Below are 72,089 nucleotides of genomic sequence, written 5' to 3'. Positions count from 1 at the left end.
CTTGTCCCAATTAATAGGGGACCGCAGAACACCACTATTGAACACAGAGCAGTGTCAAAAGGTTATTGGTTGGATAGCAGAAAATGCTTCCAGTCACTTATCCACCACCACCCTGTCTTCCACACGGTCAAGTCTCAGTAGCCATGAGTCTGGACTTCATATTCCTCACCCTGATCCTCCTTCCTACCACCATGCCGAGTACCCAGAGACAACTGATCCCACACTTGGACACTCTGAAGAGCTGTTCACTTTTCCATTTATAGATCCGGGCCTTTCGCCTGGTCCACTTGAAGCGGGGCAAGAGGAAATCGCATGTAGCGATGCCCAAATATTTGGGCAGCCACGGTCACACGAAGGTGATGGTGGGAAACTGTCACAAGAGGTAGATGATGATGAGACACAATTGCCAGAAATTCAGGGGGAAGACCAGATTGCGGAAGTGGAAGACAAGGTGGTGGAAGATTATAGTAACTGACCAATCTGGCAGGAGGACATACAGAGGGAGGACAGCAGTACACAAGGGGAGGGAGGCGTAGCACCACAACAGGCAGGAAGAAGCAGTGTGGTGGCCGCAGACACATGGCGGGAAAACGTTCCTCATAACGCCAACACAACGGAAGTTGTCAGTACAACTGTTAGGTCTTCCCGAGTCTGGTTGTTTTTTAAAGACTCTGCCGATAACCCCAAAAAGGCCATTTGCACCAACTGCTAGGCCAGCATCAGCAGGGGTAGCAAAACTACCAGCCTGTCCACCACCAGTATAATCAGGCATATGACAGCAAAGCACCAGACTAAATGGGCCGAACCCCAGGGCCCAGCAATAGTGTCTGCAGGTGACATCACTGCTTATTCCGCTGTTGTGCGTGCACGCCAATCCGCTGTCCATGGTGCATGCCAAGATGCTTCCTGCCCTGCACCTGTCGCTGAACACTCTCAACTAGTGTTGAGCCACCCCCGTAGTGTTCGAGTTCGGTTCGGTTCGTCGAACACCCGTGTGTTCGCAGAACTTTTCGTCGAACTGTTCGTCGAACACCTTCGAACACCGTTAAAACCAATGGCAGGCAAACAAAAACACATAGAAACACATAGAAAACACCTTCAAAGGTGTCCAAAAGCTGACAAACTGCTCAGAAGACACAACTAACACATGGAAAAGTGACAAGTACATATAGTCATGCGAAAAGAAAAGAGGTGGAGGAGTAAAAGGAGGGGGAGACACAGATATAGGCATGTCATGCCCTTCTAAAATCCAAAAAGTGAGAAGCCGACACGTTCAGTCCGCTCCTGCCCGTGCCACCTCCGTGTCGCCGGGTTTGTGCCAGAGCCGCGGTGAACCCTGACGGCCAGCCCCCCTCTCCCAATACTGGTGCCTGTCCGCTGGTGGGTCGAGCGAGCCCCCCTGTGGTGGAGGCAGCTCTAAGCTTTTTAATTTAAATTGTCTCTCTAATTTGAATGAATACACTTTAAATCCATTTACAAGGATCTATTTGAGGGCAAGTCTCATGCCAGCATCCGCGTACTTCCAGCTCCAGTAGCGTCCACTAAAGCTGCTGCAGTTAAAAAGCTTTTATAAGGATCGAGCTCGGCTGTCCACCAAAAGGCATCCTACTGCCAGTCCCAGCCCCTATGCCTTGGAGTGCCTCCTGATGCTCTTCACTGAGTATCCCGTGGTCCCGAAGCATTTCCTTTGAAAAAATTAAGTGTCCAAACTACAGGTGGTGTAGCTTGCTTAACAGCTGGGATAATCCGCTGACTAGCAGACACTGCTACTAGGCACAAAGTATTTCCTGGGCTAGATGCAGTTAAAAATTTGTAATTAGATACTCTCGTTGGATGCTGAGAAAGCATTCCATAGAGTCTCCTGGCACGCCATATATGATTCTCTTAAAAAGCTTGGGGTAGGGGTCTAGGGGACCCTTTTATAGCCAAAATCACGGCCCTGTATCACAATACGTCACCTAGGCTGAAGATAAATGGAACTGTAGCACCCTGAGGGCTCGGTTGCTACAGAGGTATTGCACCTCACCCAGAGGTGTGATATCTCACTCTCAGGTAAGGATGGAGTGTGGATCAGGACCCGACACCTGCATGCATTACACCACATTGCCGTGGGGCAGGGCGACCAATATGACTCTGAGATGGGCACGACAGTCCCTGTCCCTGGCTGGAGTGGGGGGAGGGAACACTGAGGAAGGGGAACCCTGTAGTGCAGGAGCAGGGAGGAAGCAGTTCCTGGGTGCATTGAGAAGGGAGTATAAAAGGTGGGCACCATCTTAGTTCAGTGCAGAGAAGTCTGAGCAGAAGTGGCAGGGAGCAGGGGCTCTGCATGAGCTCTGCTCCGGAGGCGGGCCTAGTAACAGAGGCCCAGGCCTGGAAGAGGGAGAAGGAAGGAAGAGGAGCGGAGAAGGCTCCAGGAATGAGGAATGAAGGGATCCCAGGGGTGCGGACGGGCGAGTCGCCACCGCACGCCCGAATCCACCTGCGTGGAGGGGTCAGGCCAAAGGGGGAGACCGGTCCCCGAACTAGTGGAGGCAGGAAACGACCCTCAGCTAGAAACCGGAGGCTGTGACATTTTATGTGGCGCAGCCCCTCGCTACACCCGCTAGGAAGGCACCACATAGGGTCAGGGAAACTGGCGCCAAGTTTACCAAGAGGAGGCCCGAGGCAGCCGGACAGAAGGGTTGGTAAGAAAGGCCAGACAAAGGACACACAAAGGGGGTCCTGTGAAGCGCTCCAAAGTTATCTGGGAGTTGTCTGAGCCCCTCACCTGGTGAGCACAGTACGACGTGGGCAGCCGTTACCTGCAGACGTGGTCTGGATAATAAGAACTGTGAGTAATGGCCCTGGACTGCATCACTGACTCCGTGTCGTTACTGCTGCTGCCCTGCACCATCACCCCCATCCTCCGCATACACTGCCCTGAGGCTATACTCCTCCCGTGGGGAGATATGCTACGGTCTGCTGCACCTACAACACCAGCCTCAGCGGTCTGCCCTGCAGCGGCGGTTCACTCTGACCGCAATCCACGGGTGGCGTAGTCGGACATTTAAACATCAAAACCACATAAATAGTTCCGCCACTGGTTTGACCACCCTGAGCCACGGAACCGGGTCGCCGCCACGAAGACTACAACCACCAGCATCCACCAAAAAGGGTCCGGCTCCGGGTGTCCCAAGGCCCAGGGGGTGCATCAGAACATTTTCATCACCTTTCACAATCACAAATGGGACAAGGCAGGGATGTCCTCTGTGCCCTCTCTTATACATCCTAGTGACGGAGAACCTGCTCTCATCAATTCGCCATAACCCCAATATTAGGTGGATTGAGGTGGGAGGCACCGAGTACAAGTGCTCTCTATTTGCTGATGATGTCCTAGTATATATCACTCAATCACATATATCCATCCATGCTGTTATGGCTGAAATAGATCACTTTGTTACATGGTCAAATTTTAAAATCAATGCAGCGAAGTCTGAGGCCCTCGATGTCTCCCTCCCCAAATCCATATAGGATTCCATCCAGTCCAACTTTCCCTTTGCCTGGCCCTCACAGGGTATCAAATACTTAGGAATTCCTATTCATAGAGACCTCTCCCATCTATGTTATCTTAATTTGGGCCCTTTATTGAACAACTCCATAGAGACCACGGTTGGCATGTTAGAACTGTAAGATTCACTACGTGAACCACTGGTGTTTTGTGGAAAAGCACATGTACACTGTGTTCCAAATTATTATGCAAAAAGTGTTTAGGAGTGATACATTTTCTGCCAAAATGGGAAAGAAAAAGGATGTGTCGGCTGCTGAGAAGCAACAAATTGTGGAGTGTTTAGGTCAAGGCATGACTACAATCAACATTGTGCGATGATCAGGATGAAGTGTCTTGGCAATCAAGAAGTATGTAGCTGATTCACAGTACACACGTGTGCGTGCTGATAAGGGCAAATTGAGGACTCTTTCCTACAGACAATTACGTCAGGTTAAAAGAGCAGCGGCAAAAAAGCCTTGTCATAGCAGCAGACAAGTTTTTGAAGCTGCTGGTGCCTCCAACGTCCCCCGAACAACAAGATGCAGGGTCCTTCAGAGGTTTGCAGCTGTGCATACGCCATCCTGTTGACCTCCTCTATCCACTTCACACAAGCAGAAACGGCTCCAGTGGGCCAAACATTACATGAAGACTGATTTTAAAACTGTTTTGTTCACGGATGAGTGCCGTGCAGCGCTCGATGGTCCAGATGGCTGGTTGATGGACACCCCACGCAAACATGGCTACAGCGCCAACAAGGAGGAGGTGGAGTAATGTTTTGGGCTGGAATCATGGGGAGAGAGATTGTCGGCCCCTTTAGGATCCCTGAAGGCGCTAAAGATGAACTCCATAATGTATGTGGATTTTCTCAAACAGCACTTCCTGCCATGGTTCAAGAAGAAGAACTGTGTATTTCACAGCAAGATCATTTTTTTGCATGATAATGCACCATCTCATGCTGCACATAAAACATCTGCATCTCTGGCTGATATGGGCATAAAAGGGGACAAACTTATGGTGTGACCCCCATGCTCCCCTGACCTCTACCCCATTCAGAACCTCTGGAGCATCATCAAAAGGAGTGTCTATGATGGCGGGAGGCAGTTCACATCTAAGCAACAGCTCTGGGAGGGTATTCTGTCCTCATGCAAAACAATTGAAGCAGAAACCATCCAAAACCTGACAAATTCAATGGACGAGAGAGTTCAGAAGCTCCTTTCGAACAAGGGGTCCTATGTGAAAATGTAACATCACCTAGAATAAAGTTTTGAGTTGAAAACTGTTTGATTTCAGTTTCTAATAACCTGCTAATGCTTATAATTTCAAAAATGACCATTTTTTTGGTCTTTATTAAAATGAAAAGGTTGATCGAAAAGTTTGGGGGATCTAAGAGTGTGGCAACCCAGTAGTCATGATTACTTCGAATTCTGACAATATGAGGGTCATGTTGCAGGTAGTGCAGCAAGAAGGCACTTATGTGTCTTGCGCATCTCGGAGCCCCAAAATTATTTTCCGGGCTAGATGCAGCTAAAAATTATTATTAATTTTAAATCTGGTGGAGCTTAGTATAGATGACCTAATAGGATCAGTGCTGCACACTGCTACAAAGCCCAAATTATTTTCCAGTCAAGATACAGATAAACATGATTAGTAATTTTAAATCTGGTGGAGCTTATTATAGATGGCCTAATAGAATCAGTGCTGCACACTGCTACAAAGCTCAAATTATTTTCCAGCCAAGATACAGATAAACATGATTAGTAATTTGAAAGCTTAAAACGGTTGGTAGGGTGATTTTAACCAATCATCAAGCTTTTACTCTCCCCAGGATGACACAGGGGTAGAAAAGTCATTTCGGATCCATGATTTGTTCATCTTTATGAACGTGAGTCAGTCTACATTATCAGTGGAGAGCCGCGTGCGCTTATCTGTCAGCACACCACCAGCAGCGCTGAGCACACGTTCAGACAGAACGCTGGCTGCGGGGCATGACAAGATCTCCAAGGCGTAAGTGGCTAGCTCCGGCCATTTATCCAGATTGGAAGCCCAAAAAGAGCAAGGGTCCAGTGACACAGTCATGGCTTCAATGTTTACTTGGAGATACTCCTGTACCATCGTCTCTAGGCGTTGACTATGTGTCAGACTTCTTGTCTCCTGTGGCCTTGCAAAGGATGGGCTAAAAAAGTGGTGAAATGATTCCGCAAAATTGATGTTACCAGCAGATACTGTGGTTCTGTTACGGTTTGAGTGCTGAACACTTGACGGTCCCACGGTTGGCAAGTTGGAACTGTGAGATTCACTACATGCACCACTGGTGTTTTGTGGAAAAGCACATGTAAGATTCTGCAACAGTCTCTGCTGATACTCCTGCATGCGTGCATCCCTTTCTATGGCAGGAATAATTTCTGCAAATTTACTTTTGTACCGGGGATCTAACAGTGTGGCAACCCAGTAGTCAGGATTATTTCTAATTCTCACAATTCGAGGGTCATGTTGCAGGTAGTGCAGCAAGAAGGCACTCATGTGTGTTGCGCATCCAGGAGCACCAAGTCCCTGTTGTGTTGGTGGCGAGGTAACAATCATGCTTCCTTCCTCTGTCCTCTCCCCCCAACCTCGCACAACAGAAATGTGATCAAGGTCTCCCTCATCTGATGAGTCTTCCATCAGTTCGTCCTCCACTTCTTCCTGGGCTCCTGCACCTTCCTCACTAGTTTGGCTGCTACCATGCGCCCTGGTAAAACCATCTCCCCCACCCTCACATGCCTGCCGCCTTGGTGCTGCCGACCGTCTGGACCTTGCAGATGTTAGCCCTTCCGCATACAACTCCTCCTCCTCTACTTCCTCCACCTCCTCTTGTGCCACCACCTGACTCCGAATTTTGTTTAACATGTGCTCCAGCATGTAAATCACCGGAATAGTCATGCTGATAATGGCATCGTCAGCACTAAACATCTTCGTCGCCATTTCAAAACTGTGCAGAAGGGTGCATAGGTCCCTGATCTGAGACCACTCCTCCAGCGTGATTTGCCCCACCTCTGGATCTCGTTGGCCCAGGCTATACGTCAGAACGTATTGCACCAGGGCTTGTCGGTGCTGCCACAGTCGCTGCAACATGTGCAGAGTTGAATTCCACCGGGTAGGTGTAGCACCCCGAGGACTCGGCTGCTACAGGGGTATTGCACCTCGAACCAGAGGTGTGACATTCCACTCCCGGGTAAGGATGGAATGTGGACCGGGGCTCAGTAGGCTGCATGCACCACACTCACCCCATTTCCGGGGGACAGATCAACGGTACTCCCACCAGATAGATGTGCAGGTACGACAGCGTCTGTCCCTGGCTGGAGTGGGGAGGGGGGAGGAATATCCCGGTGGCATAGGAGCAGACAGGGGAGGGACTCTGGGCATAGGTAGGAGCCCATTGGGTGCTGGTCACCTGGGCTCGGGTGTCAGAAGGGAGTATAAAAGGTGGGCACCATCTTAGATCAGTAGTCAGTTCAGAGAGGAGCTCAGCCAGAGAGAGCTGACAGGGAGCTGTGGCTCAGTCTGGGCCCAGCTCCAGAGGCAAGCCTGGAGTGGAGGCCTGAGACAGCAGAAAGAGAAAGGAGAAGGAACAGAAACACCAAGAAAGGCCCAGAGACGCAAGAGAGGAGGGAACCCTGAGATCCCACGAGATAACGGGTGAAGGGTTGACAGAACAGGGTGCCGGATCCCAAACTGGTGGAGGCCAATTATCCTTAGCCAGGAACCGGAGGTCATGGTCAAGTCTTGGCGCGACCCCTCACCATATCCACCAGGAAGGCATACCGGATAGGGTCAGGGAAACCGGGAAAGGTTTCGCCACCAAAAGGCCCGAGGGAGCTGGACAAAGGTGGGTCCCTGGTGGGGACGGCCAGAGAAAGGAAAGAGAGGGAAGCCCTGAACCACACCCCGGAATTGCCTGGGAGTTGACCGAGTCCTTCCCCTGGTGAACGCAGCACGGCTCGGGTGGTCACTCTTGGCCGAAGTGATCTGAACACCAACAGTGAGTAAAGCTTTGGAAACTGCACTTCAAGCCTCTGTGTTTCATCGCCGCACCTGCACCATCAGTACTGGGACACCCACACCATCACTCCCATCATCATCTCCACTATAGCTGCCCTGAGGCAATACTCCTCCTGTGGGGAGTCATCCCACTCTCAGCTGCACAAACAACATCAGCCTCAGCGGTCTGCAGTGCAGCGGCGGTCCCCACTGACCGCAATCCACTGGTGGCGTAGTCGAACTCTATAACATCTTATTTTATTCTAAATTCCGCCACTTAGTTTGACACCCTGGGCACGGACCGGGTCACCGCCACGAGGACTACTACCCCTATCAGATCCGGCTCCGGGTATTCCCCGCATGCGCAACGCTGCCCAACATGGCCCAGGGGGCACGTCAACTTTGGCGTAGTCGGCAGGATTCCGTGCCCGCAACCACCGGGTACTGCGTGCCTGAAGAAAAGTTCACATGTACCGTGAGAAGAAGCCTCCCGCCAATTCCAGAGGATTCCCGCCATCGGGCGCCAGGTCGGGTAGTTTCCCGCCGTTTACCCGCCATCTGCAGCCTTTGCCCGCCATCCGCGGAATTTCCCGCCATCAGGAGACGATTCCCGCCATCTGAGACGGTTTCCCGCCCTGGCAGAGTGGACGCCATTATGGGCGTGCCAGAGGGTGGCAAGAGACCACCTCCCATCGTGGGCATGGCCCCAGAATGGCGCCAAAAGCAGAGACCGCCCCCGCCAGTCGAGACTGCAACAATGGAGATGTCCATCAGAGTGGGGGGTCTGCCCCTGAAACTGACTGTCACTAAGTTGCCCCGGGACCACTCCCAATGGGGGCGGATAGAGAACAAAACGGAGGGACTGGGGGCGGCCAAGATCAGTCTGGACAGACCGCACCCGGGAATGGGGGAAGAGTCAAGCAGTACCGACCCCGTGGTCCGGAGCCTGTTGCAGGCCGCCACCCCAGACGGCCTGGTGGAGATCCTGGCACAACTCCCCAGAGATCGGGAGCGCGCACAGGCTGCGCTGGAGGACTTGGCCCGGAAGATGGCCCGAGTACAGCAGGAAGCACTGGCCGAATAGAGAAGGGAGATGGCCCGGCAGGCTGGGATCCGCCAGCAGGAGGCGCCACTCGCAACAAGGAGCACGTCTGCCTCTGAGGATGGTGCAGGAGGGACGAAGGCCGGAGACGACGCCGCGGAGGGAGCTGCAAGGATTGAGGCAGGTAATGGGGACTTCATCACCCCGAGCCCAGCAGCCGTAGGCCTGCCCCAGCCTCCCGTCGCAGAGCCTGAAGTCCTACTCACCGCGCCCGTTGCCGCACCGCCACTGCTCCCAGCTAGGCCTCAAGCGGCAGGAGCCGCGGTCACGTCCCCCCTTACGCCACGCCCCTCGACCCTGAGCGCGGCAAAGCAGGAAGTGCCACCGGCCTGGTCGCAAGGCCTGGTGAACCCGGGCGCCGCTGTCCCTCCAGCGCCCTCTTCCCCAAAGGTGCCATTCCTAGACCCAAATAGGATGCCTCCGGCCTGGACGCAAGGCCGAGTAACCCCGGGCGCCGCGGTCCCCACCGCGCCCTCTGCCTCCACAGTGCCACCCCTGGGCGCAGATCTCTTCGCGCAGCATACTAGCCGGACGGGCTGCCCTTCGAGTGGCCACCGGAGTACGTCAACCCCCGACTCCGGAAGGAACGGCCCCTGTGTGAGCCTCTGATCCCGGCTCCGGCGCCCGCCAAGATTGCTCCGATCCCGTTAGAGGACGCCCAATTTGAATGGGATCCGACCGGTGAGAACCTCATGAGGTTCACCCAGGAGACCCGGGCGAACGCAGTCCGGCGTGAGGAGTGCTGCCATCAACAGCTGGAGGTCTTTGGAAGAGAACGGCGAGAGAGGCGGATCCGCGAGGAACAGCTACAGGCCCGAAGCGCGGAACAGAAGCGCAGGGCCCGACAAAACCCCCGTACGGCCCACGGTCCCCGCGCCAACGGGACCGTAATAAAGTTCCAGCTAGAGAATGGCTGGGGCTTTATCCGGGACCACCGAACTCCCGGCGACGTCTTTGTTACCCGCAGGGATGTCGAGAGCCACCTACCTGAAGGACACCGTGGACGTGATCTCTACCCGGGTGACGAGGTCACCTTCACCCGGCATGAGTGTGCCAAAGGACCGTACGCCCTTCACGTACACCGGCTAACTGAGGAGGAGTTGCAGTATGAGGAAAGCCAAGAGGACCCGGACGGGTCTGAAGACTACCCTCAGGAGGGAGCACGGAGAGGACATAGCTACTGAAGGGAAGTAGCGTGAACAAAGAATTGTATATAGTTACCCGTCGGGGTACAAGAACTGTCGTGAAATTGTTGATTGTGTGAACTGTTACCTGTGTGCCCCTAATCCCTAACCAGGCTGAGGACTGTGAGCAGCCATTCCCCTATTCCCACTGGCCGAGGACTGAGAGCGGCCATCCTGTAAATAGTTGCGCTTCCTTAAGCGCCCCTTACTGGTTTTATAAGAACTGTTTTTTTTTTCTACCGTGGAATTAGTGACTGTTGCACTTCACCTGGTCACAAGTTGCACCGTGGCCAGAGATCAAGAATGTGTTTGTGAAGAACGTTTTATATGAGAATGTTTTACTTGAAAAAGTTTTATATTGAAAGTTTAAATGCTGCTAGTATAATAATGTAAAAGTTACCTGTGATGTTCTATAATGTGTCATATGCTAAAAGAGTTCCGGTAGTTTTGACCAGTAACGTTAAAGAGAAAAAGGACCTCCCATCAGGGGATGATTGAAAAGTTGATATATCTTATATGCAAGTGTACACTTTAAAATTTTTGTATGTTTACTATTGTCTTTGCTCTTTTCCAGCCCGAGGACGTGATGTGATTTACCAGGGGGGAATGTAGCACCCCGAGGACTCGGCTGCTACAGGGGTATTGCACCTCGAACCAGAGGTGTGATATTCCACTCCCGGGTAAGGATGGAATGTGGACCGGGGCTCAGTAGGCTGCATGCACCACACTCACCCCATTTCCGGGGGACAGATCAACGGTACTCCCACCAAATAGATGTGCAGGTACGACAGCGTCTGTCCCTGGCTGGAGTCGGGAGGGGGGAGGAATATCCCGGTGGCGTAGGAGCAGACAGGGGAGGGACTCTGGGCATAGGTAGGAGCCCATTGGGTGCTGGTCACCTGGGCTCGGGTGTCAGAAGGGAGTATAAAAGGTGGGCACCATCTTAGATCAGTAGTCAGTTCAGAGAGGAGCTCAGCCAGAGAGAGCTGACAGGGAGCTGTGGCTCAGTCTGGGCCCAGCTCCAGAGGCAAGCCTGGAGTGGAGGCCTGAGACAGCAGAAAGAGAAAGGAGAAGGAACAGAAACACCAAGAAAGGCCCAGAGACGCAAGAGAGGAGGGAACCCTGAGATCCCACGAGATAACGGGTGAAGGGTTGGCAGAACAGGGTGCCGGATCCCAAACTGGTGGAGGCCAATTATCCTTAGCCAGGAACCGGAGGTCGTGGTCAAGTCTTGGCGCGACCCCTCACCATATCCACCAGGAAGGCATACCGGATAGGGTCAGGGAAACCGGGAAAGGTTTCGCCACCAAAAGGCCCGAGGGAGCTGGACAAAGGTGGGTCCCTGGTGGGGACGGCCAGAGAAAGGAAAGAGAGGGAAGCCCTGAACCACACCCCGGAATTGCCTGGGAGTTGACCGAGTCCTTCCCCTGGTGAACGCAGCACGGCTCGGGTGGTCACTCTTGGCCGAAGTGATCTGAACACCAACAGTGAGTAAAGCTTTGGAAACTGCACTTCAAGCCTCTGTGTTTCATCGCCACACCTGCACCATCAGTACTGGGACACCCACACCATCACTCCCATCATCATCTCCACTATAGCTGCCCTGAGGCAATACTCCTCCTGTGGGGAGTCATCCCACTCTCAGCTGCACAAACAACATCAGCCTCAGCGGTCTGCAGTGCAGCGGCGATCCCCACTGACCGCAATCCACGGGTGGCGTAGTCGAACTCTATAACATCTTATTTTATTCTAAATTCCGCCACTTAGTTTGACACCCTGGGCACGGACCGGGTCACCGCCACGAGGACTACTACCCCTATCAGATCCGGCTCCGGGTATTCCCCGCATGCGCAACGCTGCCCAACATGGCCCAGGGGGCGCGTCATAGGCACATCGCATTTTAGCCGGTGAAGTGGCAGGCCCAACGACTTCTGTAGAGATGTAAGTCGCTGAGCTGCGGGATGCGAACGGCGGAAGTGAGCACACAGCGACCGTGCCCTCTGCAGAAGGCCATCTAGTCTGGGATAGTGGGCTAAAAATTGCTGGACAACCAGGTTCAACACGTGAGCCATACAAGGCACGTGTGTGACATTGCCCCGGCGAAGGGCCGCACCCAGGTTTGCAGCATTGTCGCACACGGCCTTCGCTGGTTTCAGGTCCAGTGGAGACAACCATTCATGAAATTGGTTCTCCAGAGCTGACCACAACTCCTCAGCTGTGTGACTCACATATCCCAGACATTTCAAAGTAAAAACCGCTTGATGACATTGAGCCCTACTGCCAGCATAGTAAGGAGGTGTGCAGGATCCCTTCTGCGCAGTTAGAAAGCTTGTGGCATGACCAGACAGGCTTTGGGTGCAGGTGGAAGACCGAGAGGAGGTTGAGGAGGCAGAAGCAGTGGAGGAACTTTGACATAAAGAGGATTGACGCACAACTCGTGGGGACGGCAAGACTTGGACAGCAGCCCCTTGCCCTGCTGTCACCATAGTTACCCAGTGCCCAGTCAGCGACATGTAACGCCCCTGTGCATGCCTACTCGTCCAAGTGTCTGTGTTGAAATGCACCCTGTCACACACAGAGTTTCTCAAAGAAGCAGAGATGTTGTGTGCGACATGCTGGTGGAGCGCAGGCACACCTTTCTTTGAGAAGTAGTGCCGACTGGGCATCTGGTACTGGGGCACTGCGACGGACATAAGGTCTCGAAAATCCTCTGTGTCCACTAGGCGGAAAGGCAGCATTTCTGTAGCCAAGAGCTTGCAGATGGTGAAATTCAACCTCTTAACTTTCTCATGGCTAGGAGGAAATGGTCTTTTACTTGTCCACATCTGAGGGACCGAGGGCTGGCTATTGTGCTTAGACGGGGTCGATAAGGGTGTCCCCGGCAAACTGCCGGTCTGTGAGGAAGATGCAGGCGGACATGTTAGGTTGCCTTGATCCAAAGGTGGTGCTATCGATGTCAGACAGCGCTCAACACCAGCTGGTGTTACCACCTCCAAAGAAAATGATGACCTGCCAATCACGCTGGCTGTTGCGGGTAAAGAGGTGGCAGGTCTGCGCCCCAAAACAGGTGTGACTGCTGTCCCCCCAGTCACAGAGGATGAAGAGGCCGCGGATGCACAAGATATGGCAGACGGCGGTTGGCCCGGCCGGCTAGGCCGCATTGTAGCACACTGAGCTTCCCACTGCAACTTATGCTTCATGTCCATGTGCCGGTTCATGCATGAAGTACTCAAACTATGTATTTTTTGGCCTCTACTTAGCTTTTGCTGACAAATGTTACAGATAACACGAGTTGGGTCATCTTTATCGATCTGAAAAAATGCCCAGGCTATGCAAGGCTTAGCACCCATGCGACCTGAAGAGCCACCACGACTTGTGGTGAGAGGCAGAGTTGTGTTTGAGGATGCAGTTGTTGACGTGCTTCCAGTACTACGTCTCTGTCCAGGAAGGCGCAACCTGACCTCGTCGTCACTAGCATCTTCCTCCACCTCCTCTGCTGACCTCATCTCTTGGCTGACTGTGGGTTGACAGTAAGTGGGATCTCCAACCTCATCATCATCACCCTGTGCGTTATCACACCCGTCGTCCTCAGAGCCAACCTGTTCCTGCCCTGACAAAAAACTAAAGTTGTCGCTCCAATCAGGTATTTGAGTCTCATCATCGTCTTCCTCATTGTCTCCACCAACAGGAGTTACAGTTTGGGAATGAGGGTCTACATTATGATCAGAACCTTCTGCGTCTGGTCCTGGATCCAACTCATAAAGATTCTGGTCATCAGTGCAGATCATTTCCTCGTCTGGATTCACAGAAGCGCTGGAGTCGACCTCTGATTCCCAGGCTATAGTATGAGTAAACAGCTCTGCAGACTCAACCATCTGTTCTACCTCATACTCAGACGGGCAGCTGGAGATTTCGTAGCTGAGAGGAAGCAAGTGCGATTGGGGTGACACCTTTGAGGACTGGAGTATTTGTGATGTTGAAGTTGATGTGGAGGAGAGCCCACTTAAAGGAGCACTTGATATCCGTTGAAGCACCTGCTGTTTTTGTGCCTCATCTGGAATTTGTAGCGATTGGCGTGGCCGTAAGAAAGGGATCTTATCACATTGTCCGCTAAAAGAAGTAGACATTTTAGTTTGGCTGGAAGATGGTCTTTCTTCTGCAGATGTTACTGTTGCTTTAACACCTACCCCACGGACACAACCTTTTTTCCCCTTCCCAACACGCCTATTCCCCTTTCCACCAGCAGCAGGCCTTTTTCCACTCATTTTGGTGGTTAACTGATTCACAACTCTGGAGTTGTTTGCACAAAAAAACAATGGATGGGAACCGAGCAGAGCTGAGTGGCCAAACTGTGGTATTAGGCCAAAACTATTGGCTGGGTTAGATGCAGAAAAAAATTATATTCAATTTGCAACCTGATGGAGGTCAATATAGATGGACTAATAGAACAAGTCCTACACACAGCTAGAAGCCCAAATATTTTTTCAGAGGTAGATGCAGAAAAAAAATATATTCAGTTTGCAACCTGATGGAGGTCAGTATAGATGGACTAATAGAGAAAGTCCCACACACTGCTAGAAGGCCAAATATTTTTTCAGAGCTAGATGCAGACAAAAAAATATTTTTAATTTGCAACCTGATGGAGGTCAGTATAGATGGACTAATAGAGAAAGTCCCACACACTGCTAGAAGGCCAAATATTTTTTCAGAGCTAGATGCAGATATAAATTATTTTTAATTTGCAACCTGATGGAGGTCAGTATACATGGACTAATAGAGAAAGTCCCACACACTGCTAGAAGGCCAAATATTTTTTCAGAGCTAGATGCAGATATAAATTATGTTTAATTTGCAACCTGATGGAGGTCAGTATACATGGACTAATAGAGAAAGTCCCACACACTGCTAGAAGGCCAAATATTTTTTCAGAGCTAGATGCAGAAAAAAATTATATTCAGTTTGCAACCTGATGGAGGTCAGTATAGATGGACTAATAGAACAAGTCCCACACACAGCTAGAAGGCCAAATATTTTTTCAGAGCTAGATGCAGAAAAAAATTATTTTTAATTTGCAACCTGATGGAGGTCAGTATAGATGGACTAATAGAGAAAGTCCCACACACTGCTAGAAGGCCAAATATTTTTTCAGAGCTAGATGCAGAAAAAAATTATATTCAGTTTGCAACCTGATGGAGGTCAGTATAGATGGACTAATAGAACAAGTCCCACACACAGCTAGAAGCCCAAATATTTTTTCAGAGGTAGATGCAGAAAAAAATTATATTCAGTTTGCAACCTGATGGAGGTCTGTATAGATGGATTAATAGAACAAGTCCCACACACAGCTAGAAGCCCAATATTTTTTCAGAGGTAGATGCAGAAAAAAAATATATTCAGTTTGCAAACTGATGGAGGTCAGTATAGATGGACTAATAGAGAAAGTCCCACACACTGCTAGAAGGCCAAATATTTTTTCAGAGCTAGATGCAGACAAAAAATTATTTTTAATTTGCAACCTGATGGAGGTCAGTATAGATGGACTAATAGAGAAAGTCCCACACACTGCTAGAAGGCCAAATATTTTTTCAGAGCTAGATGCAGATATAAATTATTTTTAATTTGCAACCTGATGGAGGTCAGTATACATGGACTAATAGAGAAAGTCCCACACACTGCTAGAAGGCCAAATATTTTTTCAGAGCTAGATGCAGATATAAATTATTTTTAATTTGCAACCTGATGGAGGTCAGTATACATGGACTAATAGAGAAAGTCCCACACACTGCTAGAAGGCCAAATATTTTTTCAGAGCTAGATGCAGAAAAAAATTATATTCAGTTTGCAACCTGATGGAGGTCAGTATAGATGGACTAATAGAACAAGTCCCACACACAGCTAGAAGGCCAAATATTTTTTCAGAGGTAGATGCAGATAAAAAATATTTTTAATTTGCAGCCTGATGGAGGTCAGTATAGATGGACTAATAGAGAAAGTCCCACACACTGCTAGAAGGCCAAATATTTTTTCAGAGCTAGATGCAGACAAAAAATTGTTTTTAATTTGCAACCTGATGGAGGTCAGTATAGATGGACTAATAGAGAAAGTCCCACACACTGCTAGAAGGCCAAATATTTTTTCAGAGCTAGATGCAGAAAAAAATTATATTCAGTTTGCAACCTGATGGAGGTCAGTATAGATGTACTAATAGAACAAGTCCCACACACAGCTAGAAGCCCAAATATTTTTTCAGAGGTAGATGCAGAAAAAAATTATATTCAGTTTGCAACCTGATGGAGGTCTGTATAGATGGATGAATAGAACAAGTCCCACACACAGCTAGAAGCCCAATATTTTTTCAGAGGTAGATGCAGAAAAAAAATATATTCAGTTTGCAACCTGATGGAGGTCAGTATAGATGGACTAATAGAGAAAGTCCCACACACTGCTAGAAGGCCAAATATTTTTTCAGAGCTAGATGCAGACAAAAAATTATTTTTAATTTGCAACCTGATGGAGGTCAGTATAGATGGACTAATAGAGAAAGTCCCACACACTGCTAGAAGGCCAAATATTTTTTCAGAGCTAGATGCAGATATAAATTATTTTTAATTTGCAACCTGATGGAGGTCAGTATAGATGGACTAATAGAGAAAGTCCCACACACTGCTAGAAGGCCAAATATTTTTTCAGAGCTAGATGCAGAAAAAAATTATATTCAGTTTGCAACCTGATGGAGGTCAGTATAGATGGACTAATAAAACAAGTCCCACACACAGCTAGAAGGCCAAATATTTTTTCAGAGGTAGATGCAGATAAAAATTATTTTTAATTTGCAGCCTGATGGAGGTCAGTATAGATGGACTAATAGAGAAAGTCCCACACACTGCTAGAAGGCCAAATATTTTTTCAGAGCTAGATGCAGACAAAAAATTATTTTGAATTTGCAACCTGATGGAGGTCAGTATAGATGGACTAATAGAGAAAGTCCCACACACTGCTAGAAGGCCAAATATTTTTTCAGAGCTAGATGCAGACAAAAAATTATTTTTAATTTGCAACCTGATGGAGGTCAGTATGGATGGACTTATAGAGAAAGTCCCACACACTGCTAGAAGGCCAAATATTTTTTCAAAGCTAGATGCAGATAAAAATTATTTTTAATTTGCAACCTGATGGAAGTCAGTATAGATGGACTAATAGAGAAAATCCCACACACTGCTAGAAGGCCAAATATTTTTTCAGAGCTAGATGCAGAAAAAAATTACATTCAGTTTGCAACCTGATGGAGGTCAGTATAGATGGATTAATAGAACAAGTCCCACACACAGCTAGAAGCCCAAATATTTTTTCAGAGGTAGATGCAGATAAAAATTATTTTTAATTTGCAACCTGATGGAGGTCAGTATAGATGGACTAATAGAGAAAGTCCCACACACTGCTAGAAGGCCAAATATTTTTTCAGAGCTAGATGCAGACAAAAAATTATTTTTAATTTGCAACCTGATGGAGGTCAGTATAGATGGACTAATAGAGAAAGTCCCACACACTGCTAGAAGGCCAAATATTTTTTCAGAGCTAGATGCAGATATAAATTATTTTTAATTTGCAACCTGATGGAGGTCAGTATAGATGGACTAATAGAGAAAGTCCCACACACTGCTAGAAGGCCAAATATTTTTTCAGAGCTAGATGCAGAAAAAAATTATATTCAGTTTGCAACCTGATGGAGGTCAGTATAGATGGACTAATAAAACAAGTCCCACACACAGCTAGAAGGCCAAATATTTTTTCAGAGGTAGATGCAGATAAAAATTATTTTTAATTTGCAGCCTGATGGAGGTCAGTATAGATGGACTAATAGAGAAAGTCCCACACACTGCTAGAAGGCCAAATATTTTTTCAGAGCTAGATGCAGACAAAAAATTATTTTGAATTTGCAACCTGATGGAGGTCAGTATAGATGGACTAATAGAGAAAGTCCCACACACTGCTAGAAGGCCAAATATTTTTTCAGAGCTAGATGCAGACAAAAAATTATTTTTAATTTGCAACCTGATGGAGGTCAGTATGGATGGACTTATAGAGAAAGTCCCACACACTGCTAGAAGGCCAAATATTTTTTCAAAGCTAGATGCAGATAAAAATTATTTTTAATTTGCAACCTGATGGAAGTCAGTATAGATGGACTAATAGAGAAAATCCCACACACTGCTAGAAGGCCAAATATTTTTTCAGAGCTAGATGCAGAAAAAAATTACATTCAGTTTGCAACCTGATGGAGGTCAGTATAGATGGATTAATAGAACAAGTCCCACACACAGCTAGAAGCCCAAATATTTTTTCAGAGGTAGATGCAGATAAAAATTATTTTTAATTTGCAACCTGATGGAGGTCAGTATAGATGGACTAATAGAGAAAGTCCCACACACTGCTAGAAGGCCAAATATTTTTTCAGAGCTAGATGCAGACAAAAAATTATTTTGAATTTGCAGCGTGATGGAGGTCAGTATAGATGGACTAATAGAACAAGTCCCACACACTGCTAGAAGGCCAAATATTTTTTCAGAGCTAGATGTAGAAAAAAATTATATTCAGTTTGCAACCTGATGGTGGTCAGTATAGATGGACTAATAGAACAAGTCCCACACACTGCTAGAAGGCCAAATATTTTTTCAGAGCTAGATGCAGAAAAAAATTATATTCAATTTGCAACCTGATGGAGGTCAGTATAGATGGACTAATAGAATGATGCTATGCCCAAAAGATTTTACTTCACTAGGTGCAGTAAAAAAATTGGTATTCTATACACAGGTGGTATATCTTGCAACACAGATAGGCTACTCCACTGACTAACACACTCTGCAATAGACCAAAAATGATTAGCTTTGCTAGATTCAGCCAAATGCTGTGAAAAAAACTTGCACAGCACTGGCACAGACCTGCCTGGCAAAAACTGATAGGAACTGATGTAACCTAGTCCTGAAAAGGACTGCAATTACAATTAGTCTTTACTCCCACAATCTATCTATTTAAGAGCACAGACCTGCCTGATAAAAGTCGTAGGAAATGCTGTAACCTAGTCCTTAAAAGGACTGCAATCACAACTATTCCCTACTCCCAAGCTATCTGTAGATTTGTGCGAAAATTGGCTTGAAATTAACAAGGTATAGCGCACAGAGCAACAGCGGTGCCGTCTAACACGCAGCTGCAGCAGTGAGAAAATGGTGGCGACAGGGAAAATGGCTTGGTCTTATAGGGCAAGGGCATGTGACATAGACTGCCAATGACACATGCCCTTGCTTGTGTGAAAAAAAGCACTTTGCTCCGTGTGTGCGCTGCTGATAGGCTGACAGATTGCACCTCCCCACTGTAAATGCGGGAAAGAGAAAAAAAAATGGAGATCTTCATTATTCCTGCAGAGATCCATCCCCTGCCCCTCCCCCCACCCCGCTGTACACTCAAACTGCGTATTAACATTAATTTTCATCATTACTGAGAAAAAATCCAGTTATGATTTTGGTGCACGAACAGTTATCGAACATAACCTCGAACAGCCTAATTTTTCTCAAATCGTTCGTGTTCGCCGAACGGCTCGAACACCGCCCAAAACAGCTCGAATTTGAGATTGGCGAACAGTTCGAGTCGAACAACGCTCATCTCTACTCTCAACTAGCACCATCAGCAAGCACGTCCCAGTGCAGCATTCAGTTGTCCCTACCCCAGTCCTTGGAACGCAAGCGAAAATACGCAGCTAACGCCCCACAGGCCACACTAATAAATTCACACATTTTGCGAATGCTTGCGCTCGAAATGTTGCCTTTTAGGCTCTTGGAGACGGAAGCTTTCCACAACCTGATGGCTGCGGGTGTCCCTCGGTACTCGGTCCCCATCTGCCACTATTTCTCCTGGTGTGCCGTCCCCGCATTACACAAGCATGTGTCCCACAACATTAGCCGTGCCCGCAACAATGCAGTTACTGGGAAAGTCCATCTAACCACGGACACATGGACAAGTGCTTGCGGGCAGGGAAGGTATATCTCGCTGACCGCACACTAGGTTAACATAGTGGATTCCGGGATCCAGTTGGACCTTGGGACGGAGCATCTCCTCCCGACGCTGAGAATTGCAGGCCCTGGGTCGATCAGGGTTGCCCCTACATTCTACAGCTCCTGCACCTCATCTTCCTCCTCCACTTCCACCTCCATCTCCGAAATGACCACATCAGTCAAAAGCTGGAAGCACTGCATCACTGCCTCAGCCAAGTGACAACAGGCTGTGCTGAAGCTAATATGCTTAGGTGACAAACCACACAATGCTGAAGAGTTGTGGACAGCACTGAAAGAGCAGGCAGATCTGTGACTCACACCGCTGAACCTACAGCCAGGCATGATTGTGTGTGACAATGGCCGGAACTCTGAGGCGAGGCAAGCTCAAACACGTACCATGCCTGGCCCATGTGCTTAACCTCGTGGTTCAGCAGTTTCTCAAAACGTACCCGCATCTGTCGGATCTGATTGTCAAAGTACGCCGCCTGTGTGCCATTTTAGAAAGTCAGCTACAGCTTCTGTCACGCTTACCATGCTACAGCAGCATTTGCAGCTTCCAGCTCACCGACTGATCAGCGATGTCCCCACGCATTGGAAATCTACATTGCCGATGTTGGGAAGGATTTGTGAGCAGAAGAGGGCAGTTGTTGACTACCACCCGTCGGTATTCAGGTCAGACTCCACACATAAAACCTCAGGAGTGGACATGGATGTCAGACATATGTACCATTCTCCAAAACTTTGAGGACTCCACCAAGATGGTGAGCAGTGATGATGCCATAATTAGCATTACCATCCCACTTCTTTGTCTTCTGAAATGCTCACTGCTCTCAATTAAAGAGGATTAGTGATGAGCGAGCACTGAAATGCTCGGGTGCTCGAAGTTCAGGCCGAGCACATCGTGACACATCGTGACACCCGAGCAACGAGCTCAATGTAAGTCTATGGGAAACTCGAGCATTTTTCTGTTGTTGTCCCCCCCCCCGGCAGTCTGTAGAAGGTCAAAAATTGCCCAAATCGATGGGAACAGTGCACAATGAAACATTTCAGGCAGTCAGGCAGAATATATAGGCAGACAGGCAGGCAGGGTATATAGGAGGGTGCATGAAAAACATAGCAGGGCACTCGGAACACTCTGATTTTCACGCACCCGTCTCTTTAAAAAAGCCGGCAATTCATCAGCGGCATACAGTTATAACATCGGTACCCGACAATTTAAAACAAAAAGAATAGAGCATCACACAAAGATTAGATAGATAGAAACATGTCAGTTACATATATAATAAGTACAGTGACAGTGTTGGTTACTGTACTTGTCATTTAGTGTTAAAATAAAGGATTTATTAAAAAAAAAAATTGGCGTGGCGTTCCCCGTAATTTTAGTCTCTAGCGGAGGTTAAGCAGACGGCTGGGGCAGATGTTTGAAGCCTGGGAAGGGGGTAATACCCACGGAGCTTCCCAGGCTACTAATATCAGCCCCCAGCTGAATAACTAGCCTTTGCTAGCTATTAAAATAGGGCACCCAAGAAAAATGACGTGGGGTCCCCCAATTTTAATAGCTAGCAAAGGCTAGGTAGACAGCTGGTGGCTGATATGAATAGCCCAGGAAGGGTGCCATGAATATTGGCCCCCTCCCAGGCTAGAAACACCAGCCCTCAGCCGCCCCAGAAATGGCGCATCCATAGGATGTGCCAATTCTGGCACTTAGCCTCACTCTTCCCACTGTCCTGTAGCGGTGGCAAGCTGGGATGGCATTGAGATGACAGGCTGGATCGTAGCAGAACGCTGCCATCCAGCTAGTCATCCTTCAGAGATACTGCAGAGCGCAGGCATGCTTGGGCTCCTCAGTGTCTCGCTGCGACAGCGTCCAGATGAGCCGAGTTCATGTCAAATGAACTCGGCTCACCTCATGCACGTTACTGACAGCGTGGGAGAATTCTCCTACTCACGCAGTGACGTCATTTGCCGGCACTGCATGCGAAGGAGAATTCTCCCACACTGTCAGTGATATGCATGAGGTGAGCCGAGTTCATCTGGATGCTGGTCACAGCGAGACACTGAGGAGCGCAAGGCTTTTCAGTGTCTCTGCGGCATGGCAAGCTGGATGGCAGCGTTCTGCTACGATCCAGCCTGCCATCTCAATGTAGCAGAGCTGGAGCCATCGTGGGAACCATGGAAAGGTAAGGATGAGGTTTGTTAATTATTTTACTTTTTTAGGAGACATGGGGTTCAGCTGGAATGGGCGTAATGGTAAGTAGAGTTTAATTTAGAATATTAAAGTATTGTGTGTTTATTTCAAATAAAAGATTTTATTCTGGGTGTTGGTGTTTTTTTTCACTTTCACTATGGGGTTATTAATTGGTGCGTCTTATAAACTCCTCCCCCTTACTAACCTGGCCTTGATGTCAGCTGGCATTATAAGCTGACATCAACCCCAGCCCTAATACCCCACTGCCACCGCTACAGGGCAGTGGGAAGAGCGAGGCTAAGTGCCAGAATTGGCACATCCTATGGATGCGCCATTTCTGGGGCGGCTGAGGGCTGGTGTTTCTAGCCTGGGAGGGGGCCTATATTCATGGCACCCTTCCTCGGCTATTAATATCAGCCCCCAACTGTCTGCCTAGCTAGTTATTAAAATAGGGGGACCCCATATCATTTTTTTTGGGTCCCCCATTTTAATAGCTAGTAAAGGCTAGGCATTCAGCTGGGGGCTGATATTAGTAGCCTGGGAAGCTCCGTGTGTATTACTCCCTTCCCAGGCTTCAAACATCTGCCCCAGCCACCTGCTTAACCTCTGCTAGAGACTAAAATTACGGGGAACCCCACGCCAATTTTTTTTTTTAATAAATCCTTTATTTTAACACTAAATGACAAGTACAGTAACCAACACTGTCACTGTACTTAGAAACATGTCAGTCACATATATAATATCTATCTAATCTATGTGTGATGCTCTATTCTTTCTGTTCTAAATTGTCGGGTACCGATGTTATAACTGTATGCCGCTGATGAATTGCCGACTTTTCATGTTTCACTGAGCACTGATCCCATCGATTTGGGCAATCGCTGTAATGCCACAACCAACATGGCTGCGGCATTACAGTGAGTGGTAGGAAATCCCTGTATGTTTGGCACTCTAAATAGCGCCAAACATGCAGGACTGGGACCCGAGCATCCGCCGAGCACTGAGATGCTCGGGCGAGTACCGAGCAGTGGCGAGCATGCTCGCTCACCACTAAAGAGGATGCATTACAGGCGAAGCACGATAAGATGGAGCAAGGAACCATACAGGGTTATTACACACAGCCCAGCCTCATCTCATCCCAATGTGGATTGGGTGACAATGAGGAAGAGGAGGAGGAAGAACAGGAGCTAGTTTCCTGCGCTATAGATGGTACTATCTGCACAACCGTCATACCATCTGTTTAGCGTGGATGGCCTGAAGACAAGGAGGAGGAGGAAAAGGAAGATCATGAGGAGGAGAGCATGGTTAGTCGTCCTCTTGGTGTGGACACGGAAGTCTTGCCTCTTTGCAGTCTGGCACACATGGCTGAGTTTATGTTACGCTGCCTTTCCCATGACCCTCTCGTTGTCCAAATTTTGGGTGACAATCATTACTGGTTGGTGACGCTTCTAGACCCACGCTACAGGGAGAACTTTATGTCTCTTATTCCTTTGCAGGACAGGTCTAATAAAGTGGTGCAGTATGAGAGTGCCCTTGTTGTGGAATTATTAAAAAAATTCCCATCTGAAAATGCTGGGGGAAGAAGTCACAGTTCATTGGACATCCAAGGAGTACTAGAGGGAGAGCCACAAGTGCAATCCAGCAGAGGCAGGGGCACACTGTCAAAGTTCTGGGACAGTTTTCTCAGACCCTCTCATCGCAGATGGTCCGGAGGCGGGGGGTACTCTCACAAGGAGTGCAAACTTTCGGAACATGGTGAGGGAGTACCTTGCCGACCGTACCAACATCCTCCGTGATTCCTCTGTGCCTTATAATTACTGGGTATCCGAGCTGGTCACATGGCATGAACTGGCTTTCTATGCCTTGGAGGTCCTGGCCTGCCCTGCCGCTTTCATTTTATCAGAGAGGGTTTTTGGTGCCGCCGGTGGAATTATAACCGATAGGCGCATCCGCTTGTCAACTGAAAATGCTGACAGGCTGACTCTTATAAAAATGAATAAGGGCTGGATTGGGCCAGACTTCTCAACACCAATGAATGATAGCAGCATAACATAAACTCAACTCCAGTGTCTTATTTTGGGGAGGTCTAACTCTATTCCCATGCACCACTGTCTTCCCACCTAGACATGGGTATGTGCTTCCTGATTTTGTCTATTTGCTCTTGTCCTCCTCCTTCTCCTCATCCTCATTCTCCACCACCATAACACCACCATATGTACCACATCAACATATATACGTCTCTTGCAAGGGGCATTGGAGTTCCTCCAAATTTTTGACAGCCGTTGCTTTACTGCATAGGTAAACACTATGGGAGACCCACTTCCTAATAATGGGAACATTGTTTTTAGGAGTCACTGTGACCTCTGCGTCCCTTGCAAGGAGCCTTGGAGTTCCTCCAAATTTTTGGCAGCCGTTGCTTCACTGCATAGGTAAACACTATGGGAGGCCCCCTTCCTAATAATGTGAACATTGTTTTCGGGAGGCCATCCGACCTCTACGCCTCTTATAAGGGGCATTGGAGTTCCTCCAAATTTTTGACAGCCGTTGCTTCACTGCATAGGCAAACACTATGGGAGACCCACTTCCTAATAATGGGAACATTGTTTTCAGGAGGCCCTCCAACCTCTACGTCTCTTGTAAGGGGCATTGGAGTTCCTCCAAATTTTTGGTAGCCGTTGCGTCACTGCATAGGCAGAAACTATGGGAGACCCACTTCCTAAAAATGAAAACATTGTTTTCAGGAGGCCCTTCGAAATCTATGTCTCTTGCGAGGAGCATTGGAGTTCCTCCAAATTTTTGGCAGCAGTTGCAGTCACTGCATATGCAATAACAGTATAGGAAACCCACTCATTAATAATGGGAACAACAAAGCCTAGCTGGCTAATGGCTTTCTAACAATAACGAGGGCCGACTGCTGGCCCTTTAAGAATAGTAAGGGCCGCCTGATAGCCCTATAAAAATAGGCTTTGTGACTTTCAGAGTCACTCCATCATAAATGAAACAGGATGTGTCTGATGATGTGTCACACACCACATGGCCAGATAAGATTGTAAAATGGTAAAATGACATTTTCCGGTGAATGCATTTGTCTTAAAAAATAACGTAACACAAAAATAAATAAATAAATAAATAAAAACACAGTAGGATATTTATTTAGTATAAAAACCAGACTCGCCAATGTAACCTCAATGTTATCACATTGTTCAACTCCTGCACCTTCTCCTCCAGTTCGGCCTCCATTTCCAAAATGACCACATCAGTCACAAGCTGGTAGCACTGCATCACTGCACTGGCTAAGCGGGAACAGGTTGTGCTGAACATGATATGCTTAATGCTTAGGTAACAAACCGCACACAGCTGCAGAGTTGAAACACAGCAGCCTGATCTGTGGCTGACACCGCTGAACATACAGGCAGGCATGGTCATATGTGACAATTAGTAGAACCTGGCAACGGAGTAATTACAGCAGGAGTAGACACGGTTTCCCTCTATGCCAGTCCTTTCACTGAGCTAAAGAATATGGCTGTGGTGAAATACAACTCTCACAGAGAAGCAGTTTCAAGCTGAAAAACATTGGGCCCACCAGAGGATTTGATTCCGTGGGCTCACCTTTCTCCCCCGCTCAAGAGCCCCATAGCTGCTGCAAAGTTTGTGTTATCATGAACTCTCCTGATGGAGAAGCCAGGGCACACCAGAGGACTCTCTGGTGGGACTGTCCAACCCTGCCGAGAAGCATTCCTGGCTAAGAAAAGTGTGTGGGAAGGTTCCTGGACACTCTATGGCTCCTTTTTTACTGAGGTGGAAACCCACGCAAACACGGGGCGAACATACAAAATTCTTGCAGATTTTGTCCTTGCTGAAATTTGAACCCAGGATCCCAGCACTGCAAGACTTCAGTGCTAACCACTGAGTCAATGTGCTGCTGTTCACCCTCTGCTATCTAACAGGCTGGAGAAACTTGCACCTACTGCCACTCTATCTTCAGCTCCTTTGTGAGAAACTAATATATTTGGGCAGCCACTCAGTCTACCAAATAGAATTCCTGAGAAGGAAATTGGAGATGGCTTCGCTACTGGTACTGGGGGCAGTGCTAATACCATGGCGTCGTACCATAGTTCACTGGAAATATTACAGGCTGGTAGGAGGCAAGCAGATTCCCACAAAAAAGTACCAGTAGTAATGTTCAGGTAACCTTGCTTGTTGAAGGTGGAGACGATACCGGGAGAAATAGTGGAAGCTGGGGACCAAGCATGAACACTCGGCCACCGCCAGCATGAAGTTGTGGACAGCTTCCACCTCCACGAACCTAAAAGGCCACATTTCAAGTGCAAGCAGCTTAAGAGGACTTCCGGGGAGAAATGACAGCTGGAGTAGATACGGTTTCTCAAGTCCTTTCACCAAGCTAAAGAATATGGCTATGGTGAAATACAACTCTCAGCAAAAAAAAGCTGTGAACTGGCTCTGTACCGTCCCTGGCCACATTCTCTTGTCCACGTGTTTGTGATTGGGCAGTTCTTCCCAGTAAGTGCACTGGGGAGGGCACGGGTAATGTTGTGGGACCCTTGCTTGTGGAAGGTGGAGACGATACCGGGAGAAATAGTGGCGGCTGAGGACCAAGTATGAACACCCGGCCGCCACCGGCATGAAGTTGTGGACAGCTTCAGCCTCCACGAGCCTAAAAGGCCACATTTCAAGAGCAAGCAGCTGTCCAAAAATGTGGCAGTGTAGTATTGCAGCCTGTGGGTGGGTGGGTGGTTGGCTGCATACTTGTGCTTGCATTCCAAGGAATGGGGTAGGGATAAGTGAACGCTGCACTGGGACAAGGACATGGACGGTGATTGTTGCAAGTCTGCAATGACAGGTGCATGGTGGGAGGCATCTTCGCATGCGCCAAGGATCACTTATGATGGGTACAATTTTAGGCAGTGACCTGGGAGTCATAGATGCTTCCAAGGGTCCTCCCCATGCTGTTCTCATGTCTTTTCAGCACTGTATGCATGTGTCTGATGATGTGTCACGCACCACATGGCCAGATAAGGTTGTAAAATGTTGAAATGACATTTCCCAGTGAATGCATTTGTCCTGATTGAAAGCAATGCAAAAGTGCAAAATCTCATCAAAAATGCTACGTCTGAACATAGCCCAAGGTGTGGAGAAGCTTTTTTGTTTTTGGTTATTTATTATATATATACGTCTCATTACCCTTGTCAGGATGTTCTTTAACATATTTCCCAGGAAAATCCATTTTGGTTCGTTTTTGCATGTTTTATTGTGAGTCCGTAAAAGTGGCGTAATACCTCTGACAACGTTGTTCACAGCAGTGACCTGGGAGTCAGAAATGCTTCCATGGGTCTTCCCCATGCTGTTCTCATGTTATTTGAGCACTGTTCCCATCGATTTGGGCAATTTTTAGGCCCTCTGCAGACCGCCGGTGGGAACCGCAGGAAAAATGCTCAAGTTTCCCATAGACTTACATTGGGCTTGTTGCTCGGGTCAAGCACCCGAGCATTCCAATTTGCTCGACCCGAGCAACAAGCACCCGAGCATTTTAGTGCTCGCCCATCACTAGTTCTGCCTACTTTGGAGGATCTGGCCAGGACTGGCTTGAAAATTCCAAAAGTTGGCAAATTTTGCTTAAGTTTGAATTGAGAAAAAAATCTGTGACTTTACAAAGTGCTTTATTCCAGAAATCTGGTTAAACACTTTGAGGAATCGGTGCTTTTTATGTCCTTAAGGTTTACAAGCCTCACATGCTCTAACAGAAATCTGTGATATTGATACTGGCAAGAATCTGAACGTAAATAGAAAATGAATGAAAACTGTTGAAGAGAAAAAACGTCATTGTTGCAAATAGCAACTAATTTGAGTAAAACTTCCATTTCATAATGTGCTCTTATATCTGAAAGCTGTGGTTTTATTGGTTACTTTGAACAATAAAAAGAGTTTTCCTTTTAAACAGTTTTTATTTTTCCCAATGGTGTATTGAAAAGTTACATTAATATTTATCATAAAATGATTAACGTAACCATTCATTTCAACATAAATTTTTTGCATTAGCTGGGAAATTCCCTCTTTTTCACTTACTGTGTTGCTGAATCCTGGTTATGCCTCTTCTTTCAACTAAGATGGCTACCAGACTGAAAGACTATTCTACGCACAGTGCACATTGATAGTCTGGGACACTACCCCTGTTATGAGTGCTGACCCATTGGCAGCAGGATTTGTTCTCAGACTTCCAAAGTACATTGTGAACAATCTAGTCCAGAAGACAACCAACTTGCTACTAGATGGGCCATGCAAGTACAGAAGTAGTTTCTCAGAATGTGCCATAAACACTGTGATTAGCATAACCTGAAAGGCTAGAAGCCAACTTAGGTGAAAGGAAAGGGCACCATAGGGAGTGATGAGTGGCAAAATAACTCAAAAGGAGAGCACCAAGTACATTTAATATGCATTGCCCAGCTAATGTAAAATGTTCATGTTAATATGGCATTTGCGTAACTATTTAACTATTACTTAACTATGTATATACCTAAACTCATAAAACCTCCAACAGAGAAAAGTGTTTAGGTTCAATTTGAATCTCACAATACTATCTACAACTCTAGTCTTTGTTGCTAAAGTCCAATAAATTGAAATAGCTCTGTCTTCATGTAGTAGCGTTTGCTCCATTTTTGATAGAATAGTAAATACTTTAAATTAAAAATGAAAATTGCTATAGATTAGAATAAAATGAAGCATAGGTTATTTCAAAGTTAAAATTTTCATGTATCATCAGTCTTTGTAATAGAGAAGCATGTGTAACGTGAAGGCAGCTTAAGTTGTACACTGCAAAGTAACTGTGTTTTGGGTAAAAAATCGTTAAGTGAATTTTTGCTTTAAGATAAGGTCTGACAGTTCAGATGTATATCTCAAACCTGCAGGTCACAATTACTTTTATCACCTAATGTATCATTCTTTGACAACAGACCAAGTAATAAATCATATAAAAATGAATAACGCAAGTCTTGGATAGTTATTGAGAAGTAAATGCTGTGTAACATACAGAGATGCTTTCTAGAATTCTGAATATACAAACTAAAGAATTATTTTTATTGTAAGATACCACAAAAGTAAAAAATAAAAATTAATTTCTTATTTTCAGCATTTCTGTCTATTAAGTTTTTTCTTTTTTGTAAGTAATAAAAAATTGAAGGAAACTGCACTATTTAGGCAGACCTTGGTGACTAGGGAAACAAGTTGCTCCTAAAAGGGGCTGTCCACTACAGGACAACTCTAGTGTAATATATGCAGGGCACCATATAAAATAAAAACAGTGTATACTTATCTCTTGTAGTGGCCCTGTTCCACCGTTCCAGTAATGTTCCTGGAGAGTGATGAGACATTGTTGTCTAAGGGGTAACATTTCTCTTTAAGGAGAGTGACATGCCTAACATCCCAGAGTAAGATGGCTTAAAGGCCATACAATACTCCTCTACAAATTTAAATATGCAACTCAGAATAAAAGCCAAACTAGATTCTCAATTTGGAGACAACTGTTTCCGTATCTTGCTCCTCCTCAGTGCAAAGCATGAGATCTGGTTGTATGAGAAGTCTGTAACTGGGGTCTGAGGCTCGATAAAGGGTCAATATTGACTTTTAGGATTGCTACTTCCAATACGTGGCACTAGAGTTCTAGTCCTCTTGCTCTCTGAAGAAACAATATTTAGTTTTCCAGAGGAACATTACCCTGCTTATAAGCCTCCTTACCCAGGCATATCAGGAATCTCACTCTCCATAAGGAGAAATATTACCCCATAGAGCCTAGTCAGAGGCCTCTCATACAGCCAAATCAGATCTCATACTTTGCATTGACGAGGGGCAACACCCCAAATCACATGTCTGCAAATTGAGATTCTGGTTTGGTTTTTATCCTAAGTCATTTGACAAGGCTCGTTAAAGGATTGATATTGAATTTTAGGATTGCTACTTCCAATAGGTGGCACTAGAGTTCAAGTCCTAGTCCTCTCTAAAGAAACAATTACCATATGGGCCATGTTTGTGTCATGTGCTGTCTGCAGCCAATGAGCGGCTACTCTTCAGCTTCAGCCTTCACTATTTCATTAGAGCAGCTGTACGCTCTGATGGATATTAAGAGTAGAGATGAGCGGTGTTCAACGAACTCGAACGATTTGCAAAAAATTCAGCTGTTCGAGGTTATGTTCAATAACTGTTCGTGCACCAAAAGCGTAACTGGATTTTTCACAGTAATACTGTTAATCAATATTGATAGACAATTTCAGTGTAGAGTTGGTGGGGGGAGGGGCAGGGGATGGATCTCTGCAGAAATAATGCCGATCTCCATTTTTTTTCCCGCATTTACAGTGGGGCGGTGGAGTCTGTCAGCCTATCAGCAGCGCACACATGCAGTGAAGTGCTTTTTTTTCACACAAGCAAGGGCATGTGTCATTGGCTGTGTATGTCACATGTCCTTGCACTATAAGACCAAGCCATTTTCCCCGTCGCCACCATTTTCTCACTGCTGCAGCTGAGTGTTAGATAGCACCGCTGCTGCTGTGGGCGCTATACAGCATAACTGTGTAAATTGCGAGCGAATTTCCAGTTACATAGAGAGATAGGTTTAGGGAGTAGGGACTAGTTCTAATTGCAGCCCTTTTGAGGGCTAGGTTACAGCAGTTCATAGCATTTTTTGCCAGGCAGGTCTGTGCCAGTGCTGTGGAAGTGTTTTTCACAGCATTTGGCGAAATGTAGCTCAGCCAATCCTTTTGGGCCTGTAGCAGTGTCTGTTAGTCATTGGAGTAGCCTATCTGTGTTGCAAGCTACACCACCAGTGTATCTAATACCAATTTTTTACTGCATCTAAGCCAGCCAATTCTTTTGGGCATAGTAGCAGTGTCTCGTAGTCAGCGGAGTAGCCCAACTGTGAAGGAAGCTACACCGCCTGTGTATCTAATTCTAATTTTTTACTGCATCTAACCAAGGAAATATTTTTGGGCCTAGCAGCAGTGTCTTGTAGTCAGCAGAGTAACCCACCTGTGAAGGAAGCTACACCACCTGTGTATCTAATTCTATTTTTTTACTGCATCTAACCCAGGAAATCTTTTTAGGCCTAGTAGCAGTGTCTGGTAGTCAGCGGAGTAGCCCACCTGTGAAGGAAGCTACACCGCCTGTGTATCTAATTCTAATTTTTTACTGCATCTAACCCAGGAAATTCTTTTGGGCCTAGTAGCAGTGTCTGGTAGTCAGTGGAGTAGCCCATCTGAAGCAAGCTACACCATCTGTGTTTCTAATAACAAATTTTTACTGCATCTAACCCAGTAAATCCTTTTGGGCATAGTAGCAGTGTCTCGTAGTCAGCGAAGTGGCCCAGCTGTGAAGGAAGCTATACCGACTGTGTATCTAATTCTAATTTTTTACTGCATCTAACCCAGGAAATCCTTTGGGGCTTAGTAGCAGTGTCTCGTAGTCATTGGAGTAGCCCAGCTGTGAGGCAAGCTACACCGCTCGTGAATCTAATAAAATTGTTTTACTGCATCTAACCCAGCCAATCCTTTTGGGCTAGTACCACAGTTTGGCCACTTAGCTCTGCTCGGTTTCCATCCATCATTTTTTGTGCAAACAACTACAGAGTTGGCAATTAGTTAACCACCAAAATGAGTGGCAAAAGGCCTGCTGCTGGTGGAAAGGGGAATAGGCGTGTTGGAAAGGGAAAAAAAGGTTGTGTCCGTGGTGTAGGTTGGAAAGCAACAGTAACATCTGCAGAAGAAAGACCATCTTCTAGTCAAACTAAGATGTCTATTTCTTTTTGTGGACAATCTGATATGATCCCTTTCTTACGGACACGCCCGTCGCTACAAATTCCAGATGAGGCACAAAAACAGCAGGTGCTTCAACGGATATCAAGTGCTTCTTCAAGTGGGCTCTCCTCCACCTCAACTTCAACATCGCAAATACTCCAGTCCTCAGAGGTGTCACCCCAATCGCACTTGCTTCCTCACAGCTCTCAAGTCTCCAGCTGCCCGTCTGGGGTAACACAGATGGTTGAGTCTGCAGAGCTGTTTACTCATACTATAGCCTGGGAATCAGAGGTCTGCTCCAGAGCTTCTGTGAATCCAGATGAGGAAATGATCTGCACTGATGCCCAGAATGTTTATGAGTCGGATCCAGGCCCAGATGAAGAAGGTTTTGGGCATAATGTAGACCCTTGTTCCCAAACTGTAACTCCTGTTGGTGGAGACAATGAGTAAGACGATGATGAGACTCAGATACCTGATTGGAGCAACAACTTGACTTTTCGGTCAGGGCAGGAAGAGGATGGCTCTGAGGATGATGGGTGTGAGAACACACAGGGTGATGATGACGAGGTTGGAGATCCCACTTACTGTCAACCCACAGTCAGCCAGTCGATGAGGTCAGCAGAGGAGGTGGAGGAGGATGCTAGTGATGACGAGGTTAGGTTGCGCCTTCCTGGACAGAGACGGAGTACTGGAAGCACGTCAACAACTGCATCCTCAGCCACAACTCTGCCTCTGACCACAAGTCGTGGTGGCTCTTCAGGTCGCATGGGCTCTAAGCCTTGCATAGCCTGGGCATTTCTTGAGATCGCAAAGGATGACCCAACTCATGTTATCTGTAACATTTTTCACCAAAAGCTAAGTAGTGCCCAAAAAATCCATAGTTTGAGTACTTCATGCATGAACCGTCACATGGATATGAAGCATAAGTTGCAGTGGGAAGCTCACTGTGCTACAATGCGGCCTAGCGGGCCGGGACAACCACCGTCTGCCCCATCTTGTGCATCCGCGGCCTTTTCATCCTCTGTGACTGGGGGGACAGCAGTCACACATGTTTTTGGACGCAGACCTGCCACCTCTTTACCCGCAACAACCAGTGTGATTGTCAGGTCGTCAGTTCATTTGGAAGTGGAAACACCTGCTGGTGTTGAGCGCTATCCGACATTGAGAGCACCACATTTGGATCAAGGCAACATAACATGTCCGCCTGCATCTTCCTCACAGACCGGCAGTTTGCCAGGGATACCCTACTCAACCCCGTCTAAGCACAACAGCCAGCCCTCGGTCCCTCAGATGTGGACAAGTAAAAGACCATTTCCTCCTAGCCATGACAAAGCTAAGAGGTTGAATTTCACCATCTGCAAGCTGTTGGCTACAGAAATCCTGCCTTTCCGCCTGATGGACACAGAGGATTTTCGAGACCTTATGTCCGTCGCAGTGCCCCAGTACCAGATGCCCAGTCGCCACTACTTCTCAAAGTAAGCAGTGCCTGCGCTACACCAGCATGTCGCACACAACATCACCGCTTCCTTGAGAAACTCTGTGTGTGACAGGGTGCATTTCACCCCAGACACTTGGACGAGTAGGCATGGACAGGGGCATTACATGTCGCTGACTGGGCACTGGGTAACTATGGTGACAGCAGGACAAGGGGCTGCTGTCCAAGTCTTGCCGTCCCCACGAGTTGTGCGTCAATTCTCTTTATCTAGAAGTTCCTCCACTGCTTCTGCCTCCTCAACCTCCTCTCGGTCCTCCACCTGCACCCAAAGCCTGTCTGGTAATGCCACTCACGTTCTAACTGTGCAGAAGGAATCCTGCGCACCTTCTTACTATGCTGGCAGCAGTGCTCAACGGCATCAGGCGGTGTTTACTTTGAAATGTCTGGGAAATGTGAGTCACACAGCTGAGGAGTTGTGGTCAGCTCTGGAGACCGAGTTTCATGAATGGTTGTTTCCAATGAACCTGCAGCCAGGGAAGGCCGTGTGCGACAATGCTGCAAAAATGGGTGCGGACCTTCGCCGGGGTAGTGTCACACACTTGCCTTGTATGGCTCACGTGTCCAGCAATTTTTAGCCCACTATCCCGGACTAGATGGCCTTCTGCAGAGGGCACGGTCGCTGTGTGCTCACTTCCGCTGTTTGCATCCCACAGCTGAATGACTTACATCTCTACAGAAGTCGTTGGGCCTGTCATTTCACCGGCTGAAATGCGATGTGCCAACACGATGGAATTCAACTCTGCACATGTTTCAGCGACTGTGGCAGCACCGACGAGCCCTGGTGCAATATGTTATGACGTATAGCCTGGGCCAACGAGATCCAGAGGTGGGGCAAATCACGCTGCAGGAGTGGTCTCAGATCAGGGACCTATGCACCCTTCAGCACAGTTTTGAAATGGCGACGAAGATGTTTAGTGCTGACGATGCCATTATCAGCATGACTATTCCGGTCATTTACATGCTGGAGCACACTTTAAACAGTATTCGGAGTCAGGTGGTGGGACAAGAGGAGGGGGAGGAAGTACAGGAGGAGTCGTATGCGGAAGGGATAACATCTCCAAGGTCCAGACTGTCGGCAGCACCAAGGCGGCAGGCATGGGATTGTGGGGGAGAGGGATTAAAAAGGGCACATGGTAGCAGCCAAACTGTTGAGGAAGGTGCAGGAGCCGAGGAAGAAGTGGAGGACGAACTGGCGATGGGCATGGAAGACTCATCAGATGAGGGAAACCTTGATCACATTTCTGTTGTGCGAGGTTGGGGGGAGAGGGCAGAGGAAGGAAGCATGATTCTTACCTCGCCACCAACACAACAAGAACTTGGTCCTCCTGGATGCGCAAAACACATGAGTGCCTTCTTGCTGCACTACCTGCAACATGACCCTCGGATTGTCAGAATTCGAAGTAATCCCGACTACTGGGTTGCCACACTCTTAGATCCCCGGTACAAAAGTAAATTTGCCAAAATAATTCCTGCCATAGAAAGGGATTCACGCATGCAGGAGTATCAGCAGAGGCTGTTACAGAATCTTACATCTGCTTTTCCACAAAACACCAGTGGTGCACGTAGTGAATCTCACAGTTCTAACTTGCCAACCGTGGGACTGTCGAGTCTTCATCACTCAAACCGTAACAGTAACACCGTATCTGCTGGTAACAGCAATTTTGTGGAATCGTTTCACCAATTTTTTAGACCATCCTTTGCAAGGCCACAGGAGACAAGAAGTCTGACACATAGTCAACGCCTAGAGAGGATGGTACAGGAGTATCTCCAAGTGAACATCGAAGCCATGACTGTGTCACTGGACCCTTGCTCATTTTGGGCTTCCAATCTGGATAAATGGCCTGAGCTCACCACTCACGCCTTGGAGATCTTGTCATGTCCCACAGCCAGCGTTCTCTCTGAACGTGTGCTCAGCTCTGCTGTTGGTGTGCTGACAGATAAGCGCACGTGGCTGTCCACTGAGAATGTAGACAGACTCACGTTCATAAAGATGAACAAATCATGGATCCACAAGGACTTTTCTATCCCTGTGTCATCCTGGGGAGACTAAAAGCTTGAGGATTTTGGAAAATCACCTCACCAACCATTTTAAGCAACTCTGGGGCAATTGATGCCACTTAAGTGGTGTCTGTGCCACAATTTTTTAAAAAAATGGAGACTCTTTTTGGAGTCCCCTTGCTGTGTTTTACATGACGTTGGCATCGTCAATTCCAGGTGGGTTGGTTCGCCTCCCCCCCTTTTAACCGTAAGAAACTACATACACTATGGCTTGGGGTAACACAGATGGTTGAGTCTTCAGAGCTGTTTACTCATACTATAGCCTGGGAATCAGAGGTCTGCTCCAAAGCTTCAGTGTCTGCTAGTCAGCGTAGTAGCCCAGATGTGAAGCAAGCTACACCACCTGTGTATCTAATAACAATTTTTTACTGCATCTAACCCAGCCAATCATTTGGGGCTAGTAGCAGTGTCTCGTAGTCAACGGAGTAACCCATCTGAAGCAAGCTACAACACCTGTGTATCTAATAACAATTTTTTACTGCATCTAACCCAGGAAATCCTTTTGGGCTAGTAGCAGTGTCTCGTAGTCAGCGGAGTAGCCCATCTGAAGCATGCTACACCGCCTTTGTATCTAATAACAATTTTTAACTGCATCTAGCCCAGGCAATACTAAGGGTCTAGTAGCAGTGTCTGCTAGTCAGCGGAGTAGCCCAGCTGTTAAACAAGCTACACCACCTGTAGATCTAATTACAAATTTTTAAATGCATCTAGCCCAGGCAATACTTTGGGCCTAGTAGCAGTGTCTGCTAGTCAGCGGAGTAGCCCAGCTGTTAAGCAAGCTACACCGCCTGTAGATCTAATTACAAATTTTTAACTGCATCTAGCCCAGGCAATACTTTGGGCATAGTAACAGTGTCTGCTAGTCAGCGGAGTAGCCCAGCTGTTAAACAAGCTACACCACCTGTAGATCTATTTACAAATTTTTAACTGCATCTAGCCCAGGCAATACTTTGGGCCTAGTAGCAGTGTCTGCTAGTCAGCGGAGTAGCCCAGCTGTTAAGCAAGCAATACCGCCTATAGATCTAATTACAAATTTTTAACTGCATCTAGCCCAGGCAATACTTTGGGCCTAGTAGCAGTGTCTGCTAGTCAGCGGAGTAGCCCAGCTGTTAAGCAAGCTACACCACCTGTGCTTTGGACACTTAATTTAAAAAAAAAATGCTTCGGGCCCCCGGGACACTCAGTCAAGAGCATCGGGGAGGTGCCCCAAGGCAAGGGGGCTGGCACTGGCAGTAGCACGCCTTGCGATGCACCGCCAAGCTCGATCCTTATAAAAGCTTTTTAACTGCAGCAGCTTTAGTGGACGCTACTGGAGCTGGAATTACCGTGGCTGCTGGCACCAGACTTGCCCTCTAATAGATCCTTGTAAAAGGATTTAAAGTGTACTCATTCAAATTACAGAGCCAATTTAAATTGCAGAGCTTAGACCTGCCTCCACCGCGGGGGGTCTCGACCCACCAGCGGACAGGCACCAGTATTGGGAGTGGGGGGCTGGCCGTCAGAGTCCACCATGGCTCTGGCACAAACCCGGCGACACGGAGGTCACACGGGCAGAAACGGCCTGGCCGTGTTGGCTTCGCACTCTAGCGTAGTCCCTCTGCCTGCTCGCACACGTAACCTCAAAGTGATGCGCAAGTGGCTTTTCTTCCCAGGGCTGTTCCCCGCCCAGCAGGAACGTGGGGAATCTCAGGTCGGTCTTCCACCATACTCCCTTACCTCCCTCACCCTCTTTCCTTCTTCCGTTCTCCATCTAACCACTCGGCTCTGTGGTGTCCGCTCTCCCTCCAACTCTCTCCTTCTCACAGGTGGACTACCGTGTGTATTCACACTGTGGCGAATCTTTTGGAAGTCGTCGAGGTAATGGATATTATGTGCCCCCTTAGAAACGTCCATGACGACCCAATCGAGGAAGCAACTAAACGCCTCAAATAGTGAGCTGGATATGGAGCACCCCATGGGCATACAGCGATCTATAGAGTATGCTCCTTCCCAGAAGCAGCCCAATAGGCGGACACTATTTGGAGGCACAGGTAGTAAGTAACCGGAACGCCCCCTCAATGTCTGTTTTGGCCATTAGGGTGCCCTTTCCCAACTTCTTGACCTGCCTGATTGCCTTGTCAAAGGAGGTACAGTATATACTACTGTACTTGCTTCCGCGTCGATGTTGTCATTTACTGACCTGCCCCTTGGATATGAATGTATTGGGTTCCTCTTTTGGCACGACTCCCAATGGGGATACCACTACGTCTTGTAAGGAGAGTGTTCTGAATGGAACCGCCATTCTACCTAAAGATATTTATTTTTTTAATTTTCTTGTCACGACGTCTGGGTGTTGGTAGGCTGATTTTAGATTTTTACTCCAGCCTTTCTTGATTTTAGAAGGGCATGACATGCCTATATCTGTGTCTCCTCCTCCTTTTACTCCTCCACCTCTTTTCCTTTCGCATGACTATATGTACTTGTCACTTTTCTATGTGTTAGTTGTGTCTTCTGAGCAGTTTGTCAGCTTTTGGACACCTTTGAAGGTGTTTTCTATGTGTTTTCTATGTGTTTCTATGTGTTTTTGTTTGCCTGCCATTGGTTTTAACGGTGTTCGACGGTGTTCGACGAACCGTTCGATGAACCGTTCGGCAAACATGCCTGTGTTCGATGAACCGAACTGAACCCGAACACTACGGGGGTGGCTCAACACTAATTAAGAGGCTACAGTTAAAGAGTGGCCGCTCATTGGCTGCAGTCAGAACGTGAAAAAAAATGTCACGTCACTCTCCGTGAACAGAGACCTTGACATTGCTGGAATGGCTATGCTTTAGGAGGTGAATATACAGTGTTTTTATTTTAAATGGGGTCCTGAATTGATTAAACTGGGGTCGTCCAGTAGGGGACAACCAATTTAATTTGGATTTTAAACAGCTTCTTCATTTGGAGATTCAGGGATAATCGAAAGTTAAAATTTTGGTAGTGACTAATATTCCATGAATATCCCCATTAGTTTGTCTTTTTCTCAACATCATTGGGGTACAGCACAAAATAGCACTGATTAATCCTCACAACAACTAGCAGGTACAGACAGAGTTGATAATGTTCATTTATATGAAAGTATTATTGTTCATGTTTCTCTACTCACTAGCTTCAAGTACAGTTTTTAAGCTTCTAGAAATTAAATTAAAACTGACGGCTCATTGTCTTATGTATTTTAACGAAAATCTTAAAATTAAGCAAGATAAATTATTTGCACCTTTTTTAATATACACACAGCCATCTAAATGCTAATCAAAAAACTAGCTGAAGTTATAATTATTTAGTTTGTTTCCTTGAATACTAAAATGAATTGTACGTTGGAATAAATTGCAATTTCATTCCATCGTCTATTTTTTTTTTAATAAAAAAAATGGTTTATGTGCCACAAGCTACTGATTAAACAAAATTATACAACATAATAAGAAAAAAGTGAATCTTATGGGAAAGCAAATACATTTTATTACTCTAATGGATGAAATCAAGGAAAAATTGTGATGATACACAAGAATACACTATTAATGGTATTAATTATTGATGAGTGAATCTGACAAAAGGGAAATTCGTCAGTTCGCTCGAATTTGGTCAGGAAATTCGATTTCCATCAAAGTGTTTCAGATGTTTTTTATTTTGATTTCGGCTCTCTCTTCAGACCCCACAGCATATTAAACATAGGGTGAATAAATGCTTACTTGTCCCTTTTGGGATCAAATATATTCCATGACCAACCCCTTTTACCTCTCGAAAACTAGGACAATTTTGACACAGAGGAAAGAAACATTTTGGTCATACATTTTTTGTTTTAATATAAATGTCTGAGACTTTGGTTTCCATGGAATGAGATTTATGTGGGTGACATTTTTTTGGTACATACATTGTACGTAACCCAAATTGATCTCAATTAGGGTGTCAGCTCTCTAAGCAAAAAAAACTAGCCCTCACACAGCTCAATAGACCGAAAAAATATTTACTTGTGTCAGAAAATATAACATGCCAATTTATTTTTTAACAACTTTACAATATTTTTACAATTTATTTTTTTCCTTTTTTTAGCACTAAATTAATGCTGTAATTGAAAACGCTTGGTAATATGTGCCCTATGGTCCCCAATGATAATCAGCATGTGCTGTGCACATGCTATGGAAATCTCCACTGCGGATTATCATTGCGGAAAAATACGCAGCATGTCCATTAATTTTGCGGACACGCAGCGTAATTGCCGCCATTGACTTGCATTGAATCACTTAATATCCGCAAGACTACATTTGCACAAGCGGATATTATGCGATTCAATGTGCGGATGGTACCCAGGTCTGGAGAAGAGGAGACTCTCCTCCAGACTCGAGTACCAAAGAACCTGTTAAAAAAGAATTTAAAATAAAAAATAAAGATTATACTCACCTTCCGATGGCCCCCGGTCTCCTCAGCGATGTGTCCCGTCTATTGTATGGGTTGCGGTGGTGTGAAAGGACCTGCCATGACGTCATTTAGTCATGTGACAGGTCACGCGACCGCTGACGTCGGCTGTCTCGTGACCTGTCACATGACTAAATGACATCATGGCAGGTCCTTTCAAACCACCGCGACCCATACAACAGACCGAACGCAGCGGAGAAAACACCGGGGGCCATCAGAAGGTAAGTATAATCTTTATTTTTTATTTTTTACCATTTTTATTTTTTTTTTTAACTATTAACTTGGTCACACTATATAAATCCATGCCGGTTGCATGGATTTATATAGTGTGACCGAGTTGTCAAGCACTTTTCCAAGTGATGCTAAAATCGCTTGGAAAAGTGCTTCATAACCCGCATGCAGAAATGCATGCAAAAACGCTTGACAAACGCTTCTACCTGGCAGGAAAAATGCACGTAAAATCCGCATGCGTTTTTCCTGCCAGGGAAAAGCGGAAAAAATCTGCAGCATTTCTGCATCGTGGGCACTTAGCCTTAAAGCAAAACCCCCCAAAAAATGGCGGAATGGCATTTATTCACATCAGATTTATACTGCACTACGGGAAGGAGCGCCATTTTAATTTTTGCCTCAGGCAGTAGGAAAGTTAGAATCCGTGCCGTGCTGCGTATTATGTTTAAGAGGAATAGCTAGCTTTTTTATCGGTATTTTCATTTCCTTTTATACAGCATATAAAGTTTAGTCACTAACAGGTTAAGAAAAAGTGATTCGTGAACTAGCTGCCATATATGTTATAATCAGTAATATCATCCTGTTTAGTCCTCTAGCTCTTTACATTTTAATGCATTTTGAATTCAGTTTGAAGCAGCATTCCAAAACATCAAAAGAAGTTTCCAATTTCATGTTTTCCATATTTTTATTTACTGTTGTACGTGATTCTGTAGTAAAATCTGCAACCTTATTATGCCACTTACATTGCAGGCAATATTTCATATATATTTTATTCATATCACTGCCACAAGTTTGTAAAGTACCAAAAAAGAAACAATTTAAATCCCTGCTTCTTTCTAATCAGCAGTCAATGGTTGTAGTGAAAAGGGAGAAGGAAACAGTGGAATATATTTATTTATTTGTTTAACTATACAGTTCAATTAAATTAACTTCTCCAAGTTTCTGTTGACTATGAGCTATTCGGAAGTTTTAAATTAGAAGTATTGAAAGGTAAATAAAAAATACATGTAGGTACATAGTATACATGCATATTTTCCATACCGTACATATTATATTACTGTCAAATGTTGATGTTTTCATTGGAAGCTGTATATTATCTAATGTACATGCCATTGGTCATTCTATAGCCAAGTCATTACTTGCAGTGGTCACATGCCTCTACAGCCAGAGCAGGAAGTTCAGACATCTGTCCTGTAAATCCAGTTTCAGTCATATGGACAAGTGACCCCTGCAGCCAATCAGAACACTACAATCCTATCAACTTTAAGCCTATATTAAAGGGGTTTTTCATTTTCAAAAATCTCCAGGCTCAGTTTATTTAAAAAAATATATAAATTGTGCTGTACTGACCCTCTCTTTTCTGGCTCTCTAATGGTGAAAGGATATCCGGCAATGCGTGAGTGGGCTAAGATCTTCAACTTTATTTTAGGAACATAAGTATAGACAAAACGATTCAGCGAAACCTATTAGTTTCAACCAGAGGCTCACTCTTTGGTTGTCTGTTACTATCTACAGCACTGATGTCACATAGACAGCACTGCAGCCAATCAGTAAGCTCAACGACTCTGACTGAGTAGACAGCAAGAGCTGCTCAGAGCTACTGAAGTCAGTGTTAGAAAAAAACACATAGCAACCATAACAAATCATATGTATCAGCTTAAGGAGATGTAATAGGTAGTGTGATGCAGTAGTGATATACGTATATTTGCTTGGAAAAGAAATAAAACACTGAACATTTGGTCAAGAAAAAATCTGGAACATACAGTAGGTAGATGAAATAATATACCTTTATTAAACAAATGCTGGTATATAGTGGCACTACTGGAAAAAGAGTGCCCGTGCTTACATATAAAATGTACAAAATGTAATAAAAAACAATTAATCAAGGACCACACAGGAAAAAATCCCTATAAACATCATCTTTAAAGGGGTTTTCCCACGAAAGAAAGTTCATTTTAATCAATAGATCTTGGAATAATAATAATTTCCACAATTGGATGTGTTTACATAAAATGTTCTTGTGCTGAGATAATCTTATAAATGTGCCCCTGCTGTGTACTGTATAATGGCTGTGTCTGACTGTGCAGGGACATGGTCTGATCATACCACATCTCCTGGGCAGGGGAGGAAGCAAAAGACAATAAAGATATTACAGCATGGGATGACAACTAATTGTTTTTGTGAGGTAAAACATTTCCCTGCCTGTTTTTAAACAATGTTTTCTTTCAATGAAAGAATCATCTGTGATCCTATTCTTTAAAGTCTGTATACTCTTTTGCTTCTCCCCCTGCCTAGGTGCTGTGGTGTGATCAGACCTCAGAGGTTTGCAGCTGTGCGTACGCCATCCTGTCGACCTCCTCTATCCACTTCACACAAGCAGAAACGGCTCCAGTGGGCCAAACATTACATGAAGACTGATTTCAAAACTGTTTTGTTCACGGATAAGTGCTGTGTAATGCTCGATGGTCCAGATGGATGGAGTGGAGGATGGCTGGTTGATGGACACCCCACGCAAACACGGCTACAGCGCCAACAAGGAGGAGGTGGAGTAATGTTTTGGGCTGGAATCATGGGGAGAGAGATTGTCAGCCCCTTTAGGATCCCTGAAGGGGTAAAGATGAACTCCATAATGTATGTGGAGTTTCTCAAACAGCACTTCCTGTCATGGTTCAAGAAGAAGAACCGTGTATTCCGCAGCAAGATCATTTTCATGCATGATAATGCACCGTCTCATGCTGCACATAACACATCTGCATCTCTGGCTGATATGGGCATAAAAGGGGACAAACTTATGGTGTGACCCCCATGCTCCCCTGACCTTTACCCCATTCAGAACCTCTGGAGCATCATCAAAAGGAGTGTCTATGATGGCGGGAGGCAGTTCACATCTAAGCAACAGCTCTGGGAGGGTATTCTGTCCTCATGCAAAACAATTGAAGCAGAAACCATCCAAAACCAGACAAATTCAATGGACGAGAGAGTTCAGAAGCTTCTGTCGAACAAGGGGTCCTATGTGCAAATGTAACATCACCTAGAATAAAGTTTTGAGTTGAAAACTGTTTCATTTCAGTTTCTAATAACCTGCTAATGCTTATAATTTCAAAAATGACCATTTTTTTGGTCTTTATTAAAATGAAAAGGTTGATCGAAGAGTGTGGGGGATCTAAGAGTGTGGCAACCCAGTAGTCATGATTACTTCGAATTCTGAGGGTCATGTTGCAGGTAGTGCAGCAAGAAGGCACTTATGTGTCTTGCGCATCTCGGAGCCCCAAAATTATTTTCCGGGCTAGATGCAGCTAAAAATTATTATTAATTTTAAATCTGGTGGAGCTTAGTATAGATGGCCTAATAGAATCAGTACTGCAGACTGCTACAAAGCCCAAATTATTTTCCAGCCAAGATACAGATAAACATGATTAGTAATTTGAAAGCTTAAAACGGTTGGTGAGGTGATTTTAACCAATCATCAAGCTTTTACTCTCCCCAGGATAACACAGGGGTAGAAAAGTCTTTTCGGATCCATGATTTGTTCATCTTTATGAACGTGAGTCTGTCTACATTATCAGTGGAGAGCCGCGTGCACTTATCTGTCAGCACACCACCAGCAGCGCTGAGCACACGTTCAGACAGAACGCTGGCTGCGGGGCATGACAAGATCTCCAAGGCATAAGTGGCGAGCTCTGGCCATTTATCCAGATTGGAAGCCCAAAAAGAGCAAGGGTCCAGTGAAACAGTCATGGCTTAAATGTTTACTTGGAGATACTCCTGTACCATCGTCTCTAGGCGTTGACTATGTGTCAGACTTCTTGTCTCCTGTGGCCTTGCAAAAAATGAGCTAAAAAAGTGGTGAAATGATTCTGCAAAGTTGATGTTACCAGCAGATACTGTGTTTAAGTTACGGTTTGAGTGCTGAACACTTGACGGTCCCACGGTTGGCAAGTTGGAACTGTGAGATTCACTACGTGCACCACTGGTGCTTTGTGGAAAAGGACATGTAAGATTCTGCAACAGTCTCTGCTGATACTCCTGCATGCGTGCATCCCTTTCTATGGCAGGAATTATTTCTGCAAATTTACTTTTGTACCGGGGATCTAACAGTGTGGCAACCCAGTAGTCAGGATTATTTCTAATTCTCCCAATTTGAGGGTCATGTTGCAGGTAGTGCAGCAAGAGGGCACTCATGTGTCTTGCGCATCCAGGAGCACCAAGTCCCTGTTGTGTTGGTGGCGAGGTAACAATCATGCTTCCTTCCTCTGTCCTCTACCCCCAACCTCTGTCCTCTATCCCCAACCGAAATGTGATCAAGGTCACCCTCATCTGATGAGTCTTCCATCAGTTCGTCCTCCACTTCTTCCTGGGCTCCTGCACCTTCCTCACTAGTTTGGCTGCTACCATGCGCCCTGGTAAAACCATCTCCCCCACCCTCACATGCCTGCCGCCTTGGTGCTACCGACCGTCTGGACCTTGCAGATGTTAGCCCTTCCTCATGCAACTCCTCCTCCTCTACTTCCTCCACCTCCTCTTGTACCCCCACCTGAATCCGAATTCGGTTTAACATGTGCTCCAGCATGTAAATCACCGCAATAGTCATGCTGATAATTTCATCGTCACCACTAAACATCTTCGTCGCCATTTCAAAACTGTGCAGAAGGGTGCATAGGTCCCTGATCTCAGACCACTCCTCCAGCGTGATTTGCCCCACCTCTGGATCCCGTTGGCCCAGGCTATACGTCAGAACGTATTGCACCAGGGCTTGTCGGTGCTGCCACAGTCGCTGCAACATGTGCAGAGTTGAATTCCACCGGGTAGTCATATCGCATTTTAGCCAGTGAAGTGGCAGGCCCAACGACTTCTGAAGAGATGTAAGTCGCTGAGCTGCGGGATGCGAACGGCGGAAGTGAGCACACAGCGACCGTGCCCTCTGCAGAAGGCCATCTAGTCCGGGATAGTGGGCTAAAAATTGCTGGTCAACCAGGTTCAACACGTGAGCCATACAAGGCACGTGTGTAACATTGCCCCGGCGAAGGGCCGCACCCAGGTTTGCAGCATTGTCGCACACGGCCTTCCCTGGTTTCAGGTCCAGTGGAGACAACCATTCATGAAATTGGTTCTCCAGAGCTGACCACAACTCCTCAGCTGTGTGACTCACATTTCCCAGACATTTCAAAGTAAAAACCGCCTGATGACGTTGAGCCCTACTGCCAGCATAGTAAGGAGGTGTGCAGGATCCCTTCTGTGCAGTTAGAAAGCTTGTGGCATGACCAGACAGGCTTTGGGTGCAGGTGGAAGACCGAGAGGAGGTTGAGGAGGCAGAAGCAGTGGAGGAACTTTGACATAAAGAGGATTGACGTACAACTCGTGGGGACCGCAAGACTTGGACAGCAGCCCCTAGTCCTGCTGTCACCATAGTTACCCAGTGCCCAGTCAGCGACATGTAACGCACCTGTCCATGCCTACTCATCCAAGTGTCTGTGGTGAAATGCACCCTGTCACACACAGAGTTTCTCAAAGAAGCGGTGATGTTGTGTGCGACATGCTGGTGGAGCGCAGGCACACCTTTCATTGAGAAGTAGTGCCGACTGGGCATCTGGTACTGGGGCACTGCGACGGACATAAGGTTTCAAAAATCCTCTGTGTCCACCAGGCGGAAAGGCAGCATTTCTGTAGCCAAGAGCTTGCAGATGGTGAAATTCAACCTCTTAGCTTTCTCATGGCTAAAAGGAAATGGTCTTTTACTTGCCCACATCTGAGAGACTGAGGGCTGGCTGTTGTGCTTAGACGGGGTTGATAAGGGTGTCCCCAGCAAACTGCCGGTCTGTGAGGAAGATGCAGGCGGACTTGTTAGGTTGCCTTGATCAGTCACAGAGGATGAAGAGGCCGCAGATGCACAAGATGGGGAAGACGGTCGTTGGCCCGGCCGGCTCGGCCACATTATAGCACAGTGAGCTTCCCACTGCAACTTATGCTTCATGTCCATGTGCCAGTTCATGCATGAAGTACTCAAACTATGTATTTTTTGGCCTCTACTTAGCTTTTGTTGACAAATGTTACAGATAACACGAGTTGGGTCATCTTTATCGATCTAAAAAAATGCCCAGGCTATGCAAGGCTTTGCACCCATGCGACCTGAAGAGCCACCACGACTTGTGGTCAGAGGAAGAGTTGTCTTTGAGGATGCAGTTGTTGATGTGCTTCCAGTACTACGTCTCTGTCCAGGAAGGCGCAACCTGACCTCGTCGTCACTAGCATCTTCCTCCACCTCCTCTGCTGACCTCATCTCTTGGCTGACTGTGGGTTGACAGTAAGTGGGATCTCCAAGCTCATCATCATCACCCTGTGTGTCGTCACACCCGTCGTCCTCAGAGACAACCTGTTCCTGCCCTGACAAAAAACTAAAGTTGTCGCTTCAATCAGGTATTTGAGTCTCATCATCGTCTTCCTCATTGTCTCCACCAACAGGAGTTACAGTTTGGGAATGAGGGTCTACATTATGATCAGAACCTTCTGCGTCTGGTCCTGGATCCGACTCATAAAGATTCTGGGCATCAGTGTAGATCATTTCCTCGTCTGGATTCACAGAAGCGTTGGAGCCGACCTCTGATTCCCAGGCTATAGTATGAGTAAACAGCTCTGCAGACTCAACCATCTGTTCTACCTCATACTCAGATGGGCAGCTGGAGATTTGGGAGCTGTGAGGAAGCAAATGCGATTGGGGTGACACCTCTGAGGACTGGAGTATTTGTGATGTTGAAGTTGATGTGGAGGAGAGCCCACTTAAAGGAGCACTTGATATCCGTTGAAGCACCTGCTGTTTTTTTGCCTCATCTGGAATTTGTAGCGATTGGCGTGGCCGTAAGAAAGGGATCTTATCACATTGTCCGCTAAAAGAAGTAGACATTTTAGTTTTGCTGGAAGATGGTCTTTCTTCTGCAGATGTTACTGTTGCTTTAACACCTACTCCACGGACGCAACCTTTTTTCCCCTTCCCAACCTGCCTATTCCCCTTTCCACCAGCAGCAGGCCTTTTTCCACTCATTTTGGTGGTTAACTAATTCACAACTCTGGAGTTGTTTGAAAATAAAACCAATGGATGGGAACCGAGCAGAGCTGAGTGGCGAAACTGTGGTATTAGGCCCAAACTATTGTCTGGGTTAGATGCAGAAAAAAATTATATTCAGTTTGCAACCTGATGGAGGTCAGTATAGATGGACTAATAGAACAAGCCCCACACACAGCTAGAAGCCCAAATATTTTTTCAGAGGTAGATGCAGAAAAAAATTATATACAAATTGCAAACTGATGGAGGTCAGTATAGATGGACTAATAGAACAAGTCCCACACACTGCTAGAAGGCCAAATATTTTTTCAGAGCTAGATGCAGAAAAATATTATATTCAATTTTCAACCTGATGGAGGTCAGTATAGATGGACTAATAGAACAAGTCCCACACACTGCTAGAAGTCCAAATATTATTTCAGAGCTAGATGCAGAAAAAATTTATATTAAATTTTCAACCTGATGGAGGTCAGTATAGATGGACTAATAGAACAAGTCCCACACACTGCTAGAAGGCCAAATATTATTTCAAAGCTAGATGCAGAAAAAAATTATATTCAATTTTCAACCTGATGGAGGTCAGTATAGATGGACTAATAGAACAAGTCCCACACACAGCTAGAAGCCCAAATATTTTTTCAGAGGTAGATGCAGAAAAAAATGATATTCAATTTGCAACTTGATGGAGGTCAGTATAGATGGACTAATAGAACAAGTCCCACACACAGCTAGAAGCCCAAATATTTTTTCAGAGGTAGATGCAGAAAAAAATGATATTCAATTTGCAACTTGATGGAGGTCAGTATAGATGGACTAATAGAACAAGTCCCACACACTGCTAGAAGGCCAAATATTTTTTCAGAGATAGATGCAGAAAAATATTATATTCAATTTGCAACCTGATGGAGGTCAGTATAGATGGACTAATAGAACAAGTCCCACACACAGCTAGAAGCCCAAATATTTTTTCAGAGGTAGATGCAGAAGAAATATATATTCAGTTTGCAACCTGATGGAGGTCAGTATAGATGGAATAATAGAACAAGTCCCACACACAGCTAGAAGCCCAAATATTTTTTCAGAGCTAGATTCAGAAAAAAATTATATTCAATTTGCAACCTGATGGAGGTCAGTATAGATGGACTAATAGAACAAGTCCCACACTCTGCTAGAAGGCCAAATATTTTTTCAGAGCTAGATGCAGAAAAATATTATATTCAGTTTGCAACCTGATGGAGGTCAGTATAGATGGACTAATAGAACATGTTCCACACACTGCTAGAAGGCCAAATATTTTTTCAGAGCTAGATGCAGAAAAATATTATCTTCAGTTTGCAACCTGATGGAGGTCAGTATAGATGGACTAATAGAACAAGTTCCACACACTGCTAGAAGGCCAAGTATTTTTTCAGAGCTAGATGCAGAAAAAAATTATATTCAATTTGCAACCTGATGGAGGTCAGTATAGATGGACTAATAGAACAAGTCCCACACACTGCTAGAAGGCCAAATATTTTTTCAGAGCTAGATGCAGAAAAATATTATATTCAATTTGAAACCTGATGGAGGTCAGTATAGATGGACTAATAGAACAATTCCCACACACTGCTAGAAGGCCAAATATTTTTTCAGAGCTAGATGCAAAAAAATATTATATTCAATTTGCAACCTGATGGAGGTCAATATAGATGGACTAATAGAACAAGTCCCACACACAGCTTGAAGCCCAAATATTTTTTCAGAGGTAGATGCAGAAAAAAAATATATTCAGTTTGCAACCTGTTGGAGGTCAGTATAGATGGACTAATAGAAAAAGTCCCACACACAGCTAGAAGCCCAAATATTTTTTCAGAGCTAGATTCAGAAAAAAATTATATTCAATTTGCAACCCGATGGAGGTCAGTATAGATGGACTAATAGAACAAGTTCCACACACTGCTAGAAGGCCAAATATTTTTTCAGAGCTAGATGCAGAAAAATATTATATTCAATTTGCAACCTGATGGAGGTCAGTATAGATGGAATAATGGAACAAGTCCCACACACTGCTAGAAGGCCAAATATTTTTTCAGAGCTAGATGCAGAAAAAAATTATATTCAATTTGCAACCTGATGGAGGTCAGTATAGATGGACTAATAGAACAAGTACCACACACTGCTAGAAGCCCAAATATTTTTTCAGAGCTTGATGCAGAAAAATATTATATTCAATTTGCAACCTGATGGAGGTCAGTATAGATGGACTAATAGAACAAGTCCCACACACTGCTGGAAAGCCAAATATTTTTTCAGAGCTAGATGCAGAAAAATATTATATTCAATTTGCAACCTGATGGAGGTCAGTATAGATGGACTAATAGAACAAGTCCCACACACTGCTAGAATGCCAAATATTTTTTTCAGAGCTTGATGCAGAAAAATATTATATTCAATTTGCAACCTGATGGAGGTCAGTATAGATGGACTAATAGAACAAGTCCCACACACAGCTAGAAGCCCAAATATTTTTTCAGAGGTAGATGCAGAAAAAAAATATATTCAGTTTGCAACCTGATGGAGGTCAGTATAGATGGACTAATAGAACAAGTCCCACACACTGCTAGAAGGCCGAATATTTTTTCAGAGCTAGATGCAGAAAAAAATTATATTCAATTTGCAACCTGATGGAGGTCAGTATAGATGGACTAATAGAACAAGTACCACACACTTCTAGAAGCCCAAATATTTTTTCAGAGCTTGATGCAGAAAAATATTATATTCAATTTGCAAACTGATGGAGGTCAGTATAGATCGACTAATAGAACAAGTCCCACACACTGCTAGAAAGCCAAATATTTTTTCAGAGCTAGATGTAGAAAAATATTATATTCAGTTTGCAACCTGATGGTGGTCAGTATAGATGGACTAATAGAACAAGTCCCACACACTGCTAGAAGGCCAAATATTTTTTCAGAGCTAGATGCAGAAAAATATTATATTCAATTTGCAACCTGATGGAGGTCAGTATAGATGGACTAATAGAACAAGTCCCACACACAGCTGAAAGCCCAAATATTTTTTCAGAGCTAGATGCAGAAAAAAATTACATTCAATTCGCAACCTGATGGAGGTCAGTATAGATGGACTAATAGAACAAGTCCCACACACTGCTAGAAGCCCAAATATTTTTTCAGAGCTAGATTCAGAAAAACATTATATTCAATTTGCAACCTGATGGAGGTCAGTATAGATGGACTAATAGAACAAGTCCCACACACTGCTAGAAGGCCAAATATTTTTTCAGAGCTAGATGCAGAAAAATATTATATTCAGTTTGCAACCCGATGGAGGTCAGTATAGATGGACTAATAGAACAAGTCCCACACACAGCTAGAAGCCCAAATATTTTTTCAGAGCTAGATGCAGAAAAATATTATATTCAATTTGCAACCTGATAGAGGTCAGTATACATGGACTAATAGAACAAGTCCCACACACTGCTAGAAGGCCAAATATTTTTTCAGAGCTAGATGCAGAAAAAAATTATATTCAATTTGCAACCTGATGGAGGTCAGTATAGATGGACTAATAGAACAAGTCCCACACTCTGCTAGAAGGCCAAACATTTTTTCAGAGCTAGATGTAGAAAAATATTATATTCAATTTGCAACCTGATGGAGGTCAGTATAGATGGACTAATAGAACAAGTCCCACACACAGCTAGAAGCCCAAATATTTTTTCAGAGGTAGATGCAGAAAAAAATTATATTCAATTTGCAACCTGATGGAGGTCAGTATAGATGGACTAATAGAACAAGTCCCACACACTGCTAGAAGGCCAAATATTTTTTCAGAGCTAGATGCAGAAAAAAATTATATTCAATTTGCAACCTGATGGAGGTCAGTATAGATGGAATAATGGAACAAGTCCCACACACTGCTAGAAGGCCGAATATTTTTTCAGAGCTAGATGCAGAAAAAAATTATATTCATTTTGCAACCTGATGGAGGTCAGTATAGATGGACTAATAGAACAAGTACCACACACTGCTAGAAGCCCAAATATTTTTCCAGAGCTAGATGCAGAAAAATATTATATTCAATTTGCAACCTGATGGAGGTCAGTATAGATGGACTAATAGAACAAGTCCCACACACTGCTAGAAAGCCAAATATTTTTTCAGAGCTAGATGCAGAAAAATTTTATATTCAATTTGCAACCTGATGGAGGTCAGTATAGATGGACTAATAGAACAAGTCCCACACACTGCTAGAAGGCCAAATATTTTTTCAGAGCTAGTTGCAGAAAAAAATTATATTCAATTTGCAACCTGATGGAGGTCAGTATAGATGGACTAATAGAACAAGTCCCACACACTGCTAGAGGCCAAATATTTTTTCAGAGCTAGATGCAGAGAAATATTATATTCAATTTGCAACCTGATGGAGGTCAGTATAGATGGACTAATAGAACAAGTCCCACACACAGCTAGAAGCCCAAATATTTTTTCAGAGGTAGATGCAGAAAAAAAATATATTCATTTTGCAACCTGATGGAGGTCAGTATAGATGGACTAATAGAACAAGTCCCACACACTGCTAGAAGCCCAAACATTTTTTCAGAGCTAGATTCAGAAAAACATTATATTCAATTTGCAACCTGATGGAGGTCAGTATAGATGGACTAATAGAACAAGTCCCACACACTGCTAGAAGGTCAAATATTTTTTCAGAGCTAGATGCAGAAAAATATTATATTCAGTTTGCAACCCGATGGAGGTCAGTATAGATGGACTAATAGAACAAGTCCCACACACAGCTAGAAGCCCAAATATTTTTTCAGAGCTAGATGCAAAAAAAAATTATATTCAATTTGCAACCTGATGGAGGTCAGTATAGATGGACTAATAGAACAAGTCCCACACACTGCTAGAAGGCCAAATATTTTTTCAGAGCTAGATGCAGAAAAAAATTATATTCAATTTGCAACCTGATGGAGGTTAGTATAGATGGACTAATAGAACAAGTCCCACACACTGCTAGAAGGCCAAATATTTTTTCAGAGCTAGATGCAGAAAAAAATTATATTCAATTTGCAACCTGATGGAGGTCAGTATAGATGGACTAATAGAACAAGTCAAACACACTGCTAGAAGCCAAAATAATTTTTCAGAGCTAGATGCAGAAAAAAATTATATTCAATTTGCAACCTGATGGAGGTCAGTATAGATGGACTAATAGAACAAGTCCCACACACTGCTAGAAAGCCAAATATTTTTTCAGAGGTAGATGCAGAAAAATATTATATTCAATTTGCAACCTGATGGAGTTCAGTATAGATGGACTAATAGAACAAGTCCCACACACAGCTAGAAGCCCAAATATTTTTTCAGAGCTAGATGCAGAAAAATATTATATTCAATTTGCAACCTGATGGAGGTCAGTATAGATGGACTAATAGAACAAGTCCCACACACTGCTAGAAGGCCAAATATTTTTTCAGAGCTAGATGCAGAAAAAAATTATATTCAATTTGCAACCTGGTGGAGGTCAGTATAGATGGACTAATAGAACAAGTCCTACACACTGCTAGAAGGCCAAATATTTTTTCAGAGCTAGATGCAGAAAAAAATTATATTCAATTTGCAACCTGATGGAGGTCAGTATAGATGGACTAATAGAACAAGTCCCACACACTGCTAGAAGCCCAAATATTTTTTCAGAGCTAGATGCAGAAAAAAATTATATTCAATTTGCAACCTGATGGAGGTCAGTATAGATGGACTAATAGAACAAGTCCCACACACTGCTAGAAAGCCAAATATTTTTTCAGAGGTAGATGCAGAAAAATATTATATTCAATTTGCAACCTGATGGAGGTCAGTATAGATCGACTAATAGAACATGTCCCACACACAGCTAGAAAGCCAAATATCTTTTCAGAGGTAGATGCAGAAAAATATTATATTCAATTTGCAACCTAATGGAGGTCAGTATAGATGGACTAATAGAACAAGTCCCACACACTGCTAGAAGCCCAAATATTTTTTCAGAGCTAGATGTAGAAAAATATTATATTCAATTTGCAACCTGATGGAGGTCAGTATAGATGGACTAATAGAACAAGTCCCACACACTGCTAGAATGCCAAATATTTTTTCAGAGCTAGATGCAGAAAAAAATTATTTTCAATTTTCAACCTGATGGAGGTCAGTATAGAGGGAATAATAGAACAAGTCCCACACACTGCTAGAAGGCTGAATATTTTTTCAGAGGTAGATGCAGAAAAATGTTATATTCAATTTGCAACCTGATGGAGGTCAGTATAGATGGACTAATAGAACAAGTCCCGCACACAGCTAGAAGTCCAACTATTTTTTCAGAGCTAGATGCAGAAAAATATTATATTCAATTTGCAACCTGATGGAAGTCAGTATAGATGGACTAATAGAACAAGTCCCACCCACAGCTAAAAGCCCAAATATTTTTTCAGAGGTAGATGCAGAAAAAAATTATATTCAATTTGCAACCTGATGGAGGTCAGTATAGATGGACTAATAGAACAAGTCCCACACACTGCTGGAAGGCCAAATATTTTTTCAGAGCTAGATGCAGAAAAAAGTTATATTCAATTTGCAACCTGATGGAGATCAGTATAGATGGACTAATAGAACAAGTCCCACACACTGCTAGAAGGTCAAATATTTTTTCAGAGCTAGATGCAGAAAAAAATTATATTCAGTTTGCAACCTGATGGAGGTCAGTATAGATGGACTAATAGAACAAGTCCCACACACTGCTAGAAGGCCAAATATTTTTTCAGAGCTAGATGCAGAAAAAAATTATATTCAATTTGCAACCTGATGGAGGTCAGTATAGATGGACTAATAGAACAAGTCCAACACACTGCTAGAAGGCCAAATATTTTTTCAGAGCTAGATGCAGAAAAAAATGATATTCAATTTGCAACCTGATGGAGGTCAGTATAGATGGACTAATAGAACAAGTCCCAAACACTGCTAGAGGCCCAAATATTTTTTCAGAGCTAGATGCAGAAAAAAATTATATTCAATTTGCAACCTGATGGAGGTCAGTATAGATGGACTAATAGAACATGTCCCACACACAGCTAGAAAGCCAAATATCTTTTCAGAGGTAGATGCAGAAAAATATTATATTCAATTTGCAACCTAATGGAGGTCAGTATAGATGGACTAATAGAACAAGTCCCACACACTGCTAGCAGCCCAAATATTTTTTCAGAGCTAGATGTAGAAAAATATTATATTCAATTTGCAACCTGATGGAGGTCAGTATAGATGGACTAATAGAACAAGTCCCACACACTGCTAGAATGCCAAATATTTTTTCAGAGCTAGATGCAGAAAAAAATTATTTTCAATTTTCAACCTGATGGAGGTCAGTATAGAGGGAATAATAGAACAAGTCCCACACACTGCTAGAAGGCTGAATATTTTTTCAGAGGTAGATGCAGAAAAATGTTATATTCAATTTGCAACCTGATGGAGGTCAGTATAGATGGACTAATAGAACAAGTCCCACACACAGCTAGAAGGCCAAATATTTTTTCAGAGCTAGATGCAGAAAAATATTATATTCAATTTGCAACCTGATGGAAGTCAGTATAGATGGACTAATAGAACAAGTCCCACCCACAGCTAAAAGCCCAAATATTTTTTCAGTGGTAGATGCAGAAAAAAATTATATTCAATTTGCAACCTGATGGAGGTCAGTATAGATGGACTAATAGAACAAGTCCCACACACTGCTAGAAGGCCAAATATTTTTTCAGAGCTAGATGCAGAAAAAAGTTATATTCAATTTGCAACCTGATTGAGGTCAGTATAGATGGACTAATAGAACAAGTCCCACACACTGCTAGAAGGCCAAATATTTTTTCAGAGATAGATGCAGAAAAAAATTATATTCAGTTTGCAACCTGATGGAGGTCAGTATAGATGGACTAATAGAACAAGTCCCACACACTGCTAGAAGGCCAAATATTTTTTCAGAGCTAGATGCAGAAAAAAATTATATTCAATTTGCAACCTGATGGAGGTCAGTATAGATGGACTAATAGAACAAGTCCCACACACTGCTAGAAGGCCAAATAATTTTTCAGAGCTAGATGCAGAAAAAAATTATATTCAATTTGCAACCTGATGGAGGTCAGTATAGATGGACTAATAGAACAAGTCCCACACACTGCTAGAAGCCCAAATAATTTTTCAGAGCTAGATGCACAAAATAATTATATTCAATTTGCAACCTGATGGAGGTCAGTATAGATGGACTAATAGAACAAGTCCCACACACTGCTAGAAAGCCAAATATTTTTTCAGAGGAAGATGCAGAAAAATATTATATTCAATTTGCAACCTGATGGAGGTCAGTATAGATGCACTAATAGAACAAGTCCCACACACTGCTAGAAGCCCAAATATTTTTTCAGAGCTAGATGTAGAAAAATATTATATTCAATTTGCAACCTGATGGAGGTCAGTATAGATGGACTAATAGAACAAGTCCCACACACAGCTAGAAGCCCAAATATTTTTTTAGAGGTAGATGCAGAAAAAAATTATATTCAATTTGCAACCTGATGGAGGTCAGTATAGATGGACTAATAGAACCAGTCCCACACACTGCTAGAAGGCCAAATATTTTTTCAGAGCTAGATGCAGAAAAATATTATATTCAGTTTGCAACCCGATGGAGGTCAGTATAGATGGACTAATAGAACAAGTCCCACACACAGCTAGAAGCCCAAATATTTTTTCAGAGCTAGATGCAGAAAAATATTATATTCAATTTGCAACCTGATGGAGGTCAGTATAGATGGACTAACAGAACAAGTCCCACACACTGCTAGAAGGCCAAATATTTTTTCAGAGCTAGATGCAGAAAAAAATTATATTCAATTTGCAACCTGATGGTGGTCAGTATAGATGGACTAATAGAACAAGTCCCACACACTGCTAGAAGGCCAAATATTTTTTCAGAGCTAGATGCAGAAAAAAATTATATTCAATTTGCAACCTGATGGAGGTCAGTATAGATGGACTAACAGAACAAGTCCCACACACTGCTAGAAGCCCAAATATTTTTTCAGAGCTAGATGCAGAAAAAAATTATATTCAATTTGCTACCTGATGGAGGTCAGTATAGATGGACTAATAGAACATGTCCCACACACTGCTAGAAAGCCAAATATCTTTTCAGAGGTAGATGCAGAAAAATATTATATTCAATTTGCAACCTGATGGAGGTCAGTATAGATGGACTAATAGAACAAGTCCCACACACTGCTAGAAGGCCAAATATTTTTTCAGAGCTAGATGCAGAAAAAAATTATATTCAATTTGCAACCTGATGGAGGTCAGTATAGATGGACTAATAGAACAAGTCCAACACACTGCTAGAAGGCCAAATATTTTTTCAGAGCTAGATGCAAAAAAAAATTATATTCAATTTGCAACCTGATGGAGGTCAGTATAGATGGACTAATAGAACAAGTCCCACACACTGCTAGAAGCCCAAATATTTTTTCAGAGCTAGATGCAGAAAAAAATTATATTCAATTTGCAACCTGATGGAGGTCAGTATAGATGGACTAATAGAACATGTCCCACACACAGCTAGAAAGCCAAATATCTTTTCAGAGGTAGATGCAGAAAAATATTATATTCAATTTGCAACCTAATGGATTTCAGTATAGATGGACTAATAGAACAAGTCCCACACACTGCTAGCAGCCCAAATATTTTTCAGAGCTAGATGTAGAAAAATATTATATTCAATTTGCAACCTGATGGAGGTCAGTATAGATGGACTAATAGAACAAGTCCCACACACTGCTAGAATGCCAAATATTTTTTCAGAGCTAGATGCAGAAAAAAATTATTTTCAATTTTCAACCTGATGGAGGTCAGTATAGAGGGAATAATAGAACAAGTCCCACACACTGCTAGAAGGCTGAATATTTTTTCAGAGGTAGATGCAGAAAAATGTTATATTCAATTTGCAACCTGATGGAGGTCAGTATAGATGGACTAATAGAACAAGTCCCACACACAGCTAGAAGGCCAAATATTTTTTCAGAGCTAGATGCAGAAAAATATTATATTCAATTTGCAACCTGATGGAAGTCAGTATGGATGGACTAATAGAACAAGTCCCACCCACAGCTAAAAGCCCAAATATTTTTTCAGAGGTAGATGCAGAAAAAAATTATATTCAATTTGCAATCTGATGGAGGTCAGTATAGATGGACTAATAGAACAAGTCCCACACACAGCTAGAAGCCCAAATATTTTTTTAGAGGTAGATGCAGAAAAAAATTATATTCAGTTTGCAACCTGATGGAGGTCAGTATAGATGGACTAATAGAACAAGTCCCACACACTGCTAGAAGGCCAAATATTTTTTCAGAGCTAGATGCAGAAAAATATTATATTCAGTTTGCAACCCGATGGAGGTCAGTATAGATGGACTAATAGAACAAGTCCCACACACAGCTAGAAGCCCAAATATTTTTTCAGAGCTAGATACAGAAAAATATTATATTCAATTTGCAACCTGATGGAGGTCAGTATAGATGGACTAATAGAACAAATCCCACACACTGCTAGAAGGCCAAATATTTTTTCAGAGCTAGATGCAGAAAAAAATTATATTCAATTTGCAACCTGGTGGAGGTCAGTATAGATGGACTAATAGAACAAGTCCCACACACTGCTAGAAGGCCAAATATTTTTTCAGAGCTAGATGCAGAAAAAAATTATATTCAATTTGCAACCTGATGGAGGTCAGTATAGATGGACTAATAGAACAAGTCCCACACACTGCTAGAAGCCCAAATATTTTTTCAGAGCTAGATGCAGAAAAAAATTATATTCAATTTGCAACCTGATGGAGGTCAGTATAGATGGACTAATAGAACAAGTCCCACACACTGCTAGAAAGCCAAATATTTTTTCAGAGGTAGATGCAGAAAAATATTATATTCAATTTGCAACCTGATGGAGGTCAGTATAGATCGACTAATAGAACATGTCCCACACACAGCTAGAAAGCCAAATATCTTTTCAGAGGTAGATGCAGAAAAATATTATATTCAATTTGCAACCTAATGGAGGTCAGTATAGATGGACTAATAGAACAAGTCCCACACACTGCTAGAAGCCCAAATATTTTTTCAGAGCTAGATATAGAAAAATATTATATTCAATTTGCAACCTGATGGAGGTCAGTATAGATGGACTAATAGAACAAGTCCCACACACTGCTAGAATGCCAAATATTTTTTCAGAGCTAGATGCAGAAAAAAATTATTTTCAATTTTCAACCTGATGGAGGTCAGTATAGAGGGAATAATAGAACAAGTCCCACACACTGCTAGAAGGCTGAATATTTTTTCAGAGGTAGATGCAGAAAAATGTTATATTCAATTTGCAACCTGATGGAGGTCAGTATAGATGGACTAATAGAACAAGTCCCACACACAGCTAGAAGGCCAAATATTTTTTCAGAGCTAGATGCAGAAAAATATTATATTCAATTTGCAACCTGATGGAAGTCAGTATAGATGGACTAATAGAACAAGTCCCACCCACAGCTAAAAGCCCAAATATTTTTTCAGAGGTAGATGCAGAAAAAAATTATATTCAATTTGCAACCTGATGGAGGTCAGTATAGATGGACTAATAGAACAAGTCCCACACACTGCTGGAAGGCCAAATATTTTTTCAGAGCTAGATGCAGAAAAAAGTTATATTCAATTTGCAACCTGATGGAGATCAGTATAGATGGACTAATAGAACAAGTCCCACACACTGCTAGAAGGTCAAATATTTTTTCAGAGCTAGATGCAGAAAAAAATTATATTCAGTTTGCAACCTGATGGAGGTCAGTATAGATGGACTAATAGAACAAGTCCCACACACTGCTAGAAGGCCAAATATTTTTTCAGAGCTAGATGCAGAAAAAAATTATATTCAATTTGCAACCTGATGGAGGTCAGTATAGATGGACTAATAGAACAAGTCCAACACACTGCTAGAAGGCCAAATATTTTTTCAGAGCTAGATGCAGAAAAAAATTATATTCAATTTGCAACCTGATGGAGGTCAGTATAGATGGACTAATAGAACATGTCCCACACACAGCTAGAAAGCCAAATATCTTTTCAGAGGTAGATGCAGAAAAATATTATATTCAATTTGCAACCTAATGGAGGTCAGTATAGATGGACTAATAGAACAAGTCCCACACACTGCTAGCAGCCCAAATATTTTTTCAGAGCTAGATGTAGAGAAATATTATATTCAATTTGCAACCTGATGGAGGTCAGTATAGATGGACTAATAGAACAAGTCCCACACACTGCTAGAATGCCAAATATTTTTTCAGAGCTAGATGCAGAAAAAAATTATTTTCAATTTTCAACCTGATGGAGGTCAGTATAGAGGGAATAATAGAACAAGTCCCACACACTGCTAGAAGGCTGAATATTTTTTCAGAGGTAGATGCAGAAAAATGTTATATTCAATTTGCAACCTGATGGAGGTCAGTATAGATGGACTAATAGAACAAGTCCCACACACAGCTAGAAGGCCAAATATTTTTTCAGAGCTAGATGCAGAAAAATATTATATTCAATTTGCAACCTGATGGAAGTCAGTATAGATGGACTAATAGAACAAGTCCCACCCACAGCTAAAAGCCCAAATATTTTTTCAGTGGTAGATGCAGAAAAAAATTATATTCAATTTGCAACCTGATGGAGGTCAGTATAGATGGACTAATAGAACAAGTCCCACACACTGCTAGAAGGCCAAATATTTTTTCAGAGCTAGATGCAGAAAAAAGTTATATTCAATTTGCAACCTGATTGAGGTCAGTATAGATGGACTAATAGAACAAGTCCCACACACTGCTAGAAGGCCAAATATTTTTTCAGAGATAGATGCAGAAAAAAATTATATTCAGTTTGCAACCTGATGGAGGTCAGTATAGATGGACTATTAGAACAAGTCCCACACACTGCTAGAAGGCCAAATATTTTTTCAGAGCTAGATGCAGAAAAAAATTATATTCAATTTGCAACCTGATGGAGGTCAGTATAGATGGACTAATAGAACAAGTCCCACACACTGCTAGAAGGCCAAATAATTTTTCAGAGCTAGATGCAGAAAAAAATTATATTCAATTTGCAACCTGATGGAGGTCAGTATAGATGGACTAATAGAACAAGTCCCACACACTGCTAGAAGCCCAAATAATTTTTCAGAGCTAGATGCACAAAATAATTATATTCAATTTGCAACCTGATGGAGGTCAGTATAGATGGACTAATAGAACAAGTCCCACACACTGCTAGAAAGCCAAATATTTTTTCAGAGGTAGATGCAGAAAAATATTATATTCAATTTGCAACCTGATGGAGGTCAGTATAGATGCACTAATAGAACAAGTCCCACACACTGCTAGAAGCCCAAATATTTTTTCAGAGCTAGATGTAGAAAAATATTATATTCAATTTGCAACCTGATGGAGGTCAGTATAGATGGACTAAGAGAACAAGTCCCACACACAGCTAGAAGCCCAAATATTTTTTTAGAGGTAGATGCAGAAAAAAATTATATTCAATTTGCAACCTGATGGAGGTCAGTATAGATGGACTAATAGAACCAGTCCCACACACTGCTAGAAGGCCAAATATTTTTTCAGAGCTAGATGCAGAAAAATATTATATTCAGTTTGCAACCCGATGGAGGTCAGTATAGATGGACTAATAGAACAAGTCCCACACACAGCTAGAAGCCCAAATATTTTTTCAGAGCTAGATGCAGAAAAATATTATATTCAATTTGCAACCTGATGGAGGTCAGTATAGATGGACTAACAGAACAAGTCCCACACACTGCTAGAAGGCCAAATATTTTTTCAGAGCTAGATGCAGAAAAAAATTATATTCAATTTGCAACCTGATGGTGGTCAGTATAGATGGACTAATAGAACATGTCCCACACACTGCTAGAAGGCCAAATATTTTTTCAGAGCTAGATGCAGAAAAAAATTATATTCAATTTGCAACCTGATGGAGGTCAGTATAGATGGACTAACAGAACAAGTCCCACACACTGCTAGAAGCCCAAATATTTTTTCAGAGCTAGATGCAGAAAAAAATTATATTCAATTTGCAACCTGATGGAGGTCAGTATAGATGGACTAATAGAACATGTCCCACACACTGCTAGAAAGCCAAATATCTTTTCAGAGGTAGATGCAGAAAAATATTATATTCAATTTGCAACCTGATGGAGGTCAGTATAGATGGACTAATAGAACAAGTCCCACACACTGCTAGAAGGCCAAATATTTTTTCAGAGCTAGATGCAGAAAAAAATTATATTCTGTTTGCAACCTGATGGAGGTCAGTATAGATGGACTAATAGAACAAGTCCCACACACTGCTAGAAGGCCAAATATTTTTTCAGAGCTAGATGCAGAAAAAAATTATATTCAATTTGCAACCTGATGGAGGTCAGTATAGATGGACTAATAGAACAAGTCCAACACACTGCTAGAAGGCCAAATATTTTTTCAGAGCTAGATGCAAAAAAAAATTATATTCAATTTGCAACCTGATGGAGGTCAGTATAGATGGACTAATAGAACAAGTCCCACACACTGCTAGAAGCCCAAATATTTTTTCAGAGCTAGATGCAGAAAAAAATTATATTCAATTTGCAACCTGATGGAGGTCAGTATAGATGGACTAATAGAACATGTCCCACACACAGCTAGAAAGCCAAATATCTTTTCAGAGGTAGATGCAGAAAAATATTATATTCAATTTGCAACCTAATGGAGGTCAGTATAGATGGACTAATAGAACAAGTCCCACACACTGCTAGCAGCCCAAATATTTTTCAGAGCTAGATGTAGAAAAATATTATATTCAATTTGCAACCTGATGGAGGTCAGTATAGATGGACTAATAGAACAAGTCCCACACACTGCTAGAATGCCAAATATTTTTTCAGAGCTAGATGCAGAAAAAAATTATTTTCAATTTTCAACCTGATGGAGGTCAGTATAGAGTGAATAATAGAACAAGTCCCACACACTGCTAGAAGGCTGAATATTTTTTCAGAGGTAGATGCAGAAAAATGTTATATTCAATTTGCAACCTGATGGAGGTCAGTATAGATGGACTAATAGAACAAGTCCCACACACAGCTAGAAGGCCAAATATTTTTTCAGAGCTAGATGCAGAAAAATATTATATTCAATTTGCAACCTGATGGAAGTCAGTATGGATGGACTAATAGAACAAGTCCCACCCACAGGTAAAAGCCCAAATATTTTTTCAGAGGTAGATGCAGAAAAAAATTATATTCAATTTGCAACCTGATGGAGGTCAGTATAGATGGACTAATAGAACAAGTCCCACACACTGCTAGAAGGCCAAATATTTTTTCAGAGCTAGATGCAGAAAAAAGTTATATTCAATTTGCAACCTGATGGAGGTCAGTATAGATGGACTAATAGAACAAGTCCCACACACTGCTAGAAGGCCAAATATTTTTTCAGAGATAGATGCAGAAAAAAATTATATTCAGTTTGCAACCTGATGGAGGTCAGTATAGATGGACTAATAGAACAAGTCCCACACACTGCTAGAAGGCCAAATATTTTTTCAGAGCTAGATGCAGAAAAAAATTATATTCAATTTGCAACCTGATGGAGGTCAGTATAGATGGACTAATAGAACAAGTCCCACACACTGCTAGAAGCCCAAATAATTTTTCAGAGCTAGATGCACAAAATAATTATATTCAATTTGCAACCTGATGGAGGTCAGTATAGATGGACTAATAGAACAAGTCCCACACACTGCTAGAAAGCCAAATATTTTTTCAGAGGTAGATGCAGAAAAATATTATATTCAATTTGCAACCTGATGGAGGTCAGTATAGATGGACTAATAGAACAAGTCCCACACACTGCTAGAAGCCCAAATATTTTTTCAGAGCTAGATGTAGAAAAATATTATATTCAATTTGCAACCTGATGGAGGTCAGTATAGATGGACTAATAGAACAAGTCCCACACACAGCTAGAAGCCCAAATATTTTTTTAGAGGTAGATGCAGAAAAAAATTATATTCAATTTGCAACCTGATGGAGGTCAGTATAGATGGACTAATAGAACTAGTCCCACACACTGCTAGAAGGCCAAATATTTTTTCAGAGCTAGATGCAGAAAAATATTATATTCAGTTTGCAACCCGATGGACGTCAGTATAGATGGGCTAATAGAACAAGTCCCACACACAGCTAGAAGCCCAAATATTTTTTCAGAGCTAGATGCAGAAAAATATTATATTCAATTTGCAACCTGATGGAGGTCAGTATAGATGGACTAACAGAACAAGTCCCACACACTGCTAGAAGGCCAAATATTTTTTCAGAGCTAGATGCAGAAAAAAATTATATTCAATTTGCAACCTGATGGTGGTCAGTATAGATGGACTAATAGAACAAGTCCCACACACTGCTAGAAGGCCAAATATTTTTTCAGAGCTAGATGCAGAAAAAAATTATATTCAATTTGCAACCTGATGGAGGTCAGTATAGATGGACTAACAGAACAAGTCCCACACACTGCTAGAAGCCCAAATATTTTTTCAGAGCTAGATGCAGAAAAAAATTATATTCAATTTGCTACCTGATGGAGGTCAGTATAGATGGACTAATAGAACATGTCCCACACACTGCTAGAAAGCCAAATATCTTTTCAGAGGTAGATGCAGAAAAATATTATATTCAATTTGCAACCTGATGGAGGTCAGTATAGATGGACTAATAGAACAAGTCCCACATACTGCTAGAAGGCCAAATATTTTTTCAGAGCTAGATGCAGAAAAAAATATATTCAATTTGCAACCTGATGGAGGTCAGTATAGATGGAATAATAGAACAAGTCCCACACACTGCTAGAAGGCCGAATATTTTTTCAGAGCTAGATGCAGAAAAAAATTATATTCAATTTGCAGCCTGATGGAGGTCAGTATAGATGGACTAATAGAACAAGTCCCACACACTGCTAGAAGGCCAAATATTTTTTCAGAGTTAGATGCAGAAAAATATTATATTCAATTTGCAACCTGATAGAGGTCAGTATAGATGGACTAATAGAACAAGTCCCACACACAGCTAGAAGTCCAAATATTTTTTCAGAGCTAGATTCAGAAAAATATTATATTCAATTTGCAACCTGATGGAGGTCAGTATAGATGGACTAATAGAACAAGTTCCACACACTGCTAGAAGGCCAAATATTTTTTCAGAGCTAGATGCAGAAAAAAATTATATTCAATTTGCAACCTGATGGAGGTCAGTATAGATGGACTAATAGAACAAGTCCCACACACTGCTAGAAGGCCAAATATTTTTTCAGAGCTAGATGCAGAAAAAAATTATATTCAATTTGCAACCTGATGGAGGTCAGTATAGATGGACTAATAGAACAAGTCCCACACACTGCTAGAAGCCCAAATAATTTTTCAGAGCTAGATGCAGAAAAAAAATTATATTCAATTTGCAACCTGATGGAGGTCAGTATAGATGGACTAATAGAACAAGTCCCACACACTGCTAGAAAGCCAAATATTTTTTCAGAGGTAGATGCAGAAAAATATTATATTCAATTTGCAACCTGATGGAGGTCAGTATAGATGGACTAATAGAACAAGTCCCACACACTGCTAGAAGCCCAAATATTTTTTCAGAGCTAGATGTAGAAAAATATTATATTCAATTTGCAACCTGATGGAGGTCAGTATAGATGGACTATTAGAACAAGTCCCACACACAGCTAGAAGCCCAAATATTTTTTTAGAGGTAGATACAGAAAAAAATTATATTCAATTTGCAACCTGATGGAGGTCAGTATAGATGGACTAATAGAACAAGTCCCACACACTGCTAGAAGGCCAAATATTTTTTCAGAACTAGATGCAGAAAAATGTTATATTCAGTTTGCAACCCGATGGAGGTCAGTATAGATGGACTAATAGAACAAGTCCCACACACAGCTAGAAGCCCAAATATTTTTTCAGAGCTAGATGCAGAAAAATATTATATTCAATTTGCAACCTGATGGAGGTCAGTATAGATGGACTAATAGAACAAGTCCCACACACTGCTAGAAGGCCAAATATTTTTTCAGAGCTAGATGCAGAAAAAAATTATATTCAATTTGCAACCTGATGGAGGTCAGTATAGATGGACTAATAGAACAAGTCCCACACACTGCTAGAAGGTCAAATATTTTTTCAGAGCTAGATGCAGAAAAAAATTATATTCAATTTGCAACCTGATGGAGGTCAGTATAGATGGACTAATAGAACAAGTCCCACACACTGCTAGAAGCCCAAATATTTTTTCAGAGCTAGATGCAGAAAAAATTATATTCAATTTGCAACCTGATGGAGGTCAGTATAGATGGACTAATAGAACATGTCCCACACACTGCTAGAAAGCCAAATATCTTTTCAGAGGTCGATGCAGAAAAATATTATATTCAATTTGCAACCTGATGGAGGTCAGTATAGATGGACTAATAGAACAAGTCCCACACACTGCTAGAAGCAAAATATTTTTTCAGAGCTAGGTGTAGAAAAATATTATATTCAATTTGCAACCTGATGGAGGTCAGTATAGATGGACTAATAGAACAAGTCCCACACACAGCTAGAAGCCCAAATATTTTTTTAGAGGTAGATGCAGAAAAAAATTATATTCAATTTGCAACCTGATGAAGGTCAGTATAGATGGACTAATAGAACAAGTCCCACACACTGCTAGAAGGCCAAATATTTTTTCAGAGCTAGATGTAGAAAAAAATTATATTCAATTTGCAACCTGATGGAGGTCAGTATAGATGGAATAATAGAACAAGTCCCACACACTGCTAGAAGGCCGAATATTTTTTCAGAGCTAGATGCAGAAAAAAATTATATTCAATTTGCAACCTGATGGAGGTCAGTATAGATGGACTAATAGAACAATTCCCACATACTGCTAGAAGGCCAAATATTTTTTCAGAGTTAGATGCAGAAAAATATTATATTCAATTTGCAACCTGATGGAGGTCAGTATAGATGGACTAATAGAACAAGTCCCACATACAGCTAGAAGGCCAAATATTTTTTCAGAGCTAGATGCAGAAAAATATTATATTCAATTTGCAACCTGATGGAAGTCAGTATAGATGGACTAATAGAACAAGTCCCACCCACAGCTAAAAGCCCAAATATTTTTTCAGAGGTAGATGCAGAAAAAAATTATATTCAATTTGCAACCTGATGGAGGTCAGTATAGATGGACTAATAGAACAAGTCCCACACAGTGCTAGAAGGCCAAATATTTTTTCAGAGCTAGATGCAGAAAAAAGTTATATTCAGTTTGCAACCTGATGGAGGTCAGTATAGATGGACTAATAGAACAAGTCTCACACACTGCTAGAAGGCCAAATATTTTTTCAGAGCTAGATGCAGAAAAATATTATATTCAATTTGCAACCTGATGGAGGTCAGTATAGATGGACTAATAGAACAAGTCCCACACACTGCTAGAAGCCCAAATATTTTTTCAGAGCTAGATGCAGAATAATATTATATTCAATTTGCAACCTGATGGAGGTCAGTATAGATGGACTAATAGAACAAGTCCCACACACTGCTAGAAGGCCAAATATTTTTTCAGAGCTAGATGCAGAAAAAAATTATATTCAATTTGCAACCTGATGGAGGTCAGTATAGATGGACTAATAGAACAAGTCCCACACACTGCTAGAAGGCCAAATATTTTTTCAGAGCTAGATGCAGAAAAAAATTATATTCAATTTGCAACCTGATGGAGGTCAGTATAGATGGACTAATAGAAGATGTCCCACACACTGCTAGAAAGCCAAGTATCTTTTCAGAGGTAGATGCAGAAAAATATTATATTCAATTTGCAACCTGATGGAGGTCAGTATAGATGGACTAATAGAACAAGTCCCACACACAGCTAGAAGCCCAAATATTTTTTCAGAGCTAGATGTAGAAAAATATTATATTCAATTTGCAACCTGATGGAGGTCAGTATAGATGGACTAATAGAACAAGTCAAACACACAGCTAGAAGCCCAAATATTTTTTTAGAGGTAGATGCAGAAAAAAATTATATTCAATTTGCAACCTGATGGAAGTAAGTATAGATGGACTAATAGAACAAGTCCCACACACAGCTAAAAGCCCAAATATTTTTTCAGAGGTAGATGCAGAAAAAAATTATATTCAATTTGCAACCTGATGGAGGTCAGTATAGATGGACTAATAGAACAAGTCCCACACACTGCTAGAAGGCCAAATATTTTTTCAGAGCTGGATGCAGAAAAATATTATATTCAACTTGCAACCTGATGGAGGTCAGTATAGATGGACTAATAGAACAAGTCCCACATACAACTAGAAGCCCAAATATTTTTTCAGAGTTAGATGCAGAAAAAATATATATTCAGTTTGCAACCTGATGGAGGTCAGTATAGATGGACTAATAGAACAAGTCCCACACACAGCTAGATGCCCAAATATTTTTTCAGAGCTAGATTCAGAAATAAATTATATTCAATTTGAAACCTGATGAAGGTCAGTATAGATGGACTAATAGAACAAGTCCCACACACTGCTAGAAGGCCAAATATTTTTTCAGAGCTAGATGCAGAAAAATATTATATTCAGCTTGCAACCCGATGGAGGTCAGTATAGATGGACTAATAGAACAAGTCCCACTCACTGCTAGAAGGCCAAATATTTTTTCAGAGCTAGATGTAGAAAAATATTATATTCAATTTGCAACCTGATGGAGGTCAGTATAGATGGACTAATAGAACAAGTCCCACACACTGCTAGAAGGCCAAATATTTTTTCAGAGCTAGATGCAGAAAAAAATTATATTCAATTTGCAACCTGATGGGGGTCAGTATAGATGGAATAATAGATCAAGTCCCACACACTGCTAGAAGGCCAAATATTTTTTCAGAGCTAGATGCAAAAAAAAATTATATTCAATTTGAAACCTGATGGAGGTCAGTATAGATGGACTAATAGAACAAGTCCCACACACTGCTAGAAGGCCAAATATTTTTTCAGAGCTAGATGCAGAAAAATATTATATTCAGCTTGCAACCCAAAGGAGGTCAGTATAGATGGACTAATAGAACAAGTCCCACTCACTGCTAGAAGGCCAAATATTTTTTCAGAGCTAGATGTAGAAAAATATTATATTCAATTTGCAACCCGATGGAGGTCAGTATAGATGGACTAATAGAACAAGTCCCACACACACCTAGAAGCCCAAATATTTTTTTAGAGGTAGATGCAGAAAAAAATTATATTCAATTTGCAACCTGATGGAGGTCAGTATAGATGGACTAATAGAACAAGTCCCACACACTGCTAGAAGGCCAAATATTTTTTCAGAGCTAGATGCAGAAAAAAATTATATTCAATTTGCAACCTGATGGGGGTCAGTATAGATGGAATAATAGATCAAGTCCCACACACTGCTAGAAGGCCGAATATTTTTTCAGAGCTAGATGCACAAAAAAATTATATTCAATTTGTAACCTGATGGAGGTCAGTATAGATGGACTAATAGAACAAGTCCCACACACTGCTAGAAGCCCAAATATTTTTTCAGAGCTAGATGCAGAAAAATATTATATTCAATTTGCAACCTGATGGAGGTCAGTATAGATGGACTAATAGAACAAGTCCCAGACACTGCTAGAAGGCCAAATATTTTTTCAGAGTTAGATGCAGAAAAATATTATATTCAATTTGCAACCTGATGGAAGTCAGTATAGATGGACTAATAGAAGAAGTCCCACACACAGCTAAAAGCCCAAATATTTTTTCAGAGGTAGATGCAGAAAAAAATTATATTCAATTCGCAACCTGATGGAGGTCAGTATAGATGGACTAATAGAACAAGTCCCACACACTGCTAGAAGGCCAAATATTTTTTCAGAGCTAGATGCAGAAAAAAATTATATTCAATTTGCAACCTGATGGAGGTCAGTATAGATGGACTAATAGAACAAGTCCCAGACACTGCTAGAAGGCCAAATATTTTTTCAGAGCTAGATGCAGAAAAATATTATATTCAATTTGCAACCTGATGGAGGTCAGTATAGATGGACTAATAGAACAAGTCCCACACACTGCTAGAAGGCCAAATATTTTTTCAGAGCTAGATGCAGAAAAATATTATATTCAATTTGCAACCTGATGGAGGTCAGTATAGATGGACTTATAGAACAAGTCCCACACACAGCTAGAAGCCCAAATATTTTTTCAGAGGTAGATGCAGAAAAAAAATTTATTCAGTTTGCAACCTGATGGAGGTCAGTATAGATGGACTAATAGAACAAGTCCCACACACAGCTTGAAGCCCAAATATTTTTTCAGAGCTAGATGCAGAAAAAAATGATATTCAATTTTCAACCTGATGGAGGTCAATATAGATGGACTAATAGAACAAGTCCCACTCACTGATAGAAGGCCAAATATTTTTTCAGATCTAGATGCAGAAAAATATTAGATTCAATTTGCAACCTGATGGAGGTCAGTATAGATGGACTAATAGAACACGTCCCACACACTGCTAGAAGGCCAAATATTTTTTCAGAGCTAGATGTAGAAAAATATTATATTCAATTTGCAACCTGATGGGGGTCAGTATAGATGGACTAACAGAACAAGTCCCACACACAGCTAGAAGCCCAAATATTTTTTCAGAGGTAGATGCAGAAAAAAATTATATTCAATTTGCAACCTGATGGAGGTCAGTATAGATGTACTAATAGAACAAGTCCCACACACTGCTAGAAGGCCAAATATTTTTTCAGAGCTAGATGCAGAAAAATATTATTTTCAATTTGCAACCTGATGGAGGTCAGTATAGATGGACTAATAGAACAAGTCCCACACACAGCTAGAAGCCCAAATATTTTTTCAGAGGTAGATGCAGAAAAATTATATTCAATTTGCAACCTGATGGAGGTCAGTATAGATGGACTAATAGAACAAGTCCCACACACTGCTAGAAGGCCAAATATTTTTTCAGAGCTAGATGCAGAAAAAAATTATATTCAATTTGCAACCTGATGGAGGTCAGTATAGATGGAATAATAGAACAAGTCCCACACACTGCTAGAAGGCCGAATATTTTTTCAGAGCTAGATGCAGAAAAAAATTATATTCAATTTGCAACCTGATGGAGGTCAGTATAGATGGACTAATAGAACAAGTCCCACACACTGCTAGAAGCCCAAATATTTTTTCAGAGCTAGATTCAGAAAAATAATATATTCAATTTGCAACCTGATGGAGGTCAGTATAGATAGACTAATAGAACAAGTCCCACACACTGCTAGAAGGCCAAATATTTTTTCAGAGGTAGATGCAGAAAAATATTATATTCAGTTTGCAACCCGATGGAGGTCAGTATAGATGGACTAATAGAACAAGTCCCACACACTGCTAGAAGGCCAAATATTTTTTCAGAGCTAGATGCAGAAAAATATTATATTCAATTTGCAACCTGATGGAGGTCAGTATATATGGACTAATAGAACAAGTCCCACACATTGCTAGAAGGCCAAATATTTTTTCAGAGCTAGATGCAGAAAAATATTATACTCAATTTGCAACCTGATGGAGGTCAGTATAGATGGACTAATAGAACAAGTCCCACACACAGCTTGAAGCCCAAATATTTTTTCAGAGCTAGATGCAGAAAAAAATTTTATTCAATTTTCAACCTGATGGAGGTCAATATAGATGGACTAATAGAACAAGTCCCACACACTGCTAGAAGGCCAAATATTTTTTCAGAGCTAGATGCAGAAAAATATTATATTCAATTTGCAACCTGATGGAGGTCAGTATAGATGGACTAATAGAACAAGTCCCACACACTGCTAGAAGGCCAAATATTTTTTCAGAGCTAGAAGTAGAAAAATATTATATTCAATGTGCAACCTGATGGAGGTCAGTATAGATGGAATAATAGAACAAGTCCCACACACTGCTAGAAGGCCGAATATTTTTTCAGAGCTAGATGCAGAAAAATATTATATTCAATTTGCAACCTGATGGAGGTCAGTATAGATGGACTAATAGAACAAGTCTCACACACTGCTAGAAGCCCAAATATTTTTTCAGAGCTAGATGCAGAAAAATATTATATTCAATTTGCAACCTGATGGAGGTCAGTATAGATGGACTAATAGTACAAGTCCCACACACTGCTAGAAGCCCAAATATTTTTTCAGAGCTAGATGCAAAAAAATATTATATTCAATTTGCAACCTGATGGGGGTCAGTATAGATGGAATAATAGATCAAGTCCCACACACTGCTAGAAGGCCAAATATTTTTTCAGAGCTAGATGCAAAAAAAAATTATATTCAATTTGAAACCTGATGGAGGTCAGTATAGATGGACTAATAGAACAAGTCCCACACACTGCTAGAAGGCCAAATATTTTTTCAGAGCTAGATGCAGAAAAATATTATATTCAGCTTGCAACCCAAAGGAGGTCAGTATAGATGGACTAATAGAACAAGTCCCACTCACTGCTAGAAGGCCAAATATTTTTTCAGAGCTAGATGTAGAAAAATATTATATTCAATTTGCAACCCGATGGAGGTCAGTATAGATGGACTAATAGAACAAGTCCCACACACTGCTAGAATGCCAAATATTTTTTCAGAGCTAGATGCAGAAAAAAATTATTTTCAATTTTCAACCTGATGGAGGTCAGTATAGAGGTAATAATAGAACAAGTCCCACACACTGCTAGAAGGCTGAATATTTTTTCAGAGGTAGATGCAGAA

Source organism: Phyllobates terribilis, unplaced genomic scaffold, assembly GCF_046119375.1.
Source record: "Phyllobates terribilis strain yellow unplaced genomic scaffold, ASM4611937v1 Scaffold_3__8_contigs__length_932513732, whole genome shotgun sequence".
Lineage (NCBI taxonomy): Eukaryota > Metazoa > Chordata > Amphibia > Anura > Dendrobatidae > Phyllobates > Phyllobates terribilis.
This window is presented reverse-complemented; position numbering follows the sequence as displayed.